The 72,089-nt window shown below is 37.6% G+C and overlaps 1 long non-coding RNA gene across 4 annotated transcripts; it reads right to left on the reverse strand.

The window, feature by feature from the left end:
* Positions 1-15,442: 15,442 nt before the first annotated feature.
* Positions 15,443-55,460, reverse strand: LOC101683796. Of its 4 annotated transcripts, none has more exons than XR_001177695.2 (7): positions 55,318-55,460; positions 43,241-43,387; positions 35,875-35,969; positions 34,165-34,247; positions 32,396-32,493; positions 28,709-28,777; positions 15,443-15,538 (listed from the first exon to the last, which is right to left on the reverse strand). It is a non-coding gene; the product is annotated as an uncharacterized LOC101683796 (long non-coding RNA). The 4 variants fall into 4 exon arrangements; XR_201443.3 differs by lacking the exon at positions 15,443-15,538 and adding an exon at positions 27,729-28,324; XR_001177696.2 differs by lacking the exon at positions 34,165-34,247.
* Between the last annotated feature and the right edge of the window lie 16,629 nt (positions 55,461-72,089).

Consider the following 72,089-nt stretch of genomic DNA (forward strand, 5'->3'; position numbering starts at 1 on the left):
ATTAGATTGGAACTAAGTGAGAGCATGTGAATATCATCCCTGGTAGCTTTCAGCTCTTCCCTCGTACTGAAAACATGATCTCTCATTGTTTTTAGTTTGGCCCTAATCAATTCTGTTTCGTCACCCATGGCTCTCTCCAACCTAGCTATTGCTTGGATAATTGTTAGCCTGAATTCTCTTTCTGACATATTGTCTATGTTTATAGCCATTAGCTCTGTTGCAGAAGGCCCATACTCTGTATTTTTCTTCTGTTGAACAGTCCTCCTCCTAGTCATTTTGGTGAGAGATGGCTGAATGGGTGTAGCTGGGTTTATCGACTGTGGTGCAGTCAAGGTGCACCCTGGAATGCTTCTGAGCAATCAGGGTTCCCCACCCAAATAAGAGGAAAAAGAAAAGGAAAAGAAAAAAAGAGAGGGAGAGAGACAGGAAAGAAAGGTGAGATAAAAGAGAAGGTTTAGCCCAAATGGGCCCCAAAGTAAGATTTATGAAGTATACAAACAGACACAGACAAACAAAAAGACTGATAGAAGTATATGACAAGAGAAAAAATATATATATATATTTGCATATATATATGCAAATAAAGGAAGAACCTCCTCAAAAAGAACCCTGAGTGTAAGATTTATATACTATCAGGACAAACACAAAAACACAGAAATACTGGTGGAAGAAAAAGATGGGAGAGTGGTTGTAAATTCTCAGTGTGGGTGAGGAATTTTGTTTTGATTCTTCCTGGATGTATCTTGATATCTTTGTTAAAGGACTCAACTTTCCTAAGATAAGGGGGGATTAGAAATTGGTTTACCTATAGGGGTGGCATTGATTGGGGAAAGAGGATTTTCTTGAAGTTTAACTCTATATGAATACTAGAAATATATAAATTAAAAAAGGGAATAAACTAAACTAAACTAAAATTAAAGAAAAAGAAATTTAAAAAATAGAAATGCAAAAGGAAAACACAGGTGTATGTATCAAAAAGTTCAGGTTAGAAGGTTATTATGGAATTTGATGTACTGGACATCTCACTGTGATGGTAAATAGGTTAAAAAATTATCTATATAATAATAAAAATTAGCTATATAAAAAAATGAGCCAGAATAGTGGGATCGAATTAATAATAAAAATTGTCCTATGAAGTAGTGCTGGTTGTTCACTTGTTGTCTTCTTGTTGTCTTTTTTTTTTTTTTCTTTCCCGGTTGGTTTTCTGGGGGAGGGGCCTGCCATGTGGGTTTTCAGTCCCTGAAGTTCTCTCAGCTAAGTCCTCCGGCCCCCCTCAAGGGGGTGAGCTCTGAGGAAACTGTTTTTTTCAGGCTTTGGTTCTCTAGAGGTTTTTATATTTGTTCACTTTTTTCTCTCTCGACTTGACCGCTTTTGATGGTTTTTGTAGGTTTAGAGGAAAGCAAACTGCACCCTGACCTCCCTCTCAGAGAGAAGCCTCAGTCTGGCTGCAGAGCCCATATAAATCCCCCCTTGGCCACTGGCAGAGCAGGTTCCCAGTTGTGGTCCCTGGGGACTCAGGATTTTTTGCTTGTACCCAAAACCAGGGCAGCATCTGCTGTCTGGGCAGCTCAAGACTGCCAGAGAAGTTTCAAGCAGTGATCACACACAGATTTTCCCGCTGGCCCGGGCTGGGAGTGCCTAGTCTTCTGGTCGCTTGGTCTTTCTGGTCTGAGAGCACCGGGCTGGCGTTTGTGTGCACCTCTCTCAGGGGAGGGCGCACCTCTCTCAGGGGAGGGCGCGGGGCACGACTAGGAATCTGATGGCACAGCAGGGCACTCACGTGGGGACTGCAAAAAGGCTGTGCTTCTGTTGGCTGGCAAGGCTCCCAGCCCCTCATGGGAGCCAGGTGCCATGCACTCTCAGGCGCGCTGATGGTTCAGGGACTGAGACCTTGTTTCTCTGCCACACTCTCTCTGGCTCTGCGCCAGGGGTGGCTCTCCTGGGTCTGGCGACTTAAGCCCAGACCCTAACACCCGATTCCCACAATTTCACACACACACACGCACACACACACACAAACACCCCACCCCCGGTGATCCTTAGCTCTTTTTGAGTGCTTTCTACCAGACTCCGGAGTTAATGCTGGTCCCCAAGCTCAAGGCACTCTCTTATTGGGATATTACTTTACAACGGGTCACCTCTGGTGGCTCCTCCCCCTTTTGTTTATCTTCCGATATCAGTCTGACTTTCCCACTCCACTTTACCTGCCCACTGGCATCTGCTCCAGTAGAGATCCAGACAGGTATAATTCTTTTTTTTTTTTAGTATAATTTTTTATTTTTAAAAACATATATTTTTATCCCCAGGGGTACAGGTCTGTGAATCACCAGCTTTACACAATTCACAGCACTCACCAAAGCACATACCCTCCCCAATGTCCACAATCCCACCCTCTTCTCCCAAACCCCCTCCCCCCAGCAACCCTCAGTTTGTTTTGTGAGATTAAGAGTCACTTATGGTTTGTCTCCCTCCCAATCCCATTTTCTTTCATTTATTCTTCTCGTACCCACTTAAGCCCCCATGTTGCATCACCACTTCCTCATATCAGGGAGATCATATGATAGTTGTCTTTCTCTGCTTGACTTATTTCGCTAAGCATGATACGCTCTAGTTCCATCCATGTTGTCGTAATGGCAAGATTTCATTTCTTTCGATGGCTGCATAGTATTCCATTGTGTATATATACCACATCTTCTTGATCCATTCATCTGTTGATGGACATCTAGGTTCTTTCCATAGTTTGGCTATTGTGGACATTGCTGCTATAAACATTCGGGTCCATGTGCCCCTTTGGATCACTACGTTAGTATCTTTAGGGTAAATACCCAGTAGTGCAATTGCTGGGTCATAGGGCAGTTCTATTTTCAACATTTTGAGGAACCTCCATGCTGTTTTCCAGAGAGGTTGCACTAGCTTGCATTCCCACCAACAGTGTAGGAGGGTTCCCCTTTCTCCGCATCCTCGCCAGCATCTGTCATTTCCTGACTTGTTCATTTTAGCCATTCTGACTGGTGTGAGGTGATATCGCATTGTAGTTTTGATTTGTATTTCCCTGATGCCCAGTGATATGGAGCACTTTTTCATTTGTCTGTTGGCCATCTGGATGTCTTCTTTGCAGAAATGTCTGTTCATGTCCTCTGCCCATTTCTTGATTGGATTATATGTTCTTTGGGTGTTGAGTTTGCTAAGTTCTTTATAGATTCTGGACAATAGTCCTTTATCTGATATGTCGTTTGCAAATATCTTCTCCCATTCTGTCAGTTGTCTTTTGATTTTGTTAACTGTTTCCTTTGCTGTGCAAAAGCTTTTGATCTTGATGAAATCCCAAAAGTTCATTTTTGCCCTTGCTTCCCTTGCCTTTGGCATTGTTCCTAGGAAGATGTTGCTGCGGCTGAGGTCGAAGAGGTTGCTGCCTGTGTTCTCCTCAAGGATTTTGATGGATTCCTTTCGCACATTGAGGTCCTTCATCCATTTTGAGTCTATTTTCGTGAGCGGTGTAAGGAAATGGTCCAATTTCATTTTTCTGCATGTGGCTGTCCAATTTTCCCAGCACCATTTATTGAAGAGGCTGTCTTTTTTCCATTGGACATTCTTTCCTGCTTTGTCGAAGATGAGTTGACCATAGAGTTGAGGGTCTATTTCTGGGCTCTCTATTCTGTTCCATTGATCTATGTGTCTGTTTTTGTGCCAGTACCATGCTGTCTTGATGATGACAGCTTTGTAATAGAGCTTGAAGTCCGGAATTGTGATGCCACCAACGTTGGCTTCCTTTTTCAATATCCCTTTGGCTATTCGAGGTCTTTTCTGGTTCCATATAAATTTTAGAATGATTTGTTCCATTTCTTTGAAAAAGATGGATGGTACTTTGAGAGGAATTGCATTAAATGTGTAGATTGCTTTAGGTAGCATAGACATTTTCACAATATTTATTCTTCCAATCCAGGAGCATGGAACATTTTTCCATTTCTTTGTGTCTTCCTCAATTTCTTTCATGAGTTCTTTATAGTTTTCTGAGTATAGATTCTGTGTCTCTTTGGTTAGGTTTATTCCTAGGTATCTTATGGTTTTGGGTGCAATTGTAAATGGGATTGACTCCTTAATTTCCCTTTCTTCTGTCTTGCTGTTGGTGTAGAGAAATGCAACTGATTTCTGTGCATTGATTTTATATCCTGACACTTTGCTGAATTCCTGTATAAGTCTAGCAGTTTTGGAGTGGAGTCTTTTGGGTTTTCCACATATAGTATCATATCATCTGCGAAGAGTGATAATTTGACTTCTTCTTTGCCGATTTGGATGCCTTTAATTTCCTTTTGTTGTCTGATTGCTGAGGCTAGGACCTCTAGTACTATGTTGAATAGCAGTGGTGATAGTGGACATCCCTGCCGTGTTCCTGACCTTAGCAGAAAAGCTTTCAGTTTTTCTCCATTGAGAATGATATTTGCGGTGGGTTTTTCATAGATGGCTTTGATGATATTGAGGTATGTGCCCTCTGTCCCTACACTTTGAAGAGTTTTGATCAGGAAGGGATGCTGTACTTTGTCAAATGCTTTTTCAGCATCTATTGAGAGTATCATATGGTTCTTGTTCTTACTTTTATTGATGTGTTGTATCACATTGACTGATTTGCGGATGTTGAACCAACCTTGCAGCCCTGGAATAAATCCCACTTGGTCGTGGTGAATAATCTTTTTAATGTACTGTTGAATCCTATTGGCTAGTATTTTGTTGAGTATTTTCGCATTGTGTTCATCAAGGATATTGGTCTATAGCTCTCTTTTTTGATGGGATCCTTGTCTGGTTTTGGGATCAAGGTGATGCTGGCCTCATAAAATGAGTTTGGAAGTTTTCCTTCCATTTCTATTTTTTGGAACAGTTTTAGGAGAATAGGAATTAGTTCTTCTTTAAATGTTTGGTAGAATTCCCCCGGGAAGCCGTCTGGCCCTGGGCTTTTGTTTGTTTGGAGATTTTTAATGACTGTTTCAATCTCCTTACTGGTTATGGGTCTGTTCAGGCTTTCTATTTCTTCCTGGTTCAGTTGTGGTATTTTATATGTTTCTAGGAATGCATCCATTTCTTCCAGATTGTCAAATTTATTGCCGTAGAGTTGCTCATAGTATGTTCTTATAATAGTTTGTATTTCTTTGGTGTTAGTTGTGATCTCTCCTCTTTCATTCATGATTTTATTTATTTGGGTCCTTTCTCTTTTCTTTTTGATATGTCAGGCCAGGGGTTTATCAATTTTATTAATTCTTTCAAAGAACCAGCTCCTAGTTTCGTTGATTTGTTCTATTGTTTTTTTGGTTTCTATTTCATTGATTTCTGCTCTGGTCTTTATGATTTCTCTTCTGCTGGGCTTAGGGTTTCTTACTTGTTCTTTCTCCAGCTCCTTTAGGTGTAGGGTTAGGTTGTGTACCTGAGACCTCTCTTGTTTCTTGAGAAAGGCTTGTACCGCTATATATTTTCCTCTCAGGACTGCCTTTGTTGTGTCCCACAGATTTTGAACCGTTGTATTTTCATTATCATTTGTTTCCATGATTTTTTTCAATTCTTCTTTAATTTCCCGGTTGACCCATTCATTCTTTAGAAGGATGCTGTTTAGTCTCCATGTATTTGGGTTCTTTTCAAACTTCCTTTTGTGGTTGAGTTCTAGCTTTAGAGCATTGTGGTCTGAAAATATGCAGGGAATGATCCCAATCTTTTGATACTGGTTGAGTCCTGATTTAGGACCGAGGATGTGATCTATTCTGGAGAATGTTCCATGTGCACTAGAGAAGAATGTGTATTCTGTTGCTTTGGGATGAAATGTTCTGAATATATCTGCGATGTCCATCAGGTACAGTGTGTCGTTTAAGGCCTTTATTTTCTTGCTGATCTTTTGCTTGTATGATCTGTCCATTTCAGTGAGGGGAGTGTTAAAGTCCCCTACTATTATTGTATTATTGTTTATGTGTTTCTTTGATTTTGTTATTAATTGGTTTATATAGTTGGCTGCTCCCACGTTGGGGGCATAGATATTTAAAATTGTTAAATCTTCTTGTTGGACAGACCCTTTGAGTATGATATAGTGTCCTTTCTCATCTCTTACTATAGTCTTTGGCTTAAAATCTAATTGATCTGATATAAGGATTGCCACTCCTGCTTTCTTCTGATGTCCATTAGCATGGTAAATTCTTTTCCACCCCCTCACTTTAAATCTGGAGGTGTCTTCGGGTTTAAAATGAGTTTCTTGGAGGCAACATATAGATGGGTTTTGTTTTTTTATCCATTCTGATACCCTGTGTCTTTTGACAGGGGCATTTAGCCCATTAACATTCAGGGTAACTATTGAGAGATATGAATTCAGGGCCATTGTATTGCCTGTAAGGTGACTGTTACTGTATATGGTCTCTGTTCCTTTCTGATCTACCACGTGTAGGCTCTCTCTTTGCTCAGAGGACCCCTTTCAAGATTTCCTGTAGACCTGGTTTGGTGTTTGCAAATTCTTTCAGTTGTTGTTTTTCCTGGAAGCTTTTAATCTCTCTTTCTATTTTCAATGAGAGCCTAGCTGTATTTAGTATTCTGGGCTGCATGTTTTTCTCATTTAGTGCTCTGAAAATATCATGCCAGCTCTTTCTGGCCTGCCAGGTCTCTGTGGATAAATCAGCTGCCAATCTAATATTTTTACCATTGTATGTTACAGACTTCTTTTCCCGGGCTGTTTTCAGGATTTTCTCTTTGTCACTGACACTTGTAAATTTTACTATTAGGTGACGGGGTGTGGGCCTATTCTTATTGATTTTGAGGGGCGTTCTCTGAATCTCCTGAATTTTGATGCTTGTTCCCTTTGCCATATTGGGGAAATTCTCCCCAATAATTCTCTCTAGTATACCTTCTGCTCCCCTCTCTCTTTCTTCTTCTTCTGGAATCCCAATTATTCTAATGTTGTTTACGTCTTATAGTGTCACTTATCTCTCGAATTCTCCCCTCATCGTCCAGTAGCTGTTGGTTCCTTTTTGCTCAGCTTCTTTATTCTCTGTCATTTGGTCTTCTATATCACTAATTCTTTCTTTTGCCTCATTTATCCTAGCAGTGAGAGCCTCCATTTTTGATTGCACCTCATTAATAGCTTTTTGATTTCAGCTTTGTTAGATTTTAGTTCTTTTATTTCTCCAGAAAGGGCTTTTATATCTCTCGAGAGGGTTTCTCTAATATCTTCCATGCCTTTTTCGAGCCCGGCTAGAACCTTGAGAATTGTCATTCTGAACTCTAGATCTGACATATTACCAATGTCTGTATTGATTAGGTCCCTAGCCTTCAGTACTGCCTCTTGTTCTTTTTTTTGGTGTTCAATTTTTCCGTCTTGTCATTTTGTCCAGATAAGAGTATATGAAGGGGCAAGTAAAATACTAAAAGGGTGGCAACAACCCCAGGAAAATATGCTTTAACCAAATTAGAAGAGATCCAAAATCGTGAGGGGGGAGAAAGCGGATAAAAAGAGGTTCAAAAAGGGAGAAAGAAAAAAAAAAAGAAAAGAATTAAAAAAAAAGAAAACACCTAAGAAAAATATAAAAAAGAAAAAATATATATATTAGATAAACTAGTAAAAAATCGTTAAAAAAGAAAAAGGTAACAGTTTAAAAAAAAATTTTACCCGAAGGCGAGAAAAAAAAACAAAAAATGAAAAAGAAAAAAATTAAATTAACTGCAAGACTAAAAAAAAAATCACAGGGAAAAAGCCGTGAGTTTTGCTTTGCTTTCTCCTCCTCTAGAATTCTGCTGCTCTCCTTGGTATTGAAACCGCACTCCTTGGTAGGTGAACTTGGTCTCGGCTGGATTTCTTGTTGATCTTCTGGGGGAGGGGCCTGGTGTAGTGATTCTCAAGTGTCTTTGTCCTAGGCGGAATTACACCACCCTAACCTGGGGCCGGGCTGAGTAATCTGCTTGGGTTTACTTTCAGGAGCTTTTGTTCCCTGAGCGCTTTCCATAGAGTTCCGGAGGATGGGAATACAAATGGCGGCCTCCTGGTCTCCGGCCTGGAGGAGCCGAGAGCCCAGGGCTGCACTCCTCAGTGCGCGCTCAGAGAACCGCGCCCAGTTACTCTCGTCTGCCTGACCTCCGGCTGTGCTCTGAGCTCACCGAGCCTGCGACCGGTTCAAGGTCACCCTGAGCTGCGAGCTTACTGTCGGCTCTGTCTCTGTAGCCGGCTTTCCCGTTCCAATACCCGCAAGCTCTGCGACACTCAGACACCCCCGATCCTTCTGTGACCCTGCGGGACCTGACACCACGCTGACCCCGTGTGGGCTTTGCCCCGGGTAACCTCTGGAGCGATGTCCCTCAGCAGAACAGACTTTTAAAAGTCCTGATTTTGTGCGCCGTTGCTCCGCCGCTTGCCGGGAGCCGGCCCCTACCCCGGGGTCTATCTTCCCGTCGCTTTGGATTCACTTCTCCGCCGGTCCTACCTTTCAGAAAGTGGTTGTTTTTCTGTTTCCAGAGCTGCTGTTCTTCCTCTCTTCGATCTGCCGATGGATTTTCAGGTGTTTGCAATCTTTAGATAAGCTATCTAGCTGATCTCCGGCTAGCTGAAGTAGTCTCAGCCGGCTACTTCTCCACCATCTTGACTCCTCCCCCCAGACATGTATAATTCTGATCTCAGGCTGATTTTGTGGGTGATTGGAGATCTTTGGAAGGTAATCAGCTCACTTTAGTGTGCAGGTTGAAAGGCGCCTCCTTCTACTTCCCCGCCATCTTGTCTCCCAAGTTTTGACTTCTTAAATAATGTCAGTATTTAATGCCAATTGGTGAAAGAAGTAGAGAAATTGGAATATAAATAGCTATTTAACATGTATGGAACGCCTCTTCTATGCTGACTAGTTTTTAAACTATTTCCATGTACATGCAGTATGCCAGTCAATGTTCATCACTACTCTGAAGGAAGGGGCCATTATACCTACCTTATAAATGAAGAAGAGAGAGAGAGAGAGAGAAACAAATGGACTAAGAATATGTCATGCAGGTAGTAAGGGGAAGAGCCAGGCTGTGATGAGAGGACCCTGGCTTTTAGGCACTAATGTACATCTGTGGATGAGATGATGACTTTAGCCTATAGAGGATCTCAAAATCAAGGTTTTATTATTTTTTTTTCCCACCAAAGGTCATTTGGGAAAGTCAGAAAATGGAACAGTGTTTGCATAGGAAAATAGAGAAGTTCACCAACTATGAGTTTTTAGTCACTGAGAGATAATAAATAAGTAGTGTGAAAGGGTGTGAGTTTCAGAGCCTGGATCTCAGCTGCACCTGGGAATGATTGTATAGTTGTTACTGACTGGAGCAGACAGTTACCTTCCCATCAGGGAAGAAAGACTAACCTGAAAAAAAAAAATGAGTATTTTATGGCAGGATTTCAGGCCATGAAACAGGCACTCAGAAAGATTTTGGGGATCTAAGGAAGACTTTCCTAGTTCTCTCAAATCAGCCATCATAAGTGCTCCATCCATGAGCAAATTCAGCTGGATATCTCTCTCCCCTTTTCTTTGATGAATCTCCCAATAGATGCTGTGCAGACTAACAGTGGCATATACAGAAGGTTATAACCTAGAAGCCATTGTTGATGCCCCTATAGCCACAAGCTTGAGGATCACACTGATTCATTCTGAGTGTGGAGAAGAACTGGTAGAACTTTAAATATTCAGGTCGTTAGGCAAATAATTTTTACAGTGGTCTATGACTGTACATGTTACTTAGACAATAAATCTAGCCAAATATAAATCCATGAGCCTTAAAATCCTATGATTTATAAATATACATTTTCAAACTTAACTGACATGTCAGTATAAAATCTATAATTAAACTGGAAAGCATTAGTCCCAAAACACTCTTGGATAAAAGAGTGTGTATCTCAATAACTGAAGGCATTTTGTTGAACATAACCATCCACAGGAGTGTTACATGAGGGTGAAGGATATTTAGAGCTATTATTTTTCTGTTCATTTGGAGTCTAGAAGAGAAACCGTTTCTGTGTTTCAAATGGAAGAAAGCTGATAATGGAATGCCACCTTTCTTACTTTGTGTTCTTTTAGAAAGGGGATAAGCCTGAAAGTCTACATGAAGAGGATTAAAAGCAGGAGGTAAGAGAGTTGGCTTTTCAGGAAGGCAGACTTTTAGAGCTACTCTATATTCATAGAGTAGAAGTCATAAAGAAGCAGATAAGCAGAAGAGGCATGTTTTGATAGGAAAAACGGCAGCTTTTTTTTTTTTTTTTTTTTTTTTTTTGCCAGTCATGCATAACATCAACAGCGGTTCCTTCTATTCATTCTATTTTGGAAATATATCCTCTCTTACTTTTCTGCTTTCCTAGAGGTGGGGAAGATACAGGAACTCTAAGGTCAGACTCTACCCCATAATTATGTAGACCCCAAGGGCTGCCATCTGAAAATTTGATCTTTTTCTTACCTGCAGCATTTGTTCCATATTTTAAATGATTCTGGAGTTATTTTATAGCCTAGCTTTCTGTGCCCTCCCCATCACAGACTGTCATAAATGTCGCTCTCGCCAGCAAGAACGACCCAGAGACTCAGAGTGACAAGCTTGAGAATCTTTATTGTTCTCCCTTTACCCGGATGTTTACCCCTATTTATATCCCCTCTCCTCCAATCAGCAGACTGTACACGTGAGAGGAAGCCTGATCAACGCTTAGCATGATAAAAAGCATGCAGTGTCCATGGGCTTCCTGTTCTGGGCATAGCCAATCATCGTTCAGGTGGTGCGCAGGTCCTCTGCCTGGCTGCAGGCGCAGGCGCAAGCGCCACGTTGCATGTTATGTACATAGCTGCCCCCGACAATAAACCTAGGAACTGAGAAATCTTTGCTGACACACCTTATATATCTTTATGCATCACTTTTAATTCTTATAGGAAATATCAAAACTAGCAGGAATGATTGTGCTTAAAAAAATCCTATAATACAGGAAGTTAATTTTTAAACCAGTTTTCAAACACATAGGCACCAACCGAGATGGGAATCATGCACTTATTGAATAATTTAGGTATATATAAACAGCATTCTGCCCAAGAAATGGATATTTTTTAAAGCTTATAAAGTACAGCCTCTAACTTTGAATTTTCATCCACAAAACAAAATAAATTCATTAAATCACAGTTTTTACAAATTTGGTCTTTTGGAATAGCCATGATTATTCTTAGCATTTGACTGCAGTGCTTCTACACAGAGTATTATAACTCAGTTTTATGGAACATGAAGATATTAAGAGCCCTACGTGAGATTTTCAGTGTTGTGTAAAAGAACTATGCTGTTCAGTATCAACAAATTATCAGCATACATAAAAATGATATAAAATAAGTTCAAGTAAATAACATTTGCTTGAGTAACTTATTAAGAAATTAATGATGCTAATAAGCTCAAAAATTGAAATGAGGAGTTTTGTAGCAGAAGTTGCAGCTCTACATCCATCTTAGCATCAAATTAATTTTTTTTCTGTTACTTTAGTTTTTTCATTAAAATGTAATACATGTTTACTTATAATTTGAAAATACATCATTACCATCACCATTATCATTGTATAATTTGAATTATACAGAATATAGTAATTGTATAATTTAAATAATACAGAAGTATATAAAATAAAAATAAAGACCAATTTTATTCCTCAAGTCTTTAAAATGGTCAAAACTGCAAGTAACTCTATATTACTTGCTTCATTATTTCTTATGAACCAGCAATATTCTTTCAGAGATTTTCATAAAGCTTAATAATAGATGTAGAACAATCTGTTGAAAACTTGCCTAAGAAAATTTGGTCACTCATACTTACCAGACTTTTAAGGGGTAATATTCACAGCTTTTAATACTTAGAAGTGTGCCAGTGTTATAGATTTTCTCTATACAATATAAAGGTCCAGAAATAGGTAACAATTAAGGTATGTCTTGTGCTGAATCCTGCCATGCATACCAATACTAATGAGTCTTAAGTTCCATCCCTTTAGGTGGGAGTGCCATGTAAGAAATCCCTCTTATTTATTTATTTATTTGGGTTTTGTTTATTGATTTGAGAGAGAGAACAAATGGAGGGGAGAGGCAGAAGGGGAGGGATATGATCCTTGTAGGGCTCACTGGAGGTCTTGTGGCGGGGCTTACGAGGGAATGCAATCCCAGGCCCCTGAGATCATGACCTGAGCTGAAGGCAGATGCTTAACTGACTAAGCCACCCAGGTGACCCTTGGAAAGGCCTCTTATAAGGCAGGTAAGTTTATATTCCATTGGCCAGTTTGGCTAACCATCAGGCCAGAGATTAGAGGCAAAATCCCCTTAAAATCTCTGAATCTAGAACCAGATGGGAATCTTGAGAAATCACCATTCCTTATAATTTGTGTAAGGTTTTACATTCTGTTTATGCAAACTATTCGTTTTGCCGCTGAAAAGTCATCCTAATATCCATAATGCCTATTTGTAGATTTCTGGTGTTGAAATTGCCTTCTGTAGGTACCTGAATGGCTTGTGGTCAGTACAATAAAGTGTGGGTTTTTGATCTGGTTATTTAAATGGCGATTGTTGCTAAGAGTCTATCTCTGTTATGGTTCTTCAAATGTTAATTGTTAATCACCACGTTGTGGATTAAAAGCAACACCCAAGAAACATAGTTCTTCATATTTTCTAGGCTGGACAATTTTTAAGTAATTAAATAAAAAATTTTTTTAAGATTTTTATTTATTTATTTGATAATATAATATGTGCATAGATCATATTAGTCAATTTATTTACCATATAGAAGTAATAGTACATGTTAAATGAATTGACATTGAACTTCAGGTGTAAAATAGCTGATAAATTTGGTCAGGCTCTGGAAATTTCTTTATGGTAGCCTGGTATAATTAAATGGGTGATGGAAAACAAAATCAGATGAATCATTTGGAACTGATTAAAATCTCAAAATTCTAGGATTAACAGAAGGGTAACACAACTTTAGATATTAAACCTGGGCATTTTGGGGACCACATTAATGCAGTGTACTATCTCCTAGGGAAGTGAGATCAGAAGGCTGATGCTTAAGTACCAGTCTTTTTTACTTAACAACTGTGATCTTTGGGATATTACTTAACCCCTAAAGGGCCAATCCCTTAAATTATAAATTTATAATAGGATAATATATTGTGTTCTTGTGAGAAACAAATAAATAATAGTTAGGAAAGCACTTTGTGTATAATAAATATTATGAGATCAGTGAAGTCTATAAATTAAAACATTTCCTTTAGACTTTGGTGAGATTTTTAAAAAGTGCTTCCTGAGGGTATAGATCATTGGAGAAATTATAAATACAGAATGCAAACAGAAATGACAGATGAAACTGAAAAGGTAAAGAGGTATCAAATTTTAGTTCTTAAAAACCATACCAGAAATTCTGGGCTGCATCCTAAAGGCACAGGAATACCCACTGAAGGTCTGTATTCTGGTCATGTTGGGGATGACACACACAGATTACAACTGTATTTTCTAAAGTTCATTCTAACTGCAAAATGGAGAATGGAGTCATAGGCCAGTAAGATTTTCTCCATACATTGGATCTCTATTGATACTACACCGAAACTGGACAAGTGGTAGTATCTTAAATGTCACATACAATCATTGTGGAATCAGATATCATTTCAATAACCTTTCTATACTCTCTAATATTAAAATTCATTACACTTTGAATGGCAGAAGACCAAAACCAGACACATATTGATATACATAGACATAGGGTTTACCAAAAAGTCTACTTAACTTGAAGAAATATAATATGTAGGAATTATTCCAATATGTCTGGAAAGTTATTTGACACTCAGAATAGCCCCAACCCTTGGACTTAAGGGCATTCCGGTCTGTGTAGTTGCCCTTTATGTTGCTTTGAAATGTAAAATGTGAGGCAGAAGTGACAATTAACAACCTAATTTCACTTAGGAAACTACTCAGGACACATATTTCACTTCAATAGGTTACAGCAGAACACATTCCACTTATTTATACCTGTGAATGTCTGTCTCAGTGCAGTTGACAGTCTGGTTATGTACTCCACCTGAACCCCACTAAGTGTCCCTCTCCTTCAAAACCACCCATGTTGTATACGCTATTGGCCAGAAAAATGTAACATTTTAGCCACTCTAAACTTACACCTTAGATTAGTAACATTACATTCCTCTTCAAGAGGCAGTACAGTGTTAGTGCTCTCTGATGACTTTGTTGATATTTCATAGCTCCTAATAGCAATGACAAGTGAAATTTTAGAACAAATTGTGCTCCACGGATTATGAATATCAATCTTTTTATTTGAAAATATAAAAAAAATATAAAGCATTCTCTAGCTTTTTTGTCTTTCAGCTATATATGTGTAATAGCTGATACTGGCCTGTCAGTTCACTTTAACAAAGGGTAAACAAATAAATTGTTCTGCTTTAGGTTTAATGTTTTATGTAACCATTATTGATAGGAAGTAGATTTTTTAAAACTTTAATATTTATTACAGAAGAAAACAATGTTCTTATAAAAACAAAACAAAAAACAAACAACGCCCCCAATACTCTTAATATGCATTATCTAGCCATGCCCTTTAACTTTCTGTGATAACTTATTTTTATATGTTTCCTGATTTTTTTTCATTATTTTCAGTTAGCTAACACATAGTACCTCATTAGTTTTTGATGTAGTGTTCAGCGATTCTTTAGTTGCATATAACACCCAGTGCTCTTTTCCACATATTCCCTCCTTAATACCCATCAGTGATTACTCCATTTCCCCATGCCTCCTCATCTGTAACCCTCAGTTTGTTTGCCGGAGCCCAGAATCCCTCATGGCTTTTCTCTCTCACTGATTTCTCCTTCAGTTTTCCCTCCCTTTCCCTGTGGTCCTCCACGCTATTCCTTGTGTTATACATATGAGTGAAACCATAGGTTTCTTGTAAATAGTATTAAGTTGGATTTTTCTTTTTATTCTATTTTACCCTATATTAATAACTTTGCTTATCAGTGGGAGATTAGTTGTATTTTTAGAGTTGTAACTGTTATATTTTGGTCTTACCTCTGACTTTAGACCTACCTAAAGAATTCTTTTTTCAAATAGCCTTAGGAAAAACAGAATGAAACAAAGCATTTGTCATTTTGTTGTGTTTCAGAATTTGGAAACATCAAATCCTATCCACCGAAAATATAACTGTTAGTCCCTACCTTCTTCCCAAAACGAAAATCATATTAAGTTCCACCGTTTTGTGAGAATACCTCCTCAGATGATTCCACATGGGTCCAACTGCCAAAGAAACATGTGACTTCACAGGCTAAGAACCTGACCCATGATACAACATCAGGCTGAGAACAACCCACTGGATATTCCCAGAATTTAGGAACCAGCACCAATGCTTTTACTCTCCAACATTTTGTCTCCATTTTTTATCTAGCTTTACCCCACAATAACACTTATTTCCACTGTTTTTATTTTTTTTACTGGGTTCAGTAGTATGAGGTTGCTGAGTGCTCTCACTTCTTGTTCACTGTTTCAGCTTCATCTCACATCTTTCTTTCCTAGAGTGAGGAGAAGACTGATTATTCTGGCTGATTTTGGCATGTTGACCTTGGACTGAAGTCACAATTAATCAGCTATAATAGCTAAACACAAAGTCCCAGTTCCTTCTAATATCAGCTCCCTGGGGATTCTGTGAAAGAAGTCTTTGTACATCCATATTTTTTAAAACTTGAGACCTTATGGATGTGGAGAAGAAATCTCAGATGTAGGAGTCCATTATCCTCGAATAAAGAAATACTGACAATTTTGGTGATCACTTGGAACCAAAAATCTTGTGAAGAGGTTATGGGTTGAACTGTGTCTCCCCAAAATTCATATGTTAAAGTGTTAACCTTCAATATTTCAGAATGTAGAAATTCAGTCACTGTAAATATAATTAATTAAGCTGAGATCATACTGGAGTGAAGTGGGACTCTAATCACATGTGACTGGACTCCTTATAATAAGGGAAACTTGGACATAAACACACAGAGAAATGTCTTGTGAACACTGCCAGAAGCCAAGGAAATACCAGAAGCTAGGAGGAGAAAGGCCTGGAACAGATCCTTCTTTTTACTGCCTTCAGAAGGAACATGGCCATGACCACCCCCTAATTTTGGACTCTGGCCTCTGGAGCTGTGAAACTATAAGTTTCTCTCTTATTAAAAGCTTCCCAGTTTGTGGTACTTTGTGACAATAGCCTGAGGAAAGGAATACAGAAGTCAAATGCAAAAGCAAGAAAAGAAACCAAATAAAAATAGCGCTTCCCTATGACCCTGGAATTGCACTATTACCCCAAATTACCCCAAAGATACAGGTGTAGTGAAAGGAAGGGCCATCTGTATCTCAATGTTCATAGCAGCAATGGCCACGGTCACCAAACTGTGGAAAGAATCAAGATGCCCTTCAACAGACAAATGGATAAGGAATATGGTCCATATATACTATGGAGTACTATGCCTCCATCAGAAAGGATGGATACCCAACTTTTGTATCAACATGGATGGGACTAGAAGACATTATGTTGAGTGAAATAAGTCAAGCAAAGAGAGTCCATTTTCATATGGTTTCACTTATTTGTGGAGCATAAGAAATAACATGGAGGACATGGGGAAATGGAGAGAAGGGAGTTGGGGGAAAATGGAGGGAAAGACCAACCATGAGAGGCTATGGACTCTGAAAAACAATCTGAAGGTTTTGAAGGGGTGGGGCGTGGGAGGTTGGGTGAGCCTAGTGGTGGGTATTATGGAGGCCACGTATTGCATGGAGCACTGGGTGTGGTGCATAAACAGTGAATTCTGAAAAGAAATTTTAAAAACTAAAAATTAAAAAAAATAGTAGTCTTTGTAAGGAGAGATCTAGCAGACTCAGAATAGGTTTGAGTTAATGTTTTAAAGGTTACAATAACCTTGTAATTACAAACATGTAGAAATTTATAGATAATTTATGGAATCTCCAAAAACATGTAATATATGATTCTGGGAGAAAATCTGTTTCACATCATCAGCACTAATCAATAAGAAGGAGGAAATTATTTTTATTTACCTGCTTTCCTATATCTCTCTGCTTTGAGAGAAAGGATTGTGCTTTATTTGCCTTCGTTGCCCTGATGAATGAGAAGTTGAGTAAATATACGGATCCATGAGTGAGGGAATGAGGGAATAGACCACTGACAGAGTGGGATTGCACACCTTCTATTTCACTTCAGCTATGGTCCAGATCCATGCCACTGAATAATAAATGTCTTTGAAAGCTAAATCTTTTTATGCTAGTTCTCAGGAGTTCGATTTTCCATACTGGATCTCACGTCTGGATGCCAGCACAGGTTATCTTCTTTGTCTTCAAACTCACTGCAGGCATTCATAGGACACAAAAATAATGGCATTGGCTGTTTTTGAGCTCAGCATCTACATTTTAATCTATTTTACACAAAGGCTTTACCCTAACTTTGCTTCTCTCATGTTATTTTCCATCTCAGTTGAAAGCAGAATCATTTTTTCCTGTTACTTATTCAGAATCCTTCGACTCCTCTTTGAATCTTCTCTTCATATTGTACCATACATCCCATCTACCTGAAAATACTCTTAGTTCTATCCTGAAATTATTTCTTCTATGTAACCTGCTTATCACTGTTACTGCAGTTATCTGGTCCACAAAACCACCTGCAACTGTAGCACATTTTCAACTAGGCTTCCAGCTCCTACCCTTTTTTCCCCCAGAAACCCCTTTGACTCCTTTTTTCCATATAACAATCAGAATTACCTTTTTAAAATACAAGCCAGATCATGTTACTCCTCTTCTTCTCCTCCTCTTCCATCTTCTTCTTTTGACTTATTTTGGCTTCTTTTATTTAATTAATCTATAATTTTTTAAAGATTTATTTACTGGGACACAGTTAAGTTGGGCTCAGTAAGTTGAGCCTCTGCCTTGGGCTCAGGTCATCATCTCAGGGTCCTGGAATCAAGGGGAGAACACTTTCCAGAAGGTAGGACATGCAGAGAAGTCAATCCGAGGCAAAATATGGGAAGACAGACTGTGGGGGGAGGGACCAACTCCTGGCAAGTTAAAGAGCAATGGAGCACAAAACTGTAACTTTCAGAAGTCTGCTCCACTGAGGGACATTGCTCCAGAGACTAAGCCAAGGGTGGAGCCCTCCTGGGGATAGGGTGGTCTCAGAACCCACAGTGTCAGAAAAAGTGTCTGGGTGTGGCAGAGGTACTAGGTATCAGAGCAGGGAAGCTGGCTGCAGAGACAGAGCTGAGGAGTAGGCTCAGCTTGGGGTTACTTTAAACAATGACCCAAAGCACAGTCCATCTACTGCTCCTTGAGCAGGAAACTCACAAGTGGCAGATCCAGGGGTGTGGTCCCTTCCTTCCCCCTCTGGGAGGACTGGCACAGGATCACACTGCAGGAATATGCTGTGTTTGGAGACTCCGAATGGGGCCATGTGCCAGAGATAGAAACACTCAGTCACAGGCTGGGTTAGCTCAGAGTGCCACCAGAGATAAGGGAGATGGGAATGATTGACTGCTTTTCTCTGAGGGCACACTGAGGAGTGTGGCCCTGAACCCTGGACTCCTATAGGACTGGAGATTGGGAGACCACCATTTTTATTCCCGTTCTCCAAAGCTGTATGGAAAGCATTCAGGGAACAAAAGCGTCCAGAGAAAAACTGATCAGATTGCTTAACCTGACCCATGGCAAGGGCAGTGCAATTCTGCTCAGGCAAAGACATTTGAGAAACACTGAAATAGGGTCTTCCCCCAGAAGATCAGCAAGAACATCCAGCCAAGACCAAGTTTAATAGTGAATTCTGCAGAACTTCAGAGCTAGAGGAAAGCAACACATAGAATTCATGTCTTTTTTCCCATGATTCTTTAGTCTTTCAAAGTAAATTTTTTTAAATTTTATTTTTTCTTATTCTATTTTTAATAAATTTCCTCTTTCCTACTTAACTTTTTAAACTATTTTATCTTATCAATACCTTTTAAAAAGTCTTTTAAAATTTTCATTATTATAGTCATACTTTGTCCCTTCATTGAATTTAACCTTATTTTTTACACATATAAGTTTTTCTTTCTTTAAAATTTGGGATACAGTTTCTTCTAATAGTTCAAAATATAACCTATATCTAGCACATAGCTTTGTTCTAGTCTCCAACCTAATCACATTCTTTCCTCTTTCTTTTTTTCTTTTCAACCAACTTCTTATCAATTTCTCTTTTAGAATCTTTTTTTAATTGTCATCATTACAATCATGTTCCTTCATCGTGTTTACCCTTCTTTTGGTATACATATAAGCTTTCTTTTTTTTCTTTTCTTTTTTTTTTTTTTTTTGATTTTGGGTGTATTTGGGTGTGTGTGTATAGATAGATAGATAGATATCTTTTTTTTTCTCTCTTTTTCTCTCCCCTGCAGTTTTGGGTCTCCTTTGATTTGGTTAGTGTATATTTTTGGGGGGATCACTGCTATCTTTTTAGTATTCTGCTCTCTCATTCATCTATTCTTATCTGGATAAAATGACAAGGCCAAAAAACTCCCCCCCCCCAAAAAAAGAACAAGAGGCAGCAATGACAGCTAGGGACCTAATCAATAAGGACATTAGTAAGATGTCAGAACTAGAGTTCAGAATGACGATTATCAAAATGCTAGCTGGGCTTGAAAAAAGAACATGGAAGACACTAGAGAATCCATTTCTGGAGAAATAAATACCCTTTCTGGAGGAATAAGAGAACTAATATCTAACCAAGTTGAAATTTTAAAAAAGCTATTAATGAGGTGCAATTAAAAAATGGAGACTTTTATTGCTAGGATAAGAAAGGTAGAAGAGAGGATTAGTGTTGTAGAAGACCAAATGATGGAGAATAAAGAACCTGAGCAGAAGACAGACAAACAACTATTGAACCACAAGGGTAGAATCCAAGAGATAAGTAATACCACAAGATAAACAATATTAGAATAATTGGGATCCCAGAAAAGAAGAAAGAGAGAGGGAGGAGAAGGTATATTGGAGCAAATTATAGCAGAGAATTTCCCTAATTAGGTGAAGGGAACAAGCATCAAAATCCAGGAGACACAGAGAACTTCCCTTAAAATCAATAAAAATAGGTCCACTCCCCATCATCTAACAGTAGAGCTTACAAGTCTTAATGACAAAGAGAAAATCATGAAAGCAGCTAGTGACAAGAGGTCTGTAACAGACAATGGTAGAAATATTAGATTGGCAACAGGCTTATCCACAGAGACTTGGCAGGCCAGAAAGGACTGGCATGATATATTCAGAGCATTAAATGAGAAAAATATACAGCCAAGAATACTATATCCGGCTAGGCTGTCACTGAAAATAGAAGGAGAGATAAAAAGCTAAGAGAACAAAGGACAAAGGACAAAGAAAAGTTAAGAGAATTTGCAAACACCAAACCAGCCCTATAGGAAATATTTAGAGGGGTCCTCTAAGCAAAGAGAGAGCCTAAAAGTAACAGACCAGAAAGGAACAGAGAAAATTTAATGTAACAGTTACCTTATAGGCAATACAGTGGCACGAAATTCAGATCTTTCAATAGGTACCCTGAATGTATATGGGCTAAATGCCTCAATCAAAAGATACAGGGTAACAGAATGGACAAAAACAAAAACAAAAACAAAAAACAAAACAATAACAACAACAACAACAGAAAAACCACCAACCAACCAAGCAAACAAACAAAACATCGATATGCTGCCTACAAAAAACTCACTTTATACCCAAAGACACCTCCAGATTTAAAGTGAGGGGGTAGAAAACAATTTGCCATAATAATGGACATCCAAAGAAAGCTGTGGTGACAATCCTTATATCAGGCAAATTATATTTTAAACCAGAGATAAGGAAGGACACTATATCATACTTAAAGGGTCTGTACAACAAGAAGATCTAACAATTGTAAATATCTATGTCCCTAACATGGGAGCAGCCAATTATATAAGCCAATTAATAAAAAAAATCAATGAAACACATTGACAATAATACCATAATAGTAGGGGACTTGAAAAACCCATAACTGAAATGGACAAATCATCTAAGAAAAAGATCAACAAGGAATTAAAGGCTTTAACTGACATACTGGACCAGATAGACATTACAGATATATTCAGAACATTGCATCCCAAAGCAACAGAATACACATTCTTCTCTAGTGCACAAGGAATATTCTCTAGAACAGATCCCATCCGGGGTGATATATATCAAATCAGGTCTCAACTGGTACCAAAAGATTGGGATCATTCCCTGCATATTTTCAGACCACAATGCTTTAAAACTAGAACTCAATCACAAGAGGAAGTTTGGAAAGAACCCAAATACATGGAGACTAAACCATAAAAATCCCCGAATAGCCAGAGGAATGTTGTAAAAGAAAGCCAAAGTTGGTGGCATCACAATTCTAGATTTCAAGCTCTATTACAAAGTTATAATCATCAAGACAACATGGTACTGGCATAAAAACAGACACATAGGTCAACAGAACAGAATAGAGAGCCAAGAAATGGACCCTCAACTCTATCATTAACTAATCTTTGACAAAGCAGGAAAGAACGTCCAATGGGAAAAAGACCGTGTCTTCAACAAATGGTGTTGGGAAAATTGGATAACCACATGCAGAAGAACGATACAGGACCATTTCCTTATATCACACACAAAAATAGACTCCAAATGGATGAAAGATCTCAATATGAGACGGGAATCCTTCAAAATCCTTGAGGAGAACAAGGCAGTAACATCTTCGAACTCAAGCATGGCAAATTCTTCCTAGAAATATCACCAAAGGCAAGGGAAGCAAAGGCAAAGAGGGACTATTGGGACTTCATCAGGATCAAAAGCTTTTGCACAGCAAAGGAAACAGTCAACAAAACCAAAAGACAACTGACAGAATGGGAGAAGATATTCATAAATGACATATCATATAAAGGGTTAGTATCCAATATAAAGAACTTATTAAACTCAACACCCAAAGAATAAATAATCCAATCAAGAAAAGGGCAGAATACACGAACAGACAATTCCCCAAAGAAGACATCCAAATAGCCAATAGGCACATGAGAAAGTGCTAACATCACTCAGCATTAGGGAAATACAAATCAAATCTACAATGAGATACACTTCACACCAGTCAGAATGGCTAAAATTAACAAGTCGACAAACAACAAATGTTGATAAGGGGAGAGAAAAGGGAACCCTCCTACACTGTTGATAGGAAAGCAGCTTGTGCAGTCACTCTAGAAAAACAGTATGTAGGTTCTTCAAGAAGTTGAAAATAGAGCTACCCTATGACCCAGCAATTGCACTACTGGGAATTTACCCTGATCTTAGGGTTGTGATTTCAAGCCCCACATTGAATTTAATGTTGGTCATGGAAGCTACGTAAAAAAAATGCTTTAAAAATAGTTAAATTAGCATATTTACATCACCCCCTATAAGGACATCACTTATCTCTTCAAAATAGTGATTAGGAAACTTACATTTACATGTATCCTCCAATCCCTACATTTGTTTTAGTCTAATGTATGTAGTTAACTAGATTTAGGACTCATTGGGAACTCTTGTATAGTTTTTCAATCACTTCTTAGTTGACTGAGTTTGTCCTATGCTCTTTCAAGATGGGTGTGTAAGAACAATAGTTTCTATCTTTCTTTTTAAATATAATTAAATGGTTTGTCTCTTTCCTTCACATTAGAATGACAGTTTAGGTGGGTACAAAATTCGGGAAATCTTTTCTTTTTTCTTTAAGTACTTTGCACATCTCTCTTAATATTCTAAAAAATGGGGCTATAGAAAATATTTTTCTCTTTTGAGCCACTTAATATCTTTGTTTGTTGCCAAATATGTCTTTTTTTTTTTTTTTTTTTTGTAGAAGATCTTATTTATTTGAAAGACAGAGGGAAAGAGAGAGAGTGAGCAGGGTCAGGCAGAGGGAGAGGGAGAATCCCAGGCAGACTGCATTGAGAGTAGAGCCTGATGTGGAGTTCAATATCACAACCCTGAGACCTTGACCGGAGTCAAAATTAAAAGTCATTCATTTGACCAACTGAATCACCCAGGGGCTACCAAATACATCTTTGTTTTTGATGTTCAGTAACTTTGCTACATATATCAGAGTATTTCCTTTAAATCTGTGGATTCCTGTCTTTGTTTATTTCTTAAAGAATTTGTTTTATTAAATTATACCTTTCAAAAGTGTTCTGTTCCATTTATTATTTATTTTGAGGGTGTGGGGATACAATTACATATATTTTTATTCTCCTTTGCTTCTTTTGCTTCTCTATTATTTTTTCTCTAATTATTTAATTGGTTGTTGTTTTTTTTTCTGTTCATTCTAATCTTTCCCATTTTCTTTGTTTCCTGTGGTGTTTATTATTCACAACTGTCAATTTTGTCTTCATTCCTGTGATCATTTTTTGCTTCCAATATTTTCCTGAGCTTTGTCAACTCTTACTGCATTTTGTTTCGTGGTTTTGACATTTCATTTCTGACTTTTTGCATCCTGCAGTTTTGATATTTTTTAAAAGGGGATTTCTTTCAGATTGTTTTCAAATTTATTGCAAATGGTTAATCAAATTCTTATATGCTGCAATGGCAACATATGTACTTCAAAAGAGTATTCTGTTCCCATTTTTATAAACAAAAGATTGTGGGTGTTCCCTTTAACAAATACACTGTGTCTTGAGTGTAAACTTTGTCAGCTTGTTCCAAAACCTGATACAGTAGTGCTATTGTCACATCTTTCCACACTTCTGAACCACTTTTCCAATTATTTTTCAGGGTTCCAGGTATTTTCTAGTTAAAAAAAAAAAAGCTTTTTTTGTTTTATTATTTTTTTACTTTTCAAGAGAAAGAGGCAGTTCTTGAGCATGCCTTAAGCATCACTGGAATATGTAATTAATTCCTTGATTGTATCAGATTTTTAAAACTCTGTGTTGAAAATAAGGATAGATTTCATAGAGAACAGAAGAATATATAATTAACTCCCACGGGATATAGATAATTAAACTGTTATTTTGACACAAGTCACTAGTCTCTTTCTCAGCAAATAGGTACATTTCTGAATAAGTTCTCTTTTCAAAAAGACCTCATTAAGGAGCTGACTACTGGACACAAAGATAAGCCCCAAATATTTGGATGTGACATTCTAAGCACACCAATGTATATAACTTAAATTCCCAGAGATGTTGCCAAGGAAATTTCCCCATCATTATACCTATGAAAATAGCTGATAGCTCCCAGAAAGAAAAGGTAATTTTGAAAACAAATATGTTTACTGAAGCCTTCCCATTGGTAAAAATGCATGCAGAGACTCTTAAATAAAACTATGAATCAGTTTAATCTTTGTTTTGATGTTTGATGAGGGCAATGAGAAGGCAGTGGATGTGGGATAAGGATATTTAACTGAAGTTTCACTGATTGTAAGAAGGACAACCTCTCCATCATGATATGTATTACACTTCCATTTTAACAATAATAAAAATGACTTGCTACATTTTGTTAAAGGTTAAAATTACCTTTAACTGATATGGAAATAATTCTTGGCTTTATTAGCTAATATTTTAGACTTAAACTTTAATATATTCAATAAACAATTTTATAATTAATTCAAATCATTCTCACGCAGTAGGGTATATTGTTGTGAGAAAAAAGAATAAATTGTTTAATAAATAACATGGATGAAATCCAAATGAACATACTATGGTACCATCAGTTGATATGCTAGTGGACATGACGATATCTGAAAAGTAAATTACTAGAAAATGGGTAAATATTCTGTTGGAATACATCTAGAAAAAGCAAAGAGATAGACTGCCTTGAGCAAATTCCCTTTCACAAAGACCTCATTAAAGAGTTGGTTACTGGACATAAAGATAAGCCCCAAATATTTGATTGTAATGTTCTATGTTCAGTCTAAGTGCTTCTTTATTGAACTTCAACCCTATATGTAAGGGTTTCAATATGGTGTTTGCAGAAGTCAACAGAAATTTGCTTTTATTTTATAATAAACGATTCCATCACTTGTTTTGATTTGTTTAACCTGAATACATTTAAGCAAATCAAACAGGAAGTTAATAGATTAGGATTATTTAGTTAAAATAGCGATAGGGGCAGTTGAGTGGCCAGTTGGTTAAGTTTCTGACTTGGCCTCAAGTCATGATCCTGGGGTCCTGGGATTCAGTCCCACATCAGGCTCCACATTCAATGGAGAGTCTGCTTGTCCCTCTCTCTCTGCCTCTCCCTCAGCTTGTGCTTTATCTGTCTTTTTCTTAAATCAATAAATAAAATCTTTTTATAAAATAAAAGTAAAATAGCTAAGGAATAAACTCAGGTCTCAACCTTCTCAATAAGGTCAGTAAGTCTTAGAAAAAAAAAAAGAATATGCGTGTTTCTCTATATGTCTTTATCTGTATATGTATATGTTTGGAGTCTTGGTGAAATGATCAGACTTCATACTATACATAATGTATGCAAAATCCTAGCATTCATTCTTACTCCTTATTTGAATTTGTATTATACACTTTCTCTTGAAGAAGTTTTGACTTGTGATGTAAGAGTTCCACCCCACTGCTATATCTTGTTCTCCACACTTGTTTTGGGAACTGTCCTCTTCCCATTCTGTTTTTAGATAGTAAATCCTAGGATTTAAGGTAGATGTTGATGAGTAAATTTATTCATTCATTCATTTGTTTAACAAATACTTATTTGGAGCCAGTCCCTGTGATGAGACTTCAGGGAACAAGAGTGGAAAAGACCCCATTTTAATTAATCTACTGGAAAACATTAAATGCAAGGAGTTCATTTTCATTTTTTTCTTTTAAAACAACAAAGGCAATGAGGCAAATTTTATGATATATTCAGGAATCATTCCCATTTTCCTGATTTTGACTAACTTCTGAAGATATTCTAGTAGCAAAGTTGCTCAGAACTGAACACCCTTTAAGATAAAACTTTAATAATAAATCCTACCCCTTTATTCTCAGGAAATACCCAGGTATTTCCAACATAGCATAGTGTGGAAAACTAATAAAAACATTTTCTCTGAGATTCAGTACAATGCAAAAATGCCCACTCTGGCCACTTCTATTCAATACAGTACTGGAACACTAGCAAGAACTATCAGACAAGAAAGAGACATAAAAGGCATACAAATCAGAAAGGGATAAGTAAAATGATCTTTGTTCATAGATGGCATAATCTATATATAGAAAACTCCTAAGACTCACCAAAAAAGACCATTAGAATCAATGAACTCAGTAAAGTTGCATGATATAAAATCAACATACAAAAATAAGTTGCTTATCTACAATCTATACATGAACAGTGAACTATCAGAGAAAAATTAAGAAAACCATCTAATTTACAATAGTATCAAAAAGAATAAAAAACTTAGGAATAAATTTAAGCAAAGAGGTGAAAAATCTGTACTCTGAAAACTATCAAATATTGATGAAATAAATTTAAGATGAAAATAAATAGAAAAGCATTCTACACTTATAGGTTGGAAGAATTAATATTGTTAAAATGTCTGTACTAACCAAGGCAATATATAGGTTCAATGATATCTTTATTAAAATTTCAATGGGGTGTTTCACAGAAATAAAAAAGAAGGGGGTGGGATTATGGACATTGGGGAGGGTATGTGCTTTGGTGAGTGCTGTTAAGTGTGTAAACCTGGTGATTCACAGACATGTACCCCTGGGGATAAAAATATATGTTTATAAAAAATAAAATTTTTTTTTTAAAAAATCATATAGAAGCACAAAGACCCTGAAGAGCCAAAGCAATGAGAAAGAAGAGAATGTTCTTGAGAAAGAAAAACAAAACTGGAGGCATCTTATTTATTTATTTCAAATGATATTACAAACCATAGTAATCAAAACAGTATGGTACTGGCATAAAAATAGACATGTGGAACAATGGAAGAGAATTGAAATTCCAGAAAGAAACCCATGCACATGGAGGTAACTGATCCTTGACAAGGGTGCCAAAATTGCATAATAGGGAAAGGACAGTCTCTTCAACAAATGGTGTTGGGAAAACTGAATATTTATATGCAAAATACATCAAACACAAAAATCAACTCAAAACGGATCAAAGACTTAAATGTAAGGCTTGAAACTGTCAAAGTCCTGAAAGAAAACATAGGGACATAGCTCCTTGACATAGACCTTAACAATAACTTTTTTGATATAATACCAAAAGCCTAGGCAACAAAAGCAAGAGTCATCAAGTGGGGCAAAATCAATTAGAAAGCACCTGCACAGCAAAGAGAACCTGAAAAGACAGGCAAATCATATATCTGATAATGGGTTAATGTACAAAATGTATAAGGAACTCATTCAACTCAATAGTAAAAGAGCAAGTAACACAAATGAAAAATGGGCAAAAGACCTGATCAGACATTTTCCCCAAAATGGCATTTTTCCAAAAATGGCTAACAGGTACGTGTAAAGATGTTCAACATCTCTAATCATCAGGCTATTATCAAAAAGACAAGAGATAAGTGTTGGCAAGGATGAGGAGAAAATGGAACTCTGGTACCATGTTGATGGGAGTATAAATTGGTAGTCATTATGGAAAAGAGTATGGAATGCTTCAAAAAATTAAAAATATCTCATTTTGGGGGGCAGCAGCAATTAGTAAACCTAAATGGGTGTTTATAAGTAAATCCAGGAGCTGTGGAGCTGTTGGCATAATGCACTTTATTCTCAAGCTGCACTGCTGGGTACTGCCAGCTCTCCACACTCTGCAGACCCCTGCCCCACCAGGCCATAACATGCACTGAATGAGCTGATCCAAGCTGTGTCACATATCCGATTTGTGTGTACCTTGGTGGTTCCAGACACCCAGTTCCTAAGGATGTAACCTAGAGGTAGCCTCTCCATCATGGTGTTAACCAGCTAGTTTGCTCAAAGCCTTCAGTCTGTTGTCCAGGAGAGAGCAGGACTCCACTGTGGGGGCTCTTAAGAGTCTTGAGTTGTTATTCAATTAGTGAGGATTCCATGCACAAATTCTTTGAGGGTATCCTCACTGATTCATTGCATAAAACTATCAGAAGAAATCTTGGTCCAGAATGGATCACCAAAACAGTCCACAAGCACAGGCAGATGTGAGAGCTGACATCTTCAGGCTGCAAGAGCTGTGGTGTTAAGATAGGCCACAGTTCCCTCATACTCTTGGTGGGTCTTGTCCTTCAGGTTGGAGAAGATCCAATACTGTCTGATTCCACTTTTACTAACATTGGCCATGTTTGTAAAATTCTTACCTAATAAACAATTTATGACGGTCTAAAAACAAACACAAACCATAAGTGACTCTTATGTCCATCAACAGATGAATGGATCAAGAAGATGTGGGTAGGAGAAGAATCAATGAAACAAGATGGGATTGGGAGGGAGACAAACCATAAGTGACTCTTAATCTCACCAAACAAACTAAGGGTTGCTGGGGGGGAGGGGGTTTGGGAGAAGGGGGTGGGATTATGGACATTGGAGAGGGTATGTGCTTTGGTGAGTGCTGTGAAGTGTGTAAACCTGGTGATTCACAGACCTGTACCCCTGGGGATAAAAATATATGTTTATAAAAAATAAAAAATTAAAAAAAAATGGGACTACCATATAATCCAACAATCCCTGTTCTGGATATATATCCAAAGGAAATGAAATTAGTACCTCGAAGAGATATCTGCACTTCAATGTTCATTACAGCATGATTCACAGTAGCCGAGATCTAGAAACAATCTAAATATCCATTGAGATGAATGGATAAAAAAAAAAAATTGTGGTATATATGCACTATGGAATATTATTCAACTTTAAAAAAGAAGACATTGCCATTCTTGCAACATCATGGATGAAACTAAGAGATATACCAGCTATAATTGAACTTATTTGCTTGTTATTAATTAACTTTCTTTAACTTATATAGTAGCACATGGTAAAAAATCTCAAACACTGTACACATATGACAAAATATGTACCTCCCTTCACTTCAGACTATCAGGCACCCAGGCCCCCACCTCAAATGTAAACAATGTTTTCAATTTTTTTGTGTATTGGTTTATGAATTGGTATTTTGTATTGGGCATACAAAAATCTAGATCCACAATTTTATATATATTTGGGAGAATATTATGCATGCTAATATGCTTCTTGCTTTTTCACTTGAAAGTATTTCTTGGAGATCATCCTATACAACAGAGACATAGGGTGCTCAAAATGTTTTATAGATCAGTTATCATTTTTCAAATGCAATATCAAATAATATTAGCTTCCAACTTTCTACCTGAAAGGTAGGTCTGCAGTCAGCTGAACTGCCTCCACCCAAGCCATAGAAATAGCTCTGTTCACTCAGGTGGAGACAGGTCAGGTGCTTCACTTCACCCTACAACTGAGCAACTGAGAAATTGTCAAGTGACACAATTAGCATAGTTATTTGTTACTCTCTGCAGGGAGCAACCAGGGGTGGAATCCAATCAAAACCTTCTTTTCCTTGTTAGAAGAGAAAGGAACAAATTTCTAATACATGTATGGAGACTAAACTATCAATATGAGAAAGCAGGATTTTTAAGTAAAAAGAGATTTGCAAATGCTATGGATTTTCCAGTAGTACAGAAATAAAGAGTAATTTTTGAAAGTGACATAGAGACCTGGCACAGCTTGTATAGTGCCAAAATGGTCACAGTCTTAGTCCCCTGCTCCCAAGAGAAGAAATAATCACTGTCAGATGGTGCCAAGAGCTTCAGACACCTTTTGAGAAATTCCCTAAGGAGTTTTATAACAAAGTTGAAGTGCTAGATCAAAAAAGCACCCAAAATTTAGTTTTCAAAAATACTTTGAAAGGCTTTCAAAGAAAGTCTCTTTGAAAGAGATAAGTGTCTCTCCTAAAAAGTTGTACTGATTTACACTCCAAGCCAAAATATATGTAAGTTTCTGTTTTCCATATTTTGACAACAGGGTGTGTATTTTTAAAATGTGATATATATATAGATATCTATATACAGATAGATAGATATAGATTTAGGTAGATAGAAATAGTTTGTAGAGTTCCAAAATTACCCCATTACCTTTTTTATTATTATTACATTAAATTTATTAATATCAAATATCTGAATCCTAACCCACTTCTGGATGAATTTGCCAGTAAGAGGCAAATCAATCAGCACCTGGAAGTTATAAGGGCAGTCCTCAGTTACCAATATGAAATGAAAATTGATCCCCTTACAAGGCAGAAACAAGGTTCTGAAACAGAAAAAGAAACTTTCTGGATGATAGAATTCTGCTTCAAGACTGTAAAATAGGAAAGTTCTGCTTAAAATTGGAACTTCCTGGACTGCCCTATCAGTTTTAGACATGCCATCCTTTATAATTGCATGTGCTGATTCCTTAAAGCAAATCTGTCTTTCAAATCTATCTTCATAAAGGAAATCAACTTAAAACAAATCTATGATATATATATATATTTCTCCAGAGAAGTACAACTAATTGGAGTATATATCTAATCTACTGGTTCTACTTCTATGGAGAATGCTGACTGATACAAGTATTAATGCAAACTGAAATGGAAAACAAAATGTACGCATTCAGTGAATTAGAACTGAATATATGCATTGATGTCTGTGAAGAAGCTAAGACATATTAGAGTTCAAGTGATCAGTTATCAGATTATTTTTTGTCTTTGTAATCTTCAGGAGTTTTTTTAATCAAATCACAGATTACATGGCAAAACTGTTGCAAAATCATTTCTGATTTCATCTAGTAGTTTTTCATTTTCTTAGATTGTGTTTCTTTAGACATTGGAGAACTTGCAATTGTTATCTAGTTTTCTTTTTCTAAATTCTGGAATAAAATGTACCATATAATATATGTAATTCTGGTTCAAAATACTGCAAACTGAGCTCAGTTTTGAGCTGAGGTCCTACGTTTTGGTGGCACTCTGCTTGTGATCACTAAAGACTTGTGGAAACATCCTGGATTACACTTCAGTGATTCCATCTTCTTGCATGCTGGCAAAGTAGCAGAGAAATGAATAGATACATTGGTTGCCACCACTTTGAGATGGGCCTTAAAAAAAAAAAACAACCTGCATAATGTCTGATTTAGAAGAGTAAACACCACTATTAACAGCAGCTTTTAATGAGCTATCTGACCCACTTGTCATTTGAAGTAAATAAAAGAACAACTTTTCACATATCCAAAGGTCTGACTATATTTAAATAGCCTGTGTAGGTTGAAAGAATTAAGGCGATCATTCCATGGACATCAATTATGCTTTTTATGCTATATAGAGAGCCTATGGTTCTATTTCTCTGGATAAATATGTATTATAAAATACATGAATATGAAATTTTCTTTTTAAATAGGCTCTACACCCAGTTCCATGGGTGTAGCAACATGGGGCTTGAACTAAGGACCTTGAGATCAAGACCTGAGCTGAGATCATGAGAGGGGCAGTCACCCATCTAAGCCACTAGGTGCCCCTATAGGAGAAATTTTTTAAGGAATCAGCTCATGGGGTTGCCTGGCAAGTCAAAATTGATAGGCAGGCCAGCAAGCTAGAAACTTGGGCAGAATTCTTCTATTTTACATTCGCGAAGCAGAAGCTCTTCTTACAGACACTTCAGTTTGTTCTCTTAAGGTCTCTGACTGACTGGATGGGGGCCCACCCACATCACTGAGGGCATCTCCTTCCTTTAAAGTCACCCAATTGTAGATGTTAATCACATAGACAAAATACCTTCACAGCAACTACCATAACACACGTAAATGACTTTGATCACTACTTTTTTTTGGGATAAATAGATGAAGTTCAGTAACATGCAGTTATAAAAGTAGTTGAAAGTTCAATCCAAACAAGATTAACTTTTGAGTCTGATTCTCCCTAAAGATCATCTATGTGAGTGAAATATATTCAATAATGATGCAATTAATCATGTGTCGCTTATGTAAGATGACTAATTTTGTGGAAGTCAGCTGTGTGTCATAAAGCTATACCTAATCACAAAGTGAGCTTGAGTTTAGCTCATTGCACCAAGTGGAGATTTGGCAACATCTAAGTAATCTAACTGAAGATAGCCATACTTTCTAATTTACTCATCTGTGAGTAAACTTATGTAAATGTGTGAAACCTAATCTCAATGAATAAGCAAATGCCAATCAACACCAACAAGCTTGAGCATGTAGATAAGTTTGAAGGCAAAAATTATGTGGCCCACAGAAGCTGAAAGAATAACATGCTTCTGACTACTGTAAGAATCAATGAAGTTAAAATTTTGTAGATTGGAAGGATAACAGATTATCTTGCTAGGCTCTTTCATGTTACAGCCCAGGATACTGATGCTTTTAAAATCCCACCCATACCTTCTGACTCTGAGTCCAGTGCTCATTCTGTTATGCCTCAGTGTGTTTCATGCGTTGTTGACAGTCTGATCAGACATCTTTTGTGTGTGCTAAGGGTTCTGTGATGAGAACAGTAGAATTAACCATTAAGAACTTCACAAAACAGGTCAAATTTTCCACCATACAACTGAAATCAATACTAACATAGACATAAGCCATTTCCATTTTCTCCATGGGGATTCTCTATAACCTAACATACCTAGGGCTCAAAATTTTGGCTTAAACTGCTAACACCATGGATACAGAATTACATTAATGACAAATGAGAGTATTTATCTTACCACAAGAGCCTTCAAAAAAATGGGATATTTTCCCCCCTCTCTCTCCTCATCACCATGCTTTTGGTTTATGCATGCTACTACTTTATTTGGAGTCATTGTCAATGAAATATATTTCTTTTCTCAGGATCTCTTTCTGCTCATAATAACAAAGAAATTAAAGTAAAAGATTTATTCAGTATCTAAAGTCCATTTAAATACTTTGTGCACTTTTCAGTGTCACATTCCTTTTCAAATTTCAAAAATGCTTACATATTGTCCATATTTGTACCCTTAAGTTTATAGTGTTCACATTACAAGCAACTGTTTTTTTTTCTTTCTTCAAAGAAAATTTAGATAGTACTGAAAAATAGAAAAGAAAATACATTGTCCTATTCCTGAAAGTAAAACACTAGTAAATATGACTATTATATTGAGCTATGAAAAGAGCCAGATTCTCAGGGCCAGAAAAATGTTAATGGCAGGAGTGGGGTGCACAGAGGCAAAGACTCTCACCCAGATACTGACCATAGGCTCAGATGTATGTAAGGCAGTTTATGAAGGGATTTTGCACCACACTAAGGGCTTGCGTATTATGTTTTGAACTGTGTGGAATCTTCAGAGTATTCTAGATATTCTAAAATATAAAATGGAAGTGATGCCAAGGTTGTTTCTGAAAGCATAAAACTTTCCTTGCTTAAGGTTCATAATACATATAATGTAATTAATAGCCTTATTGATTCACTTTAAGATTTATTTTCATAAAAAGGAAAAAATCACTTTCAAAGAAAAAAGTACAAAGGAATAGTTAGAAAGAAACTAACTTTCTAGCTTTAGAGATAAATTAGGTAATAACTCCTAATAATATTTATTACAAGTAAACAGAATTATCCATACTCTTAAATTGCAGAATGATTATTTGCTCTTATCAAAAAATCATTTTCTTTGTTAAATAATTCAGTGGAGTTGTAAAGACAACATTCTCTGGAGTCTAACTGCTTTGGCTGAATATTGATTAAATTGAATAATTTAATCTATCCAACCAACACTACCCTTGGATCTAAGCAAGAGAGGTTCTGATCCCAGCCCCTACATCAGGTACAACACTCTCCCACTTCAGAGTGCTTTCATTTGGGAGTTCTAAGTTCTCTGATATCTGGGATTGGTTTGCTCTGATAATACCATCTGTCCAGTATGGGCCTTGGTATCCATCTCTCTCCTTCAGCAGACTTTCTATCCCCACTGTGTGGGAGGTGACCAGATGCCCAAAGACCTTCAGGCCTACACCTACAGCTATATTGCTAAGCCTTAGTTCATAGGGGATGTCCTGGCTAGTACGTTGCTTCTTTTGCATATTCATGCAAGATTGGGCCACCAGATAGTACTAACATGTTGATTTTGGATGACTTTCAAATCAGACACAGGATGAGTCCAGATTTCTGTACTACTTACTAATAATGGTATCATTCCTACCCTGGGCTTGAGCCATGTGTGGGGTCCCACACATCACTTGATCCATCTGTGTTTCATCATAGGGCCAATCTGGTTGACAACGCCTTAGGGGAACAGGAATTATTTTACTTTTTACTATCATCTATTTATTTATCCATCTATCATCTATCTATTTATCTATCATCTATCATCTCCTATTAGTTATATTTTTCTGGTGAACCCTAACTGACATGTGTTGCATAACATAGAGGTTTTAGGAGTTATCTCTGAATTTGATAGAATTTAGTAATTTCCCCAAATGACCAAAGTTCATTACATGTGAAGATACCAATTCTCCTACGTAAGAGTGAACTATGCACAGGGTGTAAGAAACCAGAAACTTGAAGTGAATGTGAAGAGAAGTATCTGTGTTTTCTTGCAGACTGGAGTTCTCTCAACCATAAACATCCTAGAATTCCAGGGTAAATAGAGCAGTTCTAGATACTGAAACTTCAAGAAAATTATTAGGCTCTTGTCTTTTCAAACAGTATAACTTGTGTTTAACATGCTATGTGTTGCCTTAGAATACAGCTGTTTTTAAATGGGTATGTTGAAAATACAATCAGGTGCACAAGTTTACTTTTAGGCAGGACACTGTAGTCACAAAACATGTTGTCATTTAATTCTATGCTGCACATTTCTACATTCTCATTCTCTAAGATAATGTTAGGAATCTCTAATATATAACACAACAAGCAAGAGATCCAGTTTTTCAAAAAGTGGTCTTCCTAGTTTGCAAATATTATTAGAGCCACTGTACCAAGAGGTTGCTTAGTCAGTTAAGGATTACAGCTTTCCTTGCTCAGGTTTCTGAGATATAATTGACATATAAACATTTTTGTAAGTTCGGGATGTACGACATGATGCTCAGGTAGAGGTATATATTGCAAAATGATTGCTACAATAAAGTTAGTTAACATCTATTTCCTCACACAATTATAATGTATGTATGTGGTAACAATATTTAAGACCTACTCTCTTAGCAATGTTCAGACTGACTGTAGTCACCATGCTGTGCAGTACATCCCCAGAATTTATTCACCTTTAAACTGGAAGTTTGGACCCTTGACCAGCATCTCCCCATTTTCCTCACTCTGTAGCCACCCTTCTATTCTGTTTCTTTGACAAATTTGGACATAGATAAACACAAACAAAGAGACAGAGAGAGAAAAGATAATGCTTAATGAATTTTGGAACAATCAGAACATGCGCATTTTAATCAAGTATTCTGAAAAATCTTGTAATAAAGTCATAAAAGAAAGTTGAGAGTAACAAAAATACGTGCTTTCATTTTGCTAAAGGTTTTAACAGAATGCAGTTTGAGACAACGCAAGAATATCACCTAAATTTCAACTGAAGTGGTGAAGGAAACCAATTTGGGGTGAATAATGAGCCTCGTGAGTTGGATGCAATGAATGGAGGAGCCAAAGTCTGCAAGAAGGAGAGCTGCAGGGGTGTCCGCTGAGAAGCCGCCACCTAAAATTGTTCCAACTTAAAATGTAGGAGGTTTTTAGGAGGATTAAGTAGCCATATCTTAAGAGCAAGATTTCAACTGTTAGTTTGTTTTTCACAACTGTTTTCATTACCTCTCATGTTAGAAAAGAATTTTCCCTAGTTGGCAACCACTGGTCCAGAGCATGAAAATTGAAAATAACTTTATTACATTCCAATAAAAGTTAATCTTTTACTTACTCATAAGTTTGGAAAGATCACTTCATCTTTCTGTGCTCCATTTCTGCAAATATAGGATGATGTTTATAATAGTAAAGACCTCAGAAAATGGACTTCTGAAAAATTAAATAAGATAAACCATATACAATTATAACCTCAGTCCATGTGCATAAAAACCTAAATATATATTTTAGTTGGCTAATAATTTTCTAAATAAAGAACTAAATGGTAGCTCTTAATTTCTGTTACAACCATGAATTTCTTAGTTGATTTTTCAAAAGCGTCATGAAGCCTAGGGTTTTAGTACTGTAAATTGTAGGTCTTTGGTTTCTTATAAACAGGGAAATTCCATCTAGTTATGGAGCTGGTGTGAGAAGTTAGTGATATTTTGTACCTATGGAAATTACTTGGCGCATCTAATTCATAGATGCTATTGTGGTTATGCTTCAGTTCTGCATGTACTGAGCTCATTGTGATACCAGATAATTTTTAGGGAAAGGAGCTGAGTCCAGAATTGCCCTTGAGAGACAGCAAGTTGTGATTTTGAGGGGGGATCTTCTCCCAACTAAGGGCTCAAGGTACATGAGATGCCACCATTCTATTCTATGTTGTTCTTGGAGACATAAAATATGACCCTCTCATGCTGGCTTTAAAGATTTTAATTATTTATTTGAGATAGAATGTGAGGAAAAAGAGAGAGCACGAGAGAGGGGAGAGTCCAAGGGAGAATGGGGAGCCCAGTTTGGGACTTGATCCTGGGACTCTGGGATCATTACCTGAGCTGAAGGCAGCTGCTTAACTGTCAGAGCCTCTCAGATGCCCTCATGTTGGGTTTAAATGGTCACAGTAAAATCATTTAGACTATTTCAGTATGTTTTACTATTTTCCTGTTTTCCACTTGGGAATATCTGTAAAGCTGCTGTTTTCTGGTGAGTCATATTATCTCTCCAATCTTATTCCCTTCCTTATTGCAAGTCTATGTCATATATTTACAAATACTTGATGCCAATAATATTGTAAAATAAAATAAAATAAAATAAAAACCCGAAAAACAAAAACAAAGAATTTACCCCTACATAAGGAGGTAACTTTCTAGACTTTTGTAAAAATATTTCATTAAAGGAAAAGGTTCCAAAGTAACCAATGCCATTAACTCAAACTTTTTCTAAATGAACAAAATCAGAGTTAAATTATTTATGACAAATGTATGTAGTCCAGGGTCTGCAGCGCTGAGATTTAGGAGTGTCATGACATTCAGAATCATTCCCAGGGGTGTGTCCTTGCCTCAAGCCTTACTGTCCATGTTTGTATCTTGCTTCCAAGCCTCCTTCTATCCTTGTGTTGGATCCCATAAACCACAGAGTGCTCTTCCAATAAATTCTGAAGCTAACCAGAATCCACTGCTGGATCTTGCAACCAAGAATAATGATTGATATAACTTCTTAATCTGTTTAATTTATCAGTTTTTCCTTGATCACTTAATTTCTAGATGCATTTTTTTAAAAAGTTAACATTGGTTATACAAGCAATTACATAAATAAGTTTTGTGGGTTTTATAGATATACAACCATTAGTACATTTTCTAGGATAAAATATCTCACAGTCCAAACTCATTTTGCGAACAACTTTTGCAAAGATTAGTTGTTTTTTCAGTTGGGAGTTCCTAAATCATTAGCAGGCAGAATTTTCCTTTTAATACCAAGAAAATTCACCGTACAACAATATTTTTTTTTTTCACAGCCAAGCTTTCTAACTATCAAACTTCCTAGCTAAGCTTTCTTCTTCAAAAGCCTGTTATTATCCCAGTTAAGGAACTATATATAGGAGCTCCAATTTCCATCATATTGATGAAATGTCAGCTTTTTCAGAGAATAGGTTTTCAGTAATCCAACTAGTTATGGCTTGAGATTAAAAAAAAAAAACTATGATATTTCAAAATAAAAGACAAGAAAAAATACTTAAATCCTTTTGCCATATTATTTTGACAGAGCATACTTACTTAATGGAAGGTTTTCACCAGAAATAATAGTTTCCATCAAGGCCATTTGTTATGCTCAAACTGTAATTAGTTTGGATTTGCTATGGTTCATATCTCATTCTCTAATTTACAATGAAAATTATGACTGGAATTTAAAACTTTCAAAATTGTCCTTTGAATTTTGTCTTTGCCTCTTTCTCAGAGAAGAAATTGTCTTTAAAAAGGATGGTTTAACTAGAAGCCTAACATGAATGCAAAGTTGTAAAAGATTATCTCAAGGTTACATAGCCAGTGAGTGGCAAAATCAAGATCTGAATATAGACCTTCTGCTCCAAGGTAATATACTGTTATTAGCAAGACACAGTCTTTCTTAAGTTATCATCATTTCAGAATATATTCCTGGGAACAAATTCCTGAAATATATCATAGAAAGTTATCCCAATTGCTTTCTTCATGTTTATCTGAATGTGTGAGGTGATTTTGAGTTCCTCTACACCCATACATAGGAGAGCTTGTGTTAGAAAATTCTAAGGCTATTAATGTTAAAATCAACTAAAAACTCAAAATTCAATTTAATACTATTTTATTTAAATCCAATTAGCCAACATATAGTACATCATTAGTTTAAGATGTAGAGTTCAGTTAATCATCAGATCCACAAAACACCCAGTGCCCATTACATCACATGCCCTCTTTAATGCCCATCACCCAGTTACCCCATCTTTCCACCCACCTCCCCTCTAACAGCCCTCAGTTTGTTTTCTATAGTTAAGAGTTTCTCACTGTTTATCTTCCTCTCTGACTTCTTCCCATTCAATTTTCCCTCTCTTTCCCTTATGATCATCTGCACTGTTTCCTATATTCCACATATGAAACCGTATGATAATTGTCTTTCTCTGGTTGACTTATTTCGCTCAGCATAATACCTTCCAGTTCCACTCATGTCAATGTAAATGGTCAGTTTTCATCTTCTTTGATGGCTTAGTAATATTTCATTGAATGTATGTATGTGTGTGTATGTATGTGTGTATGTGTGTGTGTGTGTGTGTATAATGTGTGTATGTGTATATATCTCACATCTTCTCTTTCCATTCTTCTGTCAATGTACATCTGGGCTCTTTCTACAGTTTGGCTATTGTGGACATTGTTGCTATAAACAGTGGGGTGCAGGCATCCCTTCAGATCACTACATTTGTATCTTAGAGGTAAATACCTTGTAGTACAATTGCTGGATCATAGAGTAGCCATATTTTTCACTTCTTGAAGAACCTCCACACTGTTTTCCAGAAAGGCTGTACTAGCTTGCATTCCCACCAACAGTGTAAGAGGGTTGCCTTTTCTCTGCAGCCTTGCCAACATTTGTTGTTTCCTGACTGGTTAATTTTAGCCAATATGACTGGTGTGAGGTGGTATCTCAATGTGGTTTTTGATTTTTATTTCCCTGATTCCAAGTAATGTTGAACATTTTCATGTGTCTATTGGACATTTGTATGTCTTCTTTGGAGAAATGTCTGTTCATGTCTTTTGCCCATCTTGACTGGATTATTTGAAAGAATTAATAAGATCAATAACCCTTAGTTAGACTTACCAAAAAGAAAAAAGAAATTACCCAAATAAAAAATCATGAATGAAACAAGAGAGATTACAATCAACATCAAAGAAATACAAACAATTAAAAGAGAATATTATGAAAAACTGTACACCAACAAATTGCACAATCTGGAAGAAATGGATCAATTTCTAGAAACATATAAATTACTAAAACTGAAACAGGAAGAAATAGAAAACCTGAACAAACAGATAACCAACAAGGAAATAGAAGCAGTAATCAAAAAACTCCCAACATATAAGTCTAAGGCCAGATGGCTTCCCAGGGGAACTCTACCAAACATTTAAAGAAGACTTAATAGCTACACTTCTGAAGCTGTTTCAAAAAATAGAAATGGAAGGGAAACTTCTAAACTCATTCTATGAGGCCAGCATTACCTTGATCTGAATACCAGAAAATACCCCACCAAAAAGGAGAGTTACAGATCAATATTCCTGATGAACATGAATGCAAAAATTCTCACTGAAATACTACTCAATAGAATCCAACAGTAAATTAAAAAGATTATTCATTATGACCAAGTAAGATTTATTCCTGGGCTGTAAGAGTGATTCAATCCACAAATCAACCATTGTGATATACCACATTAATAAAAGAAAGGGCAAGAACCATATGATCCTCTCAATAGATGCAGGAAAAGCACCTGACAAAATACAGCAATCTATCCCTACAGTGTAGGGATAGAGGGAAAATACCTCAATATCATAAAAGCTATGTGTGAAAGACCCACAGTGAATATCATTCTCAATGGGGAAAACTGAGAGCATTCCCCCTAAGGTCAGAAACACAACAGGGATGTCCACTCTCACCACTGTTGTTCAACTTAGTACTAGAAGTCTTAGCCTTAGCAATCAGACAACAGAAAGAAATAAAAGGCATTCAAATTTACAAGTCCAACTCTTACTCTTTTGTTTAAATTTTTTATTAACATATAATGTATTATTTGTCCCAAGGGTACAGGTCTGTGAATCATCATGCATACATATTTCACAGCACTCACCATAGCACATACATCCCTAAGGTCTATGGCCCAGCCACCCTATTCCTCCCCTAAACCCACTAACAAACCTCCATTTGTTTCTTGAGATTAAGAGTCTCTTGTGGATTGTCTCCCAATCCCATCTTGTTTCATTTACCCCAACCCCCACAAGCCCCTGCCCTGCCTCTCAAATTCTTCATATCAGAGAGATCATATTATAATTGTCTTTCTCTGATTGACTCATTTCGCTCAGCATAATACCCTCTAGTTCCATCCACATCATTGCAAATGGCAAGATTTTGGTTTCTTTTATTGCTGTATAATATTGTAATACACACACACACACACACACACACACACTACCTCTTCTTTATGCATCCATTCATTTGTTGATGGATATCTACACTCTTTCCATGGTTTGGCAATTGTGGACATTGCTGCTATAAACATTCAGGTGCACGTGTCTCTTTGGATCCCTACATTTAAATCTTTAAAACCTGAGCTGAGATTGACTGAGCCACCCATGTGCCCCTATTTTTAATAACTTAGGTACAAAAGATATTATTTGAACCTCATAAACTAGATAATAGAAGTAAAGAAATATTTAGCAGTATAAAATAACTCTGCACAGTACACAAAAATTAAATGAAATGAGTAATGGAAATAATAAATTACATGTATTAAATACTTGGAAGAAATGGAAATGGTTACCATAAATCTATGACACCCATAGATTTATGACAGCCCCTTTTCTTCACCAGACACATAGAAATACACACAGACACACACATACACATGTAAAATATCATCACCAGATCTTAGAGTGAAATGCTACCAAAATCTTTAGGGAACTGATGGTTCTGGTGCTATTCAAACCATTCCAGAACATTAAAAAATACTTTCTAAAAAAAGTACTTTCTAAATTTTTCATAAAATGAGGGTGATAATGAGTTAAAAATCCACAAGAAATAATAAATTTAGGAACGCCTGGGTGGCTCAGTTGGTTAAGTAGCTGCCTTCGGCTCAGGTCATGATCCCAGTGTCCTGGGATCGAGTCCCACATCGGGCTCCTTGCTCAGCGGGGATCCTGCTTCTGCCATTCTGTCTGCCTGTGCTCGCTCTCTCCCCCTCTCTCTCTCTGATAAATAAATAAAATCTTAAAAAAAAAGAAAAAAGAAATAATAAATTTAAAAAGTAATGTATAAAGAATAAGTAGCCTTTATTTCAAGGATATCAAGGTATTTTCATTTGAAAAAATATATCCACTTAAAAATCTATTATAATATTTACTGTATTATTATTAAACAACAGAAAAATGTAGATTTTCATATTGAAAGTTTTAAAATTTACCATCTATTTTAATTAAAAACTTTTAAGTGACATATAAAGATTTGGAAACATTTTAAACCTAGTAATACATACCATTAAGTATTGTACATAATGAAGAAACATCAGAAGCAGTCTCATTAAAGTTAGAATCAAGATATGGATACCTGTATTCAATTTTATTTAATCTTATATATTATTTTCAAATTAATAATGTATCATAAAAAAATCCCAGGAATAAAAACTGAAAGTCTTTTTGCAATTAACAACAAAATAACAATCATAAAATATACTAGAAGCAAATACTTTATTGACAATACCTACAAAGGTAATTCAATACTTTGGAATAAACTTACTTAAGGATAAATACTTAGGCAAAACCAAGATATGTACAGATATCATGTGTGCCAAATCTATAGGGAGAAAATTCTTCATGTGCCCAAGAAGTAAAAGTGAAGACTCAATGAAAGAAAGAGGCAGGCCATGTTCTTGGAAATAGCCAACTCATAAAACCCTTCCTCATAAAACTTTTTCCTCACGAATCTCTGAATTTAGTGTGCACTCTGATTCCCATTTCCTGCACTTCTAGCTTCCAGCCTGTAGTCTCCCCTGTGCAGTAGCATTGATATTTGCAGGTTAACTGTGAATGGGACCTCCTCTCCACTGAGACACTAGCAAGGAGCCCCGGAGTGAGGATAAGCTGTTGGAAAATCTCAGAAAGAGTTTGGTGTTTAAGATTTAGATGATCTCAAGGGGGAGAAGTTCCATGTTGATTAGTGTGATTGTGCTAAGTTGACATGACCTTCAAAGGACCAGAAAGGAGAATGATGGGGATGCTGGTCCTTTTCTGCACTGCAGACTAGCTGGCAGGAATTTCCTCCCACATCCCCCCCACACACATAGCTCCTGTGTTTTTAATTTCCAAACAAATGACAAAAAATTAGACCACAAACCATTAATAAATGAGGACCTGGTTCTATTTTATGTGACTGCACAATTTCTCTCAGGTTCTAATCACAGGCACATAAATGTTAAGCACCTAAGTACACCTAAGTGATAGTTTATAAAAAACCGAGGCAACATTAAAACTGGATTGTGTGTGTGTGTGTGTGTGTGTGTTCCAGTAGACCTGTGGTTCTCAGGGGGATCACCAAAGAAGATCTTGTAAGCACAGAGCCCATGCTCTGCTTCCTATTTTCCAATGCCTTGTTCCTGCCCGCCACCAAGTGGGTTTCCCTCTCCCACCAAGTGGGTTTCCCTCTCATCATCTCAGTCTCCAACCCCTGACATCAGCTGTGTACCCTACAATTCAATTCAATTCTGAAACTAACTACAGGTGAAGGGTTCAGTTCCATAGGACTGCTCCCACTTCAGACACTAATCCGAATTCCTGGGCCTCTTTTATTCTTTATAAAATGGTGGTTGCTACAACCCCATTCCTTTTTGCTAATTTACTAGAATGGCTCACAAAACTCAGGAAAAATAATTTACTTACCATAACTAGTTCATTTTAAAGGATACAACTCAGGAACAGCTAAATTGAAGTGATGCATGGGCCATGGAGGATGGAGTTTGGCCGGTCTGGGCTCATCACCGTCATAACACCTTGATGTGTTAACCAACCAGGAAACTAACCCTGAAACTGAATCATGTTATTAAGGGTTTTATGAATGTTCAATTATGCAGGCATGATTGATTAAACGAATTCATCTCCAGTCACTCTCCCCTTCCTAGAGGAGATAGGAGGGAGATAGTTGAAAGTTCCAACCATCTCATCACATTGTTAGTTCTTCGGGCAAACAGCAGCCATTCTTGAAGTTAAGTAGGGGCCACCAGCCACCCATTATTTTGTTAGCATACAAAAGAGATTCATTACAGTAGAGTTTCCAAGTCTTTAAGGAGTCAGGAACAAAAATCAAATATTTCTATATTTTTTAACTGTAGTGCACTCTTTGTGGGCTGATATGGCTATTATTTAATCCAGGTTACTGTTATTTGAAATAATGTTGATTCCAGGGCATTTTAGTGCCCTTCCTGATCTCTTATTGAAGTCTTTGGCTTAAATTCTGATTTGTTTGACATAAGTATGGCTACTCCAGCTGTCTTTTGATGTCTATTAACCTGATAAATGATTATCTACCTCCTCACTTTCAATTTGGAGCTGTCTTTGGGTCTAAAATGCACTATATCAATTGGTCTTGTTTTTTACCCATTCTGATAACCTATGTCATAGGGTAGTTCTATTTTCAACTTTTTGAGGTCCCTCCATGCTGTTTTCCAGAGTGGCAGCACCAACGTGCATTCCCACCAACAGTGTAGGAGGGTTCCCCTTTCTCCGCATCCTCACCAGCATCTATCATTTCCTGACTTGTTAATTTTAGCCATTCTGACTGACATGAGGTGGTATCTCATTGTGGTTTTGATTTGTATTTCCCTGATGCCGAGTTATGTGGAGCACTATTTCATGTGTCTGATGGCCATCTAAGTGTCTTCTTTGCAGAAATGTCTGTTCATGTCCTCTGTCCATTTCTTGATTGGATTATTTGTTCTTTGGGTGTTGAGTTTGCTAAGCTTTTTATAGATTTTGAATACTAGCCCTTCATCTGATATGTCGATTGCAAATATCTTCTCCCATTCTGTCAGTTGTCCTTTGGTTTTGTTGACTGTTTCTTTTGCTGTGCAAAAGCTTTTGATCTTGATGAAGTCCCAATAGTTCCTTTTTGCATTTGGCAATGTTCCTAGGAAGAAGTTTCTGCAGCTGAGGTTGAAGAGGCTGCTGCCTGTGTTCTCCTCAAGGATTTTGATGGATTCTTTTCTCACAATGAGGTCTTTCATCCATTTTGAGTCTATTTTCATGTGCAGTGTAAGGAAATGGTTCATTTTCATTTTTCTGCATGTGGCTGTCCAATTTTCCCAACACCATTTGTTGAAGAGGCTGTCTTTTTTCCAGTGGGCATTCTTTCCTACTTTGTCAAAGATTAGTTGACCATAAAGTTGAGGGTATATTTCCGGGCTCTCTATTCTGTTCCATTAATCTATGTGTCTGTTTTTGTGCCAGTAGCATGCTGTCTTGATGATGACAGCTTTGTAATAGAGCTTGAAGTCTGGAATTGTGATGCCACCAACTTTGGCTTTCTTTTTCAATATTCCTTTGGCTATTCGAGGTCTTTTCTGGTTCCATATAAATTTTAGAACTTCTTGTTCCATTTCTTTGAAAAAGAAAAAGGATGGTACTTTGATAGGAATTGTGTTAAATGTGTAGATTGCTTTAGGTAGCATAGAAATTTTCACAATATTTATTCTTCCAATCAAGGAGCATGGAACATTTCTCTATTCCTTTGTGTCTTCCTCAACTTCTTTCATGAGTACTTTACAGTTTTCTGAGTATAGATTCTTAGCCTCTTTGGTTAGGTTTATACCTAGGTACCTTATGGTTTGGGGTGCAATTGTAAATGGGACTGACTCCTTGATTTCTCTTTCTTCTGTCTTGTTGTTGGTGTAAAGAAGTGCAACTGATTTATATGCATTGATTTTATATCCTGACACTTTACAGAATTCCTGTACAAGTTCTAGCAGTTTTGGAGTGCAGTCTTTTGGGTTTTCCACATATAGTATCATATCATCTGTGAAGAGTGATAGTTTGACTTCTTCTTTGCCAATTTGGATGCCTTTAATTTCCTTTTGTTGTCTGATTTCTGAGGCTAGGACTTTTAGTACTATGTTGAATTGCAGTGTTGATAATGGACATCCCTGCCGTGTTCCTGACCTTAGCGGAAAAACTTTAAGTTTTTCTCCATGGAGAATGATATTTGTGGTGGGTTTTTCATAGATGGCTTTGATAATGTTGAAGTATGTGCCCTCTATTCCTACACTTTGAAGAGTTTTGATCAGGAAGGGAAGCTGTACTTTGTCAAATGCTTTTTCAGCATCTATTGAGAGTATCATATGATTCTTGTTCTTTCTTTTATTAATGTATTGTATCACATTGACTGATTTGCTGATGTTGAACCAACCTTACAGCCCTGGAATATATCTCACTTGGTCTAGGTGAATAGTCTTTTTAATGTGCTGTTGGATCCTATTGTCTAGTATTTTGGTGAGAATTTTTGCACCTGTGTTCATCAAGGATATTGGTCTGTAGTTCTCTTTTTTGATGGGATGCTTGTCTAGATTTGGGACCAAGGTGATGCTGTCCTCATAAAATGAGTTTGGAAGTTTTTCTTCCATTTATATTTTTTGGGACACTTTCAGGAGAATAGGAATAATTCATCTTTAAATGTTTGGTAGAATTCCCCCTGGAAGCCGTCTGGCCCTGGGCTTTTGTTTATTTGGAGATTTTTGATGACTGTTTCAATCTCTTTACTAGTTATGGGTCTGTTCAGGCTTTCTATTTCTTCCTGGTTCAGTTGTGGTAGTTTATATGTTTCTAGGAATGCATCTATTTCATCCAGATTGTCAAATTTGCTGGTGTAGAACTGCTCGTAGTATGTTCTTTTAATTGTATTTCTTTGGTATTGGTTGTGATCTCTCCTCTTTCATTCATGATTTTATTTATTTGAGCCCCTTATCTTTTCTTTTTGATAAGTCTGGCCAGGGGATTATCAATCTTATTAATTCTTTCAAAGAACCAGCTCTTAGTTTCGTTGATTTGTTCTATTGTTTTTTTTTTGTTGTTGTTTTTGTTTTTTTCAGTTTCTATTTCATTGATTTCTGTTCTGATCTTTATGATTTCTCTTCTCCTGCTGGGTCTAGGGTTTCTTTCTTGTTATTTCTCCAGTTCCTTGAGGTGTAGGATAAGTTTGTGTACTTGAGACCTTTCTTGTTTCTTGAGAAAGGCTTGTACCACTATATATTTTCCTCTCAGGACTGCCTTTGTTGTGCCCCACAGATTTTGAACTCTTGTGTTTTCATTATCATTTGTTTCCATGAATTTTTTCAATTCTTCTTTATTTCCTGGTTGACACATTCATACTTTGGAAGGATGCTCTTTAGTCTCCCACATATTTGGGTTCTTTCCAAATTTCCTCTTGTGAATGAGTTCTAGCTTCAGAGCATTGTAGTCTGAAAATAGGCAGAAAATTACCCCTATCTTTTGATACTGGTTGAGACCTGATTTATGACCCAGGATTTAATCTATTCTGGAGAATGTTCCATGTGTACTAGGGAAGAATGTATTTTCTGTTGCTTTGGGATGGAATGCTCTGAATGTAGCTGTGATGTCCATTTGGTCCAGTGTGTCTTTTAAGGTCTTTATTTCCTTGTTGATCTTTTGCTTGGATGATCTATTTCAGTGAGGGGATGTTAAAGTCCCTTACTATTATTGTATTATTGTTGAAGTATTTCTTTGATTTTGTTATTAATTGATTTATATAGTTGGCTGTTCCCATGTTAGGGTCATAGATATTTAAAACTCTTAGATCTTCTTGTTGGACATACCCTTTGAGTATGATATAGTGTCCTTCTTCATCTCATATTATAATCTTTGGCTTAAAATCAAATTGATCTGATATAAGGATTGCCACCCCAGCTTTCTTTTGATGTCCATTAGCATGGTAAATTTCCCACCCCCTCACTTTAAATCTGGAGGTGTCTTTGGGTCTAAAATGAATTTCTTGTTGGCAGCATATTGATGGGTTTTGTTTTTTCATCTATTCTGATACCCTGTGTCTTTTGATTGGGGACCTTTAGCCCATTTGCATTCAGGGTAACTATTGAGAGATATGAATTTAGTGCCATTGTATTGCCTGTAAGGTGACTGTTACTGTATATCGTCTCTGTTCCTTTCTGATCTACTACTTTAAGGCTCTCTCTTTGCTTAGAAGACTGCTTTCAATATTTCCTATAGAGCTGGTTTGGTGTTTGCAAATTCAGTTTTTGTTTGTTCTGGAGGCTTTTAATATCTCCTTCTATTTTCAATGATAGCCTACCTGGATATAGTATTCTTGTTGCATGTCTTTCTCGTTTAGTGCTCTGAATATATCATGCCAGCTCTTTCTGGCCTGCCAGGTCTCTGTGGATAAGTCCACTGGCAATCTAATATTTTTACCATTGAATATTACAATGTAATTTACCATTGTATATTCTCATCCTGCTGCAGAGACAGAGCCGACAGTAAGCTCGCAGCTCGGGGTGACCTTGAACCGGTCGCAGGCTCGGAGAGCTCGGAGCACGGCCGGAGGTCAGGCAGACGGGAGTAACTGGGCGCGGTTCTCTGAGCGCGCACTGAGGAGTGCAGCCCTGGGCTCTCGGCTCCTCCGGGCCCGAGACCAGGAGGCTGCCATTTGTATTCTCCTCCTCCGGAACTCTACGGAAAGCGCTTAGGGAAAAAAAGCTCCTGAAAGCAAACCCGAGCGGATTACTCATGCCGGCCCCGGGTAAGGGCGGTGCAATTCCGCCTGGGGCAAAGACACTTGAGAATCACTACAACAGGCCCCTCCCCCAGAAGATCAACAAGAAATCCAGCCGAGAACAAGTTCACCTACCAAAGAATGCGGTTTCAATACCAAGGAGAGCAGCAGAATTCTAGAGGAGGAGAAAGCAAAGCACGGAAATCATGGCTTTTGCCCTGTGATTTTTTTTTAGTCTTGCGGTTAATTTAATTTTTTTCTTTTTCATTTTATGTTTTTTTTCTCGCCTTTGGGTAAAATTTTTTTTTAACTGTTACCTTTTTCTTTTTTAACAATTTTTTACTAGTTTATCTAATACATATATTTTTTCTTTTTTATATTTTTCTTAGGTGTTTTCTTTTTTTTAAATTCTTTTCTTTTTTTTTTCTTTCTTTCTTTTTTGTCTTTTTTTTTTCTTCCTTTTTGAACCTCTTTTTATCCCCTTTGTCCCCCCAAACGATTTGGGATCTCTTCTAATTTGGTTAAAGCATATTTTCCTGGGGTTGTTGCCACCCTTTTAGTATTTTACTTGCCCCCACATATACTCTTCTCTGGACAAAATGACAAGACGGAAAAATTCAACACAAAAAAAAGAACAAGAGGCAGTACCGAAGTCTAGGGACCTAATCAATACAGACATTGGTAATATGTCAGATCTAGAGTTCAGAATGACAATTCTCAAGGTTCTAGCCAGGCTCCAAAAAGGCATGGAAGATATTAGAGAAACCCTCTCGAGAGATATAAAAGCCTTTTCTGGAGAAATAAAAAATCTAAAATCTAACCAAGTTGAAATCAAAAAAGCTATTAATGAGGTGCAATCAAAAATGGAGGCTCTCACTGCTAGGATAAATGAGGCATAAGAAAGAATTAGTGATATAGAAGACCAAATGACAGAGAATAAAGAAGCTGAGCAAAAGAGGGACAAACAGATACTGGACCACGAGGGGAGAATTCGAGAGATAAGTGACACCATAAGACGAAACAACATTAGAATAATTGGGATTCCAGAAGAAGAAGAAAGAGAGAGGGGAGCAGAAGGTATACTAGAGAGAATTATTGGGGAGAATTTCCCCAATATGGCAAAGGGAACGAGCATCAAAATTCAGGAGGTTCAGAGAATGCCCCTCAAAATCAATAAGAATAGGCCCACACCCCGTCACCTAATAGTAAAATTTACAAGTCTCAGTGACAAAGAGAAAATCCTGAAAGCAGCCCGGGAAAAGAAGTCTGTAAAATACAATGGTAAAAATATTAGATTGGCAGCTGACTTATCCACAGAGACCTGGCAGGCCAGAAAGAGCTGGCATGATATTTTCAGAGCACTAAATGAGAAAAACATGCAGCCCAGAATACTATATCCAGCTAGGCTATCATTGAAAATAGAAGGAGAGATTAAAAGCTTTCAGGACAAACAAAAACTGAAAGAATTTGCAAACACCAAACCAGCTCTACAGGAAATCTTGAAAGGGATCCTCTAAGCAAAGAGAGAGCCTACAAGTGGTAGATCAGAAAGGAACAGAGACCATATACAGTAACAGTCACCTTCCAGGCAAAACAATGGCACTAAATTCATATCTCTCAATAGTTACCCTGAATGTTAATGGGCTAAATGCCCCTGTCAAAAGACACAGGGTATCAGAATGGATAAAAAAACAAAACCCATCTATATGTTGCCTCCAAGAAACTCATTTTAAACCCGAAGACACCTCCAGATTTAAAGTGAGGGGGTGGAAAAGAATTTACCATGCTAATGGACATCAGAAGAAAGCAGGAGTGGCAATCCTTATATCAGATCAATTAGATTTTAAGCCAAAGACTATAATAAGAGATGAGGAAGGACACTATATCATACTCAAAGGGTCTATCCAACAAGAAGATTTAACAATTTTAAATATCTATGCCCCCAACGTGGGAGCAGCCAACTATATAAACCAATTAATAACAAAATCAAAGAAACACATCAACAATAATACAATAATAGTAGGGGACTTTAACACTCCCCTCACTGAAATGGACAGATCATCCAAGCAAAAGATCAGCAAGGAAATAAAGGCCTTAAACGACACACTGGACCAGATGGACATCACAGATATATTCAGAACATTTCATCCCAAAGCAACAGAATACACATTCTTCTCTAGTGCACATGGAACATTCTCCAGAATAGATCACATCCTCGGTCCTAAATCAGGACTCAACCGGTATCAAAAGATTGGGATCATTCCCTGCATATTTTCAGACCACAATGCTCTAAAGCTAGAACTCAACCACAAAAGGAAGTTTGAAAAGAACCAAATACATGGAGACTAAACAGCATTCTTCTAAAGAATGAATGGGTCAACCGGGAAATTAAAGAAGAATTGAAAAAAATCATGGAAACAAATGATAATGAAAATGCAACGGTTCAAAATCTGTGGGACACAACAAAGGCAGTCCTGAGAGGAAAATATTTAGCGGTACAAGCCTTTCTCAAGAAACAAGAAAGGTCTCAGGTACACAATCTAACCCTACACCTAAAGGAGCTGGAGTAAGAACAAGAAAGAAACCCTAAGCCTAGCAGGAGAAGAGATATCATAAAGATCAGAGCAGAAATCAATGAAATAGAAACCAAAAAAAACAATAGAACAAATCAACGAAACTAGGAGCTGGTTCTTTGAAAGAATTAATAAAATTGATAAACCCCTGGCCTGACTTATCAAAAAGAAAAGAGAAAGGACCCAAATAAATAAAATCATGAATGAAAGAGGAGAGATCACAACTAACACCAAAGAAATACAAACTATTATAAGAACATACTATGAGCAACTCTACGGCAATAAATTTGACAATCTGGAACAAATGGATGCATTCCTAGAAACATAAACTACCACAACTGAACCAGGAAGAAAGAGAAAGCCTGAACAGACCCATAACCAGTAAGGAGATTGAAACAGTCATTAAAAATCTCCAAACAAACAAAAGCCCAGGGCCAGACGGCTTCCCGGGGGAATTCTACCAAACATTTAAAGAAGAACTAATTCCTATTCTCCTAAAACTGTTCCAAAAAATAGAAATGGAAGGAAAACTTCCAAACTCATTTTATGAGGCCAGCATCACCTTGATCCCAAAACCAGACAAGGATCCCACCAAAAAAGAGAGCTATAGACCAATATCCTTGATGAACACAGATGCGAAAATACTCAACAAAATACTAGCCAATAGGATTCAACAGTACATTAAAAAGATTATTCACCACGACCAAGTGGGATTTATTCCAGGGCTGCAAGGTTGGTTCAACATCCGCAAATCAGTCAATGTGATACAACACATCAATAAAAGTAAGAACAAGAACCATATGATACTCTCTATAGATGATGAAAAAGCATTTGACAAAGTACCGCATCCCTTCCTGATCAAAACTCTTCAAAGTGTAGGGATAGAGGGCACATACCTCAATATCATCAAAGCCATCTATGAAAAACCCACCGCAAATATCATTCTCAATGGAGAAAAACTGAAAGCTTTTCCGCTAAGGTCAGGAACACGGCAGGGATGTCCATTATCATCACTGCTATTCAACATAGTACTAGAGGTCCTAGCCTCAGCAATCAGACAACAAAAGGAAATTAAAGGCATCCAAATCGGCAAAGAAGAAGTCAAATTATCACTCTTTGCAGATGATATGATACTATATGTGGAAAACCCAAAAGACTCCACTCCAAAACTGCTAGAACTTATACAGGAATTCAGTAAAGTGTCAGGATATAAAATCAATGCACAGAAATCAGTTGCATTTCTCTACACCAACAGCAAGACAGAAGAAAGGGAAATTAAGGAATCAATCCCATTTACAATTGCACCCAAAACCATAAGATACCTAGGAATAAACCTAACCAAAGAGACACAGAATCTATACTCAGAAAACTATAAAGAACTCATGAAAGAAATTGAGGAAGACACAAAGAAATGGAAAAATGTTCCATGCTCCTGGATTGGAAGAATAAATATTGTGAAAATGTCTATGCTACCTAAAGCAATCTACACATTTAATGCAATTCCTATCAAAGTCCCATCCATCTTTTTCAAAGAAATGGAACAAATAATTCTAAAATTTATATGGAACCAGAAAAGACCTCGAATAGCTAAAGGGATATTGAAAAAGAAAGCCAACGTTGGTGGCATCACAATCCCGGACTTCAAGCTCTATTACAAAGCTGTCATCATCAAGACAGCATGCTACTGGCACAAAAACAGACCCATAGATCAATGGAACAGAATAGAGAGCCCAGAAATAGACTCTCAACTCTATGGTCAACTAATCTTCGACAAAGCAGGAAAGAATGTCCAATGGAAAAAAGACAGCCTCTTCAATAAATGGTGCTGGGAAAATTGGACAGCCACATGCAGAAAAATGAAATTGGACCATTTCCTTACACCGCTCACGAAAATAGACTCAAAATGGATGAAGGACCTCAATGTGAGAAAGGAATCCATCAAAATCCTTGAGGAGAACACAGGCAGCAACCTCTTCGACCTCAGCCGCAGCAACATCTTCCTAGGAACAATGCCAAAGGCAAGGGAAGCAAGGGCAAAAATGAACTTTTGGGATTTCATCAAGATCAAAAGCTTTTGCACAGCAAAGGAAACAGTTAACAAAATCAAAAGACAACTGACAGAATGGGAGAAGATATTTGCAAACGACATATCAGATAAAGGACTAGTGTCCAGAATCTATAAAGAACTTAGCAAACTCAACACCCAAAGAACAAATAATCCAATCAAGAAATGGGCAGAGGACATGAGCAGACATTTCTGCAAAGAAGACATCCAGATGGCCAACAGACACATGAAAATGTGCTCCATATCACTCGGCATCAGGGAAATACAAATCAAAACCACAATGCGATATCACCTCACACCAGTCAGAATGGCTAAAATGAACAAGTCAGGAAATGACAGATGCTGGCGAGGATGCGGAGAAAGGGGAACCCTCCTACACTGTTGGTGGGAATGCAAGCTGGTGCAACCTCTCTGGAAAACAGCATGGAGGTTCCTCAAAATGTTGAAAATAGAACTGCCCTATGACCCAGCAATTGCACTATTGGGCATTTACCCTAAAGATACAAACGTAGTGATCCAAAGGGGCACGTGTACTCGAATGTTTATAGCAGCAATGTCCACAATAGCCAAACTATGGAAAGAACCTAGATGTCCATCAACAGATGAATGTATCAAGAAGATGTGGTATATATACACAATGGAATACTATGCAGCCATCGAAAGAAATGAAATCTTGCCATTCGCGACAATATGGATGGAACTAGAGCGTATCATGCTTAGCGAAATAAGTCAAGCGGAGAAAGACAACTATCATATGATCTCCCTGATATGAGGAAGTGGTGATGCAACATGGGGGCTTAAGTGTGTACGAGAAGAATAAATGAAAGAAGTTGGGATTGGGAGGGAGACAAACCATAAGTGACTCTTAATCTCACAAAACAAACTGAGGGTTGCTGGGGGGAGGGGGTTTGGGAAAAGGGGGTGGTATTGTGGACATTGGGGAGGGTATGTGTTTTGGTGAGTGCTGTGAAGTGTGTAAACCTGGTGATTCACAGACCTGTACCCCTGGGGATAAAAATATATGTTTATAAAAAATAAAAAATTATATTAAAAAAAGAAAAATAAAAAAAAGAAAAAAAAAAAGAAAAACATTTATAAGGGTAAACCCAATGAAGGAATGGAATATGAATATAAAGATGAAAAAAATATTTTTTTTAATTTCTAAAAAAGGAGTTGATAAGGTAAGTTGGTTGGGAGAATAAAGAAAAAGAAAGTGGAGAGAATTTGTTTGGTTGGAGACTAGAACAAGCCCGGTGCTAAATTTAGGGTGTATTTTGATCTATTTAAAGAAGTTGTACCCCAAATTTTTTTGAAAAAAAGCCTTCTGGGGCGCCTGGGTGGCTCAGTGGGTTAAAGCTTCTGCCTTCGGCTCAGGTCATGATCCCAGGGTCCTGGGATCGAGCCTCGCATGGGGCTGTCCACTCCATGGAGAGCCTGCTTCCTCTCTCTCTCTCTCTCTCTGCCTACTTCTGATATCTGTCAAATAAATAAATAAAATCTTAAAAGAAAAAAGAAAAAGCCTTATATGTATACAAAAAATAAAGTTAGATACAATGAAGGATAAAATATGACTATAGTAATGAAGTTTCAAAAAAAGGTTTTTTTTTTAAATGAATGGTATTATTAAGATAGAATAGTTAAAAAATGTTAAAAGAGGAAAGGATAAAAGTTAAAGAAATTAATAGAAGAAAAAATAAAATTAAAAAAAATTTAATTAACTTTGCAAGACTAAAGAATCATGGAGAGAAAGCCATGAATTCCATGCTTTGCTTTCTCCTCCCCTGGAATTCCACAGTTCTCCTTGTTAAGTGAACTTGATCTTGGCTGGATTTCTTGCTGATCTTCTGAGGGAGGGGCTGGTTGTAGTGATTCTCAAGTGTCTTTGCCCAAGGCAGAATTGCACCACCCTTACCAGGGACCAGGCTACATAATCCGCTTGGGTTTACTTTCAGGAGCTTTTGTTCCCTGAACACTTTCCTTAGAGTTCTGGACTCGAGAATGAAAATAGCAGCCTCCCAATCTCTGACCCGGAGGAGCCAAGAGCTCGGGGCCCCACTCCTTAGTGCACACTCAGAGAAAAGTGCTCAATCACTCCCATCTCCCTGGCCTCTGGCTGCACTCCGAGCTCACCCAGCCTGTGACCAGTGTGTCTGTTTCTGGCACACAGCTCCACCTGGAGTCTCCAAACCCTGTAGATCCTTGAGCTCTTCCAGGGGGGGTCTCCCCCAATCTTGTGAGGACCCCACTCATAGAGCCATGGCCTGTGCCACAGGTTATGGTTCACAGATTATGGTTGAGAGCTCACTCCTTGGCTCTGTCTCTGTGGCTGGTTTCCCCGCTCTAATACATGTTTGCTCTGTGATTCTCAGACACCCCCAATCCTTCTGTGACCCTGCAGGACCTGGGGCTATGCTGTCCCTTTGTGGGCTTCATCCCAGTTTAGCCTCTGGAGCAATGTCACTCAGTGGAGCAGACTTTAAGAAGTACTGATTTTGTGCTCTGTTGCTCCACTGCTTGCCAGGAGCCCGCCCCTCCCCCCACGGTCTACCTTCCCCTTGCTTTGGATTCACTTTTCTGCCAGTCCTACCTTTCAGAAAATGGTTGATTTTCTGTTTCTAGAAAACTAGAAACAGCTCTTCATCTCTTCAATCTCCTCTTGGATTTGTAGGTGTTCAGAATGGTTTGATAAATTATCTAGCTGATCTCCTTCTACTTGATGTCATCTCAGCTTGCTACTTCTCTGCCATCTTGACTCCTCCCCCAGTAAAATCTTTGTTAAAAAGATAAAATAATTTATGATTGGCTTAGTTAATTATTATCTGCAGATCCTTGTTTTTTGTTTTGTTTGTTCAGTTTTTTAAATAATCTGATATAGTTTAGGAGCACCTGGATGGCTTACTCAGAAAAGTGTGATTCTTGGTGTCGGGGTTATGAGCTCAAGCACCATATGAGGTGTGGAGATTACTTAAAAAAAAAATTGATATAATTTAACCTGTCGACCTAAATACTCTTGTCATATGAGAACACAGATAACATTAAATGAATTAAAATAAAAATTGTTAATGCTTATAAACTGTGATTTATAAACTTATATTTAGAAGATTCTAAAGAGTGTTTTCTTCCAAGGATATTATATTTAGAATTAAGCATTATGAATGGTACTCAAAAAGTATCAAATTAATGTCATGTTCATAACAGAAAAAAGGATGTTGAAGTCTGTCACACAAAGAATTTCAACTAAGTGAAATCAGATTGTTGATCTAGACTCCTCTTTTATGAGTTCTATTTGCATGGAAAACAGTGTTAGCATTTTTTCTGCAAATTAATGATTATTCTTGGTCATTGTTCTACTGCATTTTTGTGAAAGGAATTACTTAATGGGTAACAACTGCTTTAAATATTTGGACATCTTTTTGTGGTTAAATGTCAGGAGAAATTGTTCACAGTGAGATTAAATGGATTTGTTATCTTGACAGAAGCATACTCAGACACATCAGGTTCCCCAGGGTGCCCATCCATGGTGTTTCAGTCATTCCTCTCATCCGTGTTGTTTCAGTCATTGCTGGCAGGCAGTCAGACCTGGTCATTGCCCACAAATGTTCATGCTCAGCAGCTGGCAGATGCTCCCAGATGCCTCATAAGAGAGAGATTTTCTTAACAATCCACCTCTTTTCTTCCAGCTATCTGTGCATATCGGAGCCCTTAGTACTAGAAGTATTCTCTCCCTCTGTGGACCCCTCATGTCTCTGTGCCTAGGATGTTAACAGAAACCAGAGTCTCTGAAAAAATGCATTGAGATGAGAAGCATAAAGACAAATGGTCAGGGAATACTAGAATGCAGTGTTTTCTTGGGAAAAAATAGTTTTTGGTGTGAAAGTCCTTGCTGACTGTATTTCCCTTACCTCCCATTCTCAGGGACCTTAGTCTCCGCTGGGAGTGATACTGGAGGTACCAGAGTTATGGTGACTATAAAATTTTTTTTTTAAAAAACCCACAAAACTATGGGTCACAGTCCAGATTAACTTTATCTGTTTTTATTTCATTTTTTCATTATTCCATTAAAAATATTATTCATCAATTACCAAGTACAATTTCCCTTTTGGGGGCAGTCTCAATTTCAATTGCATTGCTACATTATCCTCATAAAACATAAAGATGTATTAGAATTTCCCCTGACTGATTTCCCAAGTTGTCTCTCATTTGCCAAAGGGGTACAGATACCTCTTGTCAATCCAGGAGCTTTGATATTTGAATTAGAAACTAGAATCATTGTTATCAAAGGAGAGCAACAGAAAGTCACAAAGGCCAGGAAGACTAGGGCTGCCCTCCCTGGGCTTTGATTTCTCAAAAACTGTTTAAATTTTGTGTGCTTAAGTCTAGTGGTTAGTTATCTATAAAAAATATCTATTTATTTGAGAATTCCAAACAATAAGAATGCATATATGATCAGTAGTTCTCAGGAAAGGCAAGACAAATCCACATGAAGATTTATATTAAATATTAAGGCACGGGCTGTGATTTTTTAAAAGAAAGATAGAGACTATAAGTAATGTTCTGTTCAGAGGGGTAAAAGATATCATGAGGTTGAAATAAACATCAAACAGTTAGGATTTTACCCAAGTATCACAGCCCATTTTGCCTAAGAAGAGACAGAGGACCCTCAGAAGTACTGTGGACAGAACCAGTTCCTGTAACTGATGAAGAGTTTTACTGAACAGAGCCCCTGAAAAAGAGAAGCAGCATTCAAAATCAGGTGGCCTCCAACTAGAGAGAGGTGTTTTTTTTGTTTTTTTTTTTTTTTTTTTTAGTTTTGGGCTTGGGCCTCTGATATGTCTGCTAGGTTCTCTCCTTTTAGAAAGCAGTTATGGGTTTGCTACTAAAGCATCTGTGGAAATTAAATGCTAACCCTTAGAGGTCTGCTGAATCCCTGGCTTGACATGCCCATTTATAGGGTAAGGAGGGGAAAGGAAGGGCTCATTTGACTTTACTTTGATTGATAACTGAAAAGGGCTCCAGAAGCTTCCAGTTAAGAATGTCTGTCAAAGTAGCATCTCAGCTTTGCTGAAGTGATAGCTTTTCCTGTAGGGGGAAGAGCTGCATCTTCCACTCCACTGCCCAAAGCAAAATGCTGATTCTATAGGCTCTTCAATTCACAGAGGTCCTCTAAGCTCTTGAGCCTGCTACACTGGTGTTAAGTAAGCTGAATCCCCATGGTGAGCACTGTGGCTGTCCAGCACTGTCAGATGGAAAGCAGACATGTTAGCTCTGCTCTGACTCCTGGACTCTTGCAGATGTAGGACATCCCCTTCCCGGGCTGGGAACTGTGGGTATGGAATGTGGTCATCTATCAGACTATCTGGATCACTCCTGCAGATGCCCACAGGAAGGGCTTTTGCTCAAATCCAGCCCCTGATGGAGCCTGCAACATTGTTTATCCCCACATCACTGTCTACATCTGTCCCTGTTCTAGACACAGGAACACATTCCCCCACACACCACACCACATACAGGGCCCAAAGTGAAAGACTCAAGAGTTTCTAATGCAGACGCTATCACTGCATACCAGACCCTGTTAAAGGATGCTTTTTCCTCTCCCTGGGGGCAGCTGCCTGGAGAATGTTCCGGGGTGCACTGCACCCCTCTCAGGGCTCTCTCTCAGCTCTGGCTCTGAATTGCAGGACTCACCATACTGACCTGATACAGACATGAATCTGTGATGATGTTGAACTTACCAGAACCCTGTGATTTTGGAAAGAGTGATGATCAAGAATTCTTTACTCTCCTGAGCAAACAACCTACAGCAAAGGACCACACCTCCCCATATGACCCAGGTAAGTCTGTGGATGCCCCTTACTTTTTCTTTGATAAGGTCAGATGCAGCTTCTCCAAATCAAATGCCTTTTCTTTGTCTCATAAATGATGAGCTGAACTCTTTGGCCCCCTGCCCAGTTGGGATGGACAAAATGTCCATAAATGTGATGTGTTCAAGTCCCTACATTTCCCTTTCCCTCAGGGCCTGAACTTTGGCCTAACCTTAAGCCCCAAGCAAAGAACAACCAAGCCCTCCTTGATGGCTGACCAACTGTCCATCAGGCTACCCACTCATCCCAGCTAACACTCCCGGTTCTCTCTAGCCTTGCTTACCTTTCCTTAGAAAAGAAAAACCCTCCTGTCTGTTCTTTAAGATGCTTGCATATCCTACTGTTAGAGTGTTTTCCCTTTTGCAGTAGTCCCCTTCCCTCCCTTACTGAATCATCTCCCTTACCCAAGTCTGAATTTGCTTTCATTTCACATCTATGTGAAGTACTGGACTTTGTGATCAGATGTGGTTTGATAACAATGTGCCTTTGTGACAGAAGCTATTCAATAATGAGCTGATGGTTCGACAGCTTACCTCACCTCCCTGTACACACATCTTAGTAAGGCAGTTGGGATCATTCAATAAAGCAGCTATCCCCAGAAAGGAGCACCCTCCTCCAGGTTGCTTACTGGATCGTGGTCAGTGTGAAAGGTGGGAGGGTGGTACAGACTAACGGTGAAAATTTTAAGAATTCAGGATTCTCCCTGACTATTCCAGAGCATGATATATTATTCTTTCTCCTAACAGTGACAGTTAGTCATGTCCTTAGGGTGGCAGCCTGTCAAAAAAAGGGGCTTAGAAGATACAAACTTAATTCTGAAAGACTGGGGGGTTTTGTCCTTGTTTTGTTTTTAAATGTTTTAACAAGTTGTTTTTAGACCAGTTTTAGGTTTGAAGCAAAACTGAATGGAAAGCAAAGTGTTCAAATAACTCCTTCCCTTACACACCATGGCCTTTCCCACTAGCAAAGACTTCATCGAAATGGTACATTTGTGGGGCACCTGGGTAGCTCAGTGGGTTAAGCCTCTGCCTTCAGCTCAGATCATGATCTCAGGGTCCTGGGATCGAGCCCCACATTGGACTCTGCTCAGCAGAGAGCCTGCTTTCCCGTCCCTCTCTGCCTGTCTCTGCCTACTTGTGATCTCTGTCAAATAAATAAATAAAATCTTTTAAAAAATGGTAAATTTGTTATAATTGATGAACCTGCATTGGCATATAATCATTGAGTCCTTAGGTTACACTAGGGATCACTCTTGGTATTGTACATTCTGTGAGTTTGGGCAAGTATGTGATGGCATATACCCATCACTACAGTATCATATAGAATTTGTTGCCATTAAAAAAAAATCATCTGTAATCTGCTTATTCATCCTTCTTTCCCTTCAACCCCTGGCAACCACTGATCTTTCTCCTGTCTCCATAGTTTTGCCTTTTCCAGAATGGCATATTCTTGGAATCATACATTATAATACACAGCCTTTTCAGAGTAACTACTTTCTTTTATTGTGACAAGAAACGTATAACTTAAATCTACCCTCTCAACAATTTTTAAGTATACAGTATAGAATTGTTAACTACATACAATGTTGTACAACAGACCTTGAGAACTGTTTCATCTTTCACTAGTGAAATTCCATGCATATTGAACAATCACACCCCCCTATCCTGGTAACCACCATTCCCTTTCTATTTCTATGAGTTGGATTACCTTTGATACTCCATATAAGTGAAGCCATGTAGTATTTGCTTTTCTGTGTGAATTTGTCTTTATTTCATATGCAAGGATTTCCTTTTTTTTAATGGTTGTATGTATGTATGTAGGTATGTACATATGTATGTATATACCAGCTCCCTTTCTTCTCATCCATCAGTGAACATTTAGATTGTTTCCACAACTTAGCTATTGTGGATAATGCTGCTATTAAGACAAGGGTGTGAAAATATCTCTTTGAGAGCCTTTTTCCTTTGGAAATGTACCCAGATATGACAGTACTGGATCAAATGGTAGTTCTACTTTTAGTTTTTTTGAAGACCTGCTGTACTATTTTCCATATATTCTGCACCATGTTACAGTCCCACTAATAATGATCCCAAAACTCCAATTTCTCTACATTTTTGTCAATTCTTGTTATTTTCTGGTTTTTGACAGTGTGCATCCTAACTGGTAACTCATTGTGGTTTTGATTTGCATTTCTTTAATTATTCATGATATTATGCACTTTTTCATATGCTTATTGACCTTTGTAAATCACCTTTAGAGAAGTACCTATTCAAGTCTTATGGCCATTTTTTAATTGGATGATTTGTGGGATTTTTGTCATTGAGTTATAAAAGTTCTTTATATATTCTGGATATTAATCCTTTAGCTGATATGAGGTTTACAATTTTTTTTAAAGATTTTATTTATTTATTTGACAGAGATCACAAATAGGCAGAAAAGCAGGCAGAGAGTGAGGAGGAAGCAGGCTCCCTGCTGAGCAGAGAGTCCGATGCAGGGCTCAATCCCAGAACCCTGGGATCACGACCTGAGCTGAAGGCAGAGGCTTTAACCCACTGAGCCACCCAGGCACCCCGGTTTACAATGTTTTGTCCCATCCCATTCCATAAATTTCCTTTTTTACTCTGTTAATTGTTTCTTTGATTCAAAGATGTTTTGAGGGCTTGACATTGTCCCATTATCTATTTTAGCTTTTGTAGTCTGTGCTTTTGATGCCATGTCCAAGAAATTATTGCCCATTTCAATATTATGAGGCTTTTTCTCTATGTTTTTTTTTAATTTTGAAGTTCCAGTTTTTTTTTTTTATTTTTTATAAACATATATTTTTATCCCCAGGGGTACAGGTCTGTAGCAGCAATGTCCACAATAGCCAAACTATGGAAAGAACCTAGATGTCCATCAACAGATGAATGAAGTTCCAGTTTTTGTGTTTATATTTCTAATCCATTTTGAGTTAATTTTTGTTTATAGTATAAGGGTCTATCTTTATTCTTTTGCATGTGGATATCTAGTTTCCTCAACTCTACCATTGAAGAAATCATCATTTCTCCATTTTGTCATCTTTACAACCTTGCCAAAGATCATTTGATACATACATGAGGTTTTATTTCTGGACTCTATTCTATGTACATCTTTCAATAGTACTGTACAATTTTGATTACTGTAGTTCTGTAATAGGTTGGAAAATCAAGAAATATGAGGTCTTTAGCTTTTCTTTTCTTTTTCAAGATTGTTTTGGCTATTCAGGGTCTTTTGGGATTTCATACGAATTTTAAGATTTCTTTTTCTATTTCTGTAAAATGTCATCAGGATTTTGATAGGGATTGCATGGAGTCTGTAGATTTCTTTAGGTAGCGTGGACATTTTAATAATATTAAATCTTCTGATCTATGAACATGGAATGTCTTTCCATTTATTTGTAACTTCTTTAATTTTTTTCAGCAATGTTTTATAGCTTTCTGTGTATAAGACTTTGACTTTTTTGGTCAAACTTGTTCTTTAATGTTTTATTCTTTTTGATACTATTGTAAATGAAATTGCTTTCTTAATTTCCTTTTTGGCTTGTTCACTGTGTACAAAACTGTAACAGGTTTTTGTATATTGATTTTATACAAATTTTTATATTTTTATGTTAATTTCCATATAAATGAATGCTTGGCTGCATTCATTAGTTCTAGCAGTGTTTTGTGGAAACTTTAGGGTTTTTTTTCTCTTTTAAAAGATTTTATTTAGTTATTTGATATAGAGAGACTATGCATGAGTTTGGGGGAGGGGCAAAGGTAGAGGTAGAAGCAGGCTCCTGGAGCCAGATGTTGGGTGGGATCCCAGAACCCCAGGATCAAGACCCTAGCCAAAAGCAGATGCTTAGCAACTAAGCCATCCAGGCACCCCAGGGTTTTCTAAATATAAGGCAATGTCATCTGTGGGGTGTCTGGGTGGCTCAGGTGGTTAAGCATCTGCCTTCAGCTGGGGTTATGATCCCAGGGTCCTTGGATGGAGCCCCATGTTGGGTTTCCTGCTCAGTCAGGAGTCTGCTTCCACCTCTACTTCTACCTCTGTTGCTGCCCCTGCTTGTGCTCTCTTGAGGACACAAGTGAATGCACACATTTCCTCAAATAAATAAAATCCTAAAAAAAAGATCATGTCATCTATGAACAGAAATAATTTTACTTCTTAGGGGGAGACAACATGGCAGGGAAGTAGGAGGAGGTGCCATTTCAACCCACACCCTAAAGTGAGCTGATTACCTACCAAAGAACTTTGATCACCCATGAAATCAGGCTGAGATTAGAATTATACATGTCTGGATCTCTACAGGGACAGAAGACACCAGTGGGCAGGTAAAGCAGAGTGGGAACATTGGACTGATATCAGAAAATAAAGAAAAGGGGGGAGGGAGCCATCAGAAGAGACCCATTGGAAAATATTACCCCAATATGAGAGTGCCCTGCGACTGGGGACCAGCATTAACTTGGAGTCTGGTTGAAAGCACTCAAAAAAAGCAAAGAATTTTGGGGGGAAATTGTGGGAATGGGGGTGGTTAGTGACAGGGGCTTAAGTCCCCAGACTCAGGACAGCCACCCCTGATGCTGAGCCAGAGAGAGGGCAATGAAGAAACCAGGTCTTGGTCCCTGAGCCGTGATCTCTTCTGAGAGTGCCTGGGGTTTGGCTCCTGTGAGGGCTGGAAGTCTCGCCAGCTGGCAGAAGCATGGCCTTTTTTCAGTCTCCACACATGCGCCATGCCATCCTATCAGAGCCTGAGTTGCGCCCCACACCCTCCCCTGAGAGAGGTACACGCAGGCGCCAGCCCAGCGCTCTCAGATCCGGAAAGTCTAGGCACTCCCAGCCCAGGCCAGTGGGAAAATCTCAGTGTGCAATCGCTGCTTGGGACCTCTCTGATGGTCTGGAGCTACTCAGACAGCTGCTGCTGTAGCGGTTTTGGGTACAAGCAGGAGTTCCTGTGTCCCCAGGGACTGTGACTCAGAACATGCTCTGCAGCCTCTGAGGGGGAACTTATGTGCTCTGGAGAGCCCAGAGGGGAACAGACTGAGGCTTCTCTCTGAGAGGGAGGTCTGGGTGCAGTTTGCTTTCCTCTAAACCTCCACAAACCATCAAAAACTGTCAAGGGAAGAGAAAACAAACAAACAAACATAAAAACCTCCAGAGAACAAAAGCCTGAAAAACCAGTTTCCTCAGAGCCCACCCCATTGAGGGGGACAGGAGAACTTAACTCAGGGAACACTGCCTGAAAACCCATGTGTCAGTCCCCTCCCCCAGAAAGCCAACCTAAAAAAAAAAAAGAAAAAGAAAAAAGATTAATATTCATATAGAGTTAAACTTCAAAGTAATCCCCTTTCCCCATTCAATGCTACCCCTATAGGTAAACCAATTTTTAATCCATCTTTATCTTAGGAAAGTTGAGTCCTTTAACAAAGATATCAAGATACATCCAGGAAGAATCAAAATAACCTTCCTCATTCACACTGAGAATTTATAACCACTCTCCCATCTTTTTCTTTTGCCAGTGTTTCTGTGTATTTATGTTTGTCCTGATAGTATATAAATCTTATACTTGGGGTTCTTTTTGACGAGGCTCTTTTGTTTTGTTTTGTTTTGCTTTTATATATATATATTTTTCTCATCATATACTTTTTTATCAGTCTTTTTGTTTGTCTGTTTTTGTTCGTATACCTCATAAATCTTACAATGGGTTCCATTTGGGCTGAGCCTTCTCTTTTATCTTTCTTTTTTTTTTTTTCCCTGTCTCTCTCTCTCTTTTTTCTTTTAAATCTCTCTCTCTTTTTTCTTTCTTTTGGGTGGGGACTCTTGATTGCTCAGAAGTGTTCCAGGGTGCACCTTGCCTGCACCATGGTCAATACATCCAGCTACATCTGTTCAGCCATCTCTCACCAAAATGACTAGGAAGAGGAATGACCAGCAGAAGAAAATTTCAGAGGATGGGCCTTCTGCAACAGAGCTAATGGATATTGTCCTAGACAGTACGTCAGAAAGGGAATTCAGGCTAACAATTATCCAGGCAATAGCTAGGTTGGAGAAAGCCATAGATGACAAAATGGAATTGATTAGGGCAGGACTGAAAGCCACCAGGAATGATGTTCACAATGTTAGCGCAGAACTGAAAGCCACCAGCAATGATGTTCACAATGCTTTCAATGAGTTCCAATCTAATCTAAATTATCTAAAAGCTAGGTTAACTGAGAAGTGATCTGGAGGACAAACAGATAGAAAGGATCAGGAGGAAGCCTGGAACAAACAGCTTAGAAGCCACGAAAACAGAATTAAGGAAATAAATGATGCCATGAAATGGTCCAACGTCAGAATTATTGGAATCCCTGAAGGGGAGGAGAAAGAAAAAAGTCTGGAAGATATAGTGGAACAAGTTCTCCATGAAAACTTTCCCAATCTCATGAATGGAACCAGCGTTCATGTACTAGAAGCAGAACGGTCTCCCCCCAAGATTATAGATTCTCAAAAGTCCTTGAGACACCTGATAGTAAGAATGAGCAATTATAATTGTAGACAGGCCCTCTTGAAGGCAGCTAGGACAAAGAAGCTCCTTACATACAGAGGAAAGCCCATCAGAATAATGTCACCCTGTCCACAGAAACCTGGCAAGCCAGAAAGGGCTGGTAAGATATATTCAGGGCACTAAATGAGAAGAACATGCAGCCAAGAATACTTTATCCAGCAAGACTGACATTTAATATGGATGGAGAGATAAAGAGTTTCCAAGACCGGCAAGGCTTAAATGAGTATGCGACCACCAAGCCGACACTGCAGGAAATATTAAGGGGGGTTCTATAAAAGAGGAAAAATCCTAAGAATATCATTGAACATAAATATAGAGAAAATATACAGAAAGAAAGACTTCAAAGGTAACATGCTGTCAATAAAAACATATCTATCAATAATCACTCTCACTGTGAATGGCCTAAATGCGCCCATCAAATGACACAGGGTTACAGATTGGTTAGAACGACAGGACCCATCCATATGTTGTATACAAGAGACCCATTTTGAATCTAAGGATACACTCAGACTGAAAATGAAGGGATGGAGAAGCATCTTTCATTCCAATGGGCCTAAAAAGAAGGCCAGGGTAATGACTCTCATATCAGAATAATTAGATTTTGAACTAAAGACTGTAGTCAGAGATACAGAAGGACACGACATCATTCTTTTTTTTAATTTTATTATTTTATTTTTTTTAAAGATTTTATTTATTTGACAGAGAGAGATCACAAGTAGGCAGAGAGGCAGGCAGAGAGAGAGGAAGGGAAGCAGGCTCCCCGCTGAGCAGAGAGCCCAATGCAGGACTCTATCCCAGCACTCTGAGATCATGACCTGAGCCGAAGGCAGCGGCTTGACCCACTGAGCCACCCAGGCGCCCCACGACATCATTCTTAAAGGGACTATCCACCAAGATGATCTAACAATTGTAAATATCTATGCCCCCAAAATGGGAGCAGCCAACTACATAAGAAACTATTAATCAAGATAAAGAGTCAGACTGATATGAATACACTAATAGTAGGAGATCTTAACACGCCTCTCTCAGAAATAGACAGATCATCGAAGCAGAAAATCAGTAAATAAACAAGAACATTGAATGACCAGATTGACCTCATAGATATATACAGAACTTTCCACCCTAAAACAACAGAATACTCATTCTTCTCAAGTGCACATGGAACCTTCTCAAGAATAGACCACATACTGGGTCACAAATCAGGACTCAACCAATACTAAAAGACTGTGATGATTCCCTGCATATTCTCAGATGACAATGCCTTGAAACTGGAGCTCAATCACAAGGAAAAGTTCCAAAGGAACTCAGATCCCTGAAAGCTAAAGAGCACCTTGCTTAAGAATGCTTGGATCAACCAGGAGATCAAAGGAGAACTTAATTCATGGAAACCAATGAAAAAGACACTTCAGTCCAAAACATATGGGATACAGCAAAGGCGGTCCTAAGGGGGAAGTACATAGTCATCCAAGCCTCCGTCAAAGAATTTCAAAGATCCAGAATACACCAGCTCTCTTCACATCTTAAGGAACTGTAGAATCAACAACAAATCAAACCAACTCCACACATAAGAAAGGAAATAATCAAGATTAGAGCTGAGATCAATGAGGTAGAAACTAGAGATACAGTAGAAATTATCGATGTAACTAGAAGCTGGTTTTTTGAAAGAATCAATAAGATCGATAAACCATTGGCCACACTAATCCAAAAGAAAATAGAGAAATCTCAAATTAATAAAATTATGAATGAAAAGGGAGAGATCACAACGAACACTAAGGAAGTAGAAACAATCATCAGAAGTTATTATCAACAGTTATATGCCAATAAGCTAAGCAACTAGATGAAATGGATACATTCCTGGAAAACTATAAACTCCCAAACTTGAATGAGGAAGAAATTGACAACTTGAGTAGACCAATATCTAGTAACGAGATTGAAGCAGTTATCAAAAACCTCCCAAAAAACAAGAGCCCACGACCTGACAGATTCCCTGGGGAATTCTACCAAACTTTCAAAGAAGAAATAACACCTATTCTCCTGAAGCTGTTTCAAAAAATTGAAGCAGAAGGAAAACTTCCAGACTCTTTTTATGAAGCCAGCATTATCCTGATCCCCAAACCAGGAAAAGACCACACCAAAAAGAATTTCAGACCAATATCACTGATGAATATGAATGCTAAGATTCTCAGCAAGATCCTAGTAAACAGGATCCAACAGCATATTAAAAAGATTATCCACCATGACCAGGTGGGATTCATCCCTGGGCTACAAGGATGGTTCAACATTCGCAAATCAATCAATGCGATAGAACAAATCAATAAGAGAAGAGAGAAGAACCACATGGTCCTCTCAATTGATGCAGAAAAAGCATTGAACAAAATCCAGCATCCGTTCCTGATTAAAATGCTTCAAAGTATAGGGATAGAGGGAACATTCCTGAACTTCATAAAATCTATCTATGAAAGACCCACAGCAAATATCATCCTCAATGGGAAAAAGCTCACAGCCTTCCCGTTGAGATCAGGAACACGACAAGGATGCCCACTCTCACCACTCTTATTCAACATAGTATTAGAAGTCTTAGCAACAGCAGTCAGACAACAAAGAGAAATAAAAGGTATCCAAGTTGGCAATGAAGAAGTCAAACTCTCTCTCTTTACAGATGACATGATTCTTTATATGGAAAACCCAAAAGACTCCACCCCCAAACTACTAGAACTCATACAGCAATTCAGCAACGTGGCAGGATACAAAGTCAATGTACAGAAATCAGTGGCTTTCTTATACACTAACAATGAAAATAAAGAAAGGCAAGTTAGAGAATTGATTCCATTTACTATAGCACCAAGAACCATAAGATACCTGGGAATAAACCTAACAAACGAGGTAAAGGATCTGTAATTGAGGAACTACAGAACTCTCATGAAAGAAATTGAAGACGATAGAAAAAGATGGAAGACCATTCCATGCTCTTGGATCAGAAGAATAAACATTGTTAAAATGTCTATACTGCCTAGAGCAGTATATTTAATGCCATTCTGATCAAAATTCCACTGATATTCTTCAAAGAGCTGGAGCAAATAATCCAAAAATTTGTATGGAATCAGAAGAGACCCCAAATCACTAAGGAAATGTTGAAAAACAAAAATAAAACTTGGGGCATCACGTTACCTGATTTCAAACTTTACTACAAAGCTGTGATTACTGCATGGTACCGGCATAAAAACAGACACATAGACCAGTGGAACAGAGTAGAGAGCCCAGATATGGACCCTCAACTCTAGGGGCAAATAATCTTTGACAAAACAAAAAAATATATATACAGTGGAAAAAAGACAGTCTCTTCAATAAATGGTGCTGGGAAAACTGGACAGCTATATGTAGAAGAATGAAACTCGACCATTCTCTTACACTGTACACAAAGATAAACTCGAAATAGATAAAAGACCTCAATGTAAGACAGGAATCCATCAGAATCCTAGAGGAGAACATAGGCAGTAACCTCTTTGATATCAGCCACAGGAACTTCTTTCAAGATATGTCCCCAAAGGCAAAGGAAACAAAAGCGAAAATGAACTTTTGGGACTTCATCAAGATCAAAGGCTTCTGCACTGCAAAGGAAACAGTCAACAAAACAAAGAGGCAACCCATGGAATGGGAGAAGTTATTTGCAAATAAGAGTATAGACAAAAGCTTGATATCCAGGATCTATAAAGAATTTCTCAAACTCAACACACACAAAACAGATACTTACATCAAAAATGGGCAGAAGATATGAACAGACACTTCTCCAATGAAGACATACAAATGGCTACCAGACACATGAAAAAGTGTTCATCATCACTAGCCATCAGGGAGATTCAGATTTAAACCACATTGATATACCACCTTACACCAGTTAGAATGGCCAAAATTAATAAAACAGGAAACAACATGTGTTGGAGAGGATGTGGATAAAGGGGAACCCTCTTACCCTGTTGGTGGGAATGCAATTTGGTGCAGCCACTTTCGAGAACAGTGTGGAAATTCCTTAAGAAATTAAAAATAGAGCTTCCCTATGACCCTGAAATTGTACTACTGGGTATTTACCCCAAAGATACAGATGTAGTGAAAAGAAGGGCCATCTGTACCCCAATGTTTATAGCAGCAATGGCCATGGTAACCAAACTGTGGAAAGAACCAATATACCCTTCAACGGACGAATGGTAAAGGAAGATGTGGTCCATATACACTATGGAGTATTATGCCTCCATCAGAAAGATGAATACCCAACTTTTGTATCAACATGGACGGGACTGGAAAAGATTGTGCTAAGTGAAATAAGTCAAGCAGAGATAGTCAATTATCTTATGGTTTCACTTATTTGTGGAGCATAACAAATAGCATGGAGGACAAGGGGAGTTAGGATAAGGGAGTTGAAGGAAATTGGACGGGGAGGTGAACCATGAGAACCTATGGACTCTGAAAAACAACCTGAGGGTTTTGAAGGTGCAGGGTGTGGGAGGTTGGGGGAGCCAGGTGGTGGGTATTAAGGAGGGCATGGATTGTATGGAGCACAGGGTGTGGTGCAAAAACCATGAATTCTGTTATGCTGAAAAGAAATAAAAAACTAATTTTACTTCACTTCTGATTTAGATGCATTTTATTTTAATTTTATTATTTTTATTTACAATTTATTTATTTTATTTTATTATTTTTGCCTAATTGCTTTGAGTAGATCTCCAATAAGTTGTTGACACTTGTTTGACACTTATAGGACAAGCTTTCAATTTTTCATTTTGAGTATGATATTATCTGTGGCTTTTTATATGTAAACTTTCATCTATAGATCCATTTTGTATATAGTTTGTTCTATTATTTTACCATGAAAGATGTTGAATTTTGTCAAATGCTTTTTCTGCACCGATTGGGATGATCATGTTACTCATTCTGTTAATGTGGTGTATTACATTTATAGGTTTTCATACATTGTACTATCCTTGTATCCAAAATAAATTCCACTTGCTTGTGGTATCCTATCTTTTTGATATGCTGTTGAATTCAGTTTGCTGGTATTTTGTTCAGAATTTTTGCATCAGTATCCATCAGGGGTATCAGTCTACAATATTCCTTGCAGTATCTTTGTCTGGCTTTAGTATCAGAGTAATGCTGGCCTCATAAAATGATCTCCTCTAATAAAATGATCCCTTCCCCTCTAATATTTTGAAGACTTTGAAAAAGATTGGCATTGATTCTTTAAATATTTGGCAGAATTCTCCAGTGACATCATCTAGCTCTGGTCTTTTCTGTTGTTGTTGCTGTTAATATTATTATTATTAATTCAATCTTTTTACTTGCTATAGGGCTGTTCAAATTTTCTGTTCATCGTGATTCATCCTTAGTTGATTGTATATTTCTAGAAATTTATGAATTTCTTCCAATGTTTTAATTTGTTGCCATGAAATTGTTCATAGTACTCATAATTCTTTCCTATTTCTATGGTATAAATTGTAATGTCACCTTTCATTTATTATCGCCCTCGACGCGCAAGGACGACAAGAAGCCCCAGTTCAGATGCATCTTCTCTCTCTTTATTTCCACAAGTCTACACACTTATATACGCTTACATGACCAATCAGCGAGCAGGGTACAGGAGGGAGCGAATCAGGCTGCGCACCTAAACGAACAACTTTTGCTAGCAACCAATGCTGTTTACCTCCTCTTTGGGCGTTCCGCTTAGTCTCATGAGGCAACTTTTCTTGGCAACTCACCAGGTGTCATCTTTTAATGGCAGAGGCCGCCCTGGCCAGGGGCCTGCCTCTGACAATTTATTTTTGCTATTTGAGTTATCTTTTTTTTTCCCCTTAGTCTAGTAAGTGTTTATAAATTTTGCTGATCTTTTCAAAAAACATTCTTAGATTTGTCAACATTTTCTGTTGTTTTCTGATTCTCTTTCATTTAGTTTTTGCTCTAATTTTTATTATTTCTTTTCTTCTACCAATTTGGATTTGTTTTGTATTTCTTTTTATAGTCTTTGAGGCATAGAGTGAAGCTGCTTATTTGAGATCTTTCTTCTTAAAAATAAATATTTACTGCCATAAACTTTCCCCTTAGTACTGTTTTTGCTGTATCCCCAAAGTTTTCATATGTTGTGTTTCCATTTTCATTTGTCTCAAGATATTTTCCTTGTGGTTGTTCAAGTATCTTTAATTTTCAAATATTTGTGAATTTTCCAATATTCATACTCTATTAATTTCTTATTTCATTTCCTTGTGTTGTTGTTGTGTTGTTGTGGTTGGAAAAGATACTTGATATGTTTTCAATATTCTTAAATTTGTCAAGACATGTTTTGTGCCCTAACATGTCATCTTTCATGGAGAATTTTCTATTTGTGTTTAAAAATAAAATATATCCTACTGCTGTTAGATGATGTGTTCTGTATACATCTGTTAAATTTAACTGGTCTGTAGTGTTGTTCAAGTCTTCTGTTTCCTTATTGATCTTCTATCTGGTTACTCTGTCCATTACTGAAAATGAGGTATTGAAATCTATCTTGAGTTATCTCTCTCTATTTTTTCTTAGTCTAGTAAGACTTTTTTTTTCCTCTCTTGAATTCTGTTTGTTTGATGCATTTTGATCCTCTGATATTAGGTGTACACATGTTTATAATTGTTTTATCCTTTTGGTGAATGAGCCTTATATAATGTCCTTCATCTCCTATGACAGTTTCCCGTAAATCTATTTTTTTCTGAAATAAAAATGCCCACCCACTTTATTTTGTTTACCATTTGCATGGAATGTCTTTTTTTATTTATTCATTTGAAACTATATGTAACTTTACATCTAAGATGAGTCTTCTGTAGACAAACTATAACTGCATCTTGTCTTTTTAATCCTTTCAGATATCCCATGTCTTTCCATTAAGGGTTTAATTCATTTACATTCAAAATAATTTTTGATAGGGAAGGACTGGAT

This window comes from Mustela putorius, unplaced genomic scaffold, assembly GCF_011764305.1.
Source record: "Mustela putorius furo isolate JIRA1106 unplaced genomic scaffold, ASM1176430v1.1 tig00000151_pilon_pilon_pilon, whole genome shotgun sequence".
Taxonomy (NCBI): Eukaryota; Metazoa; Chordata; class Mammalia; order Carnivora; family Mustelidae; genus Mustela; species Mustela putorius.